The 71,305-nt window shown below is 37.1% G+C and overlaps 4 protein-coding genes across 4 annotated transcripts; all 4 read left to right on the forward strand.

Moving 5' to 3' along the window:
* The first annotated feature begins 530 nt into the window (after positions 1-530).
* On the forward strand, positions 531-6,647 carry LOC112671497 (olfactory receptor 145-like). The gene is made up of 2 exons (XM_025465770.1): positions 531-1,446; positions 6,619-6,647. Exons 1-2 carry the CDS (start codon positions 531-533, stop codon positions 6,645-6,647), a joined length of 945 nt encoding a protein of 314 aa, XP_025321555.1.
* An 8,022-nt stretch (positions 6,648-14,669) lies between these two features.
* LOC112671138 (olfactory receptor 145-like) lies at positions 14,670-16,223 on the forward strand. Its single transcript, XM_035717120.2, has 2 exons — positions 14,670-14,683; positions 15,290-16,223. The coding sequence occupies exons 1-2, from the start codon at positions 14,670-14,672 to the stop codon at positions 16,221-16,223; spliced, it is 948 nt and encodes a 315-aa protein (XP_035573013.2).
* An 18,739-nt stretch (positions 16,224-34,962) lies between these two features.
* On the forward strand, positions 34,963-35,895 carry LOC112671139 (olfactory receptor 147-like). The gene has a single exon (XM_025465125.3). It carries the CDS (start codon positions 34,963-34,965, stop codon positions 35,893-35,895), a length of 933 nt encoding a protein of 310 aa, XP_025320910.3.
* Positions 35,896-53,207: 17,312 nt separating this feature from the next.
* On the forward strand, positions 53,208-54,140 carry LOC112671140 (olfactory receptor 8B3-like). The gene has a single exon (XM_025465126.3). The coding sequence runs from the start codon at positions 53,208-53,210 to the stop codon at positions 54,138-54,140; it is 933 nt and encodes a 310-aa protein (XP_025320911.3).
* Positions 54,141-71,305: the final 17,165 nt, after the last annotated feature.

Consider the following 71,305-nt stretch of genomic DNA (forward strand, 5'->3'; position numbering starts at 1 on the left):
TACTCTTCTTGATTTATGACTTATTTGTGGCATGGGGCCTGTCCTAGACCCTGGTCCTTTAGGTTTAGATTAGAAACAATGTTCTAGGTTCTTCCCACACCATGTCTAATGTGCATTAGAGCTCAGGTCTTTGCACCCAATTTTACTTGATGGGAGGTTTAGATGAATGAGGAAATGGTGAGTCCAGAGAAGGACAATTGTGTCTTTGTTCATCCTGCTTCTCCCTTCTCCCTTGGTTTTTCCAGCAGTCATGTATGTATATGGTAGCACTGTATTTCCTCTCTAGGGTTAATTGCGGTACTCTCTGCTATCATTAGCTTATAAACCTCTAATAAAAGGGAAGTTAGTGTGTTTCTTAGTATCATGATAGGGGTAAATGATGATATTCTGGATCCAGATTTGGTTAGTCTCAGACCTCAGGTATTCGCAGTGTATATCCCCTCTTGTAGGATGAAATATTGTGGGAAGAGCTGGCTTTTTCTCTAATGCAATCCTTTTTTTCCTGTGCTCACAGATCCCCTTGGAGAAGAATGGCTCCTACAAACTCCTCTTTTGTGACTGAATTCATTCTGGTGGGGCTCACAGACTTACCAGATCTCCAGCTCCCCCTTTTCTGCCTGTTTCTACTCATGTATATGGTCACCCTGTTGGGAAATTTGGGTTTGATCTTTCTGATTGGGCTGAATTCACACCTCCACACCCCCATGTACTTTTTCCTCTTCAATTTGTCCTTCATAGACTTCTGTTATTCCTCTGTGTTTACTCCCAAAATGCTGATTAACTTCATATCCAAAAAGAATATTATCTCCTACAAGGGGTGCATGACCCAGCTTTACTTTTTCTGTTTTTTTGCTATTTCTGAATGCTATGTGCTGACATCCATGGCCTATGATCGCTATGTGGCCATCTGTAACCCACTTTTGTATAATGTTGTCATGTCTCCTAATGTGTGTTTCAGTCTTATGCTTGGTTCATATTTGATGGCATTCTCAGGTGCCATGGCCCACACAGGACACATGTTGAGACTGACCTTCTGTGATGTAAACACCATCAACCACTATTTGTGTGACATCCTCCCACTGCTCCAGCTCTCCTGCACCAGCACGTATGTCAATGAACTGGTGGTTTACATTGTAGTGGGTATCAATGTGATTGTGCCCACTGTCACCATCTTTGTCTCTTATGGCTTCATCCTCTCCAGCATCCTGCGCATCAGCTCCACTGAAGGCAGATCCAAAGCTTTCAGCACCTGCAGTTCCCACATAATTGCAGTTTCTCTCTTTTTTGGTTCAGGTGCATTTATGTATCTTAAACCATCTTCTGCTGGGTCTATGGATGAAGGGAAAATCTCTTCTGTCTTTTACACCACTACGGTTCCCTTGATGAATCCTTTCATTTACAGCTTAAGAAACAAAGACATTAAACTTGCTTTGAGAAGAAACCAGAGTAGGAGAATGTTTTGATCACAATCACTATCTGTGGGTGTAGTTATAGGACTGGTATATTCTGTTTCTTTCATCAGAATAGTTTAGGTGAAAGAGTTCACATCCTATATCTTTGTTCCCATGGTGAAGGAAATTTGAGTCATCTGTCAATTTATTTTCTATTTTTTTTGGCTGAGTAATGTATACTTTATTGATGGTACAAGATAGGGCTCCCCAAGCCTCTCCCTTGCAGGGAGTATAGGATGGAAACCATATAGAGGTCAAGAGATTCTCAGTGTGTTTTGGGTACGTGTTGGGGCAAGGACTCCCCAGCAGCTGAGAGCTTTTCTCTCCTTTCTTATTCTGGTTGGGGCTATTGGTCCAGTGGGCTTATACTCCTTGGTATCCATATGGCCCATAAAGTTGACCACCTGCTTGCTATAGTCAGGTCACTGAGGGCAGTGCCAACCCCAGAATTGAAGGTAGAAGAGTGGGTTTCATTATTAAAGTTGAGAGAGACAACCTGGTCCTCAGTGGAGCCCCATATGCCCCTGAGGGGGCCCTCTGATGCCTGCTTCACTAGTTTCTTCATGTCATGGTACTAGGTAGCTTTCTCCAGGTGGCAAATCAGATCCACAACTGACACTTTAGGGGTGGAAACATAGAAGACCATGCAGAGAGCTTCCTTTTTGGCTCAGGGATGGTCTTACCTTCAGCTGTGGCAGCACCAGTTAAAGGAGGGATAATGTTCTGGCGGCCCCTCAGCCATCATACCACAGCTTCCCATTAGGCCTGTGCACAGTCTTCTTGGTGGCGGTGACAATATTGAGGGAGTTTCATACTTCTTATTGTTCTTACCCATCAGAAACATGGGAGCACCAGCAGAAGAGGCAGAGATAATGACCTCTTGTCCACACCTTCAAGTAAGACCCACAGTTCTCCATAGTAGTGAAGACCCCAGTGGACTCCACAACATATCATCACCAGCACCACCTCATTTGATGTTGGTGGGATCTCTTCCTGGAAGATGGAGATGGGCTTTGCATTGATGACACGTTTCCTGTTCTCAGCCATGACTGTGCCTGTGAGTTTGTTATAGGTGGAATCATACTGGAATATGTACATCATGTAGCTGAGGTCAATGAATGGGTCTTTGATGGCAACAGCATCCACTTTTCTGGAGTTAAAAGCAGCCCTGTTGATCAGCTGCCCAACTAAATCCACTTACTCTGACCTTCACCATCAAGTTTGGGGATGTGGCTGGCACTGTACCAGATGCGGCTGTGTGTCAGACACGGAGGAACACAGAGCCTAATTTGTTTCCAATTTTTAATAGTAGATCTTCTTTCCTCAACATTTCCTCAATATCTTCTCCTTTTCACCACTTCAGCCATTTAGGAATAGGGTTAATGAGTATATAGATCTTTGTTTTTCACATTGTCATTATGGAATTCATTTTTTTTCTCCTTGAAAAGGATAAACAGTTCTGTAAATGATAATGTAAAGTTTTCATGGTAGAGTGATCTTGTACATATGGGGGTTTTGGAATCAGGAATCAGATAATCTGTACTCTTGACTACACTCTCCACTGGACTCTAATGTACCTCCTTGAAATGTCTGTGTTTCGTAAAGACTGCTAACTCTGGGAAACGAACTAGGGGTGGTAGAAGGGGAGGAGGGCGGGGGGTGGGAGTGATTGGGTGACGGGCACTGGGGGTTATTCTGTATGTTGGTAAATTGAACACCAATAAAAAAAAAAGAAATGTCTGTGTTTCACAGATAACGCAGTTTCCAGACATTCATATAATATAATCCACTTTCCAGCTAAACATTATGTGTTAGGCCTCTTTGGGCAGAGATTTCATATTTATCATAGGACATATAAGTGATTGTCAATATATATTGCATAGACCTAATTGTGGAAGCTGAGAAAAGTTAATGAGTTAAGTTATACAGCTTATTAAGGAAACAGCTAGATCAAGTGTAGCCTCCTAATTTCAAGTCTATTGTTTTTTCAAATACACTTTCTTGTGTACTTCATTTTATTATTTTTATTTCAATAATCATGAAATATAAGAAAACTTTTTTATTTTGAAGGTTAACTGTGCTTTGTTGGCTTACATAAGAATATCTCTCAGGGTAGTGTTTTTTTTTTATTTAAGAAAATAGTTTGATAGTTCTTTTTCTTGTAAAAGAGAAGTCCTATTAGGCTGGGATGGTTGAGAGATGATTGGCGCAACAGGGAACTTTTTCTGCAAATCATTTAAAAAAAGATTTTAGAATGTTTGTAGGTGCTTGTAATTCAGAGATGAGGGCATGGCATAGAAAGGGACCCAGCAACAAACATTAGGCCAGGACCCAAAAACCACATGGACAATAAACAAGAAACTGCTCTGAAGAAAAGGACGATGTGATTTAAAAACCTCATTTCAATCTGAATTTGTATCCTGCTCTTTAGAGTACCGTAATATTCCCCACTGTCCATAGAGCTTTGATAAAATTTTGATAAAAAAAAGACTGACTACTTTAAAGAGACTTCATCCTAAATTCTACACCTGAAACCAATATTACACTGTATTTTAACTAACTAGAATTTAATAAAAACTTGAACCAAAAAACCATAATCCTTAATCAAATTATAATTTAAATATTTCTAAGAAAATAATAATATTTGATAATTTACCATTTTTCAAATTTTGACTCAGATTTAGGTATTGTGAAATTCAGCATCACTGGTTTGTTGGCTTGTTTTTCAGTTGTTCCATGTCACTAAAACCTTGACTACAGTTTATTTATTTTTTAAAATTAATTTGTTTATTCATGTTTTTACTTGGAGTCCAATGTATTCACAAAGAAAATTTATTTTAAGTATAGTTAACATAAATATTGTATTAATTTCATGTATACAACATAATGATCTGATTTCATTATGTACTATGAGATGCTCACTGTGATACGTGTAGTTACTGTCACCATATAGTCACTGACTTACGGCTTTAAATGACGTCTCACACCACACCCCCTGACCTCCACATCAACTTACTTGATTTTCATTTACCTAGTTTTGTTTATACAAAATAGTTTATTTTAAAAAAAAAAAAAAAAAAAAAAAAACAAAAAAAAAAAAAAAAAAAAAAAAAAAAAAAAAAAAACAAAATAGTTTATTTTCATTATATTTTATTGTTTTATCACCTGTTTTGATGAACTTGTGTTCTTTATTGAGAAAAAAATGTCAATATATAAATAATGTCTGTGCTATTCAGGAACCCTTATAGACGTTGCAAAGATGTGTGCACTGAGTTATATATTTTATCACTATTTGAGGTAGCTAAAATTATGTATTAAACCTAGTCACTAATCTTTCCCTTGACAAACCTCAAAATACAAGTGAAATCCTCATTTCAGACAAAGACTTTGAGAAATGATAATTTTTTATTGCAGAAAGAACAAACTTTCTTTTGAGTTAAATTACATTTTTTTCATGTTATTTGGGAAAAAGGTCATTAAAACTTAAAAAATTATAAAGACAGTTTACTAAAGTTGAGATATGCAATATTTTAGTCAAAGCAACTTGGCTGACAAGTTTGTGGTTAGTAATTTAAGCACTATCTGTGTTTGGTGACTTTTATTTTTCAAGAGGAGAACAAGTCAGGTGTGTCACATACACACCTGACTTTGTGTGAGTTATCCCTTATGGTTTTTGCTTTTCTGTGTTATGTGAATGGCCATAAAACAAGTTAGGAGAGAAGATATGAGTCTATTGAAATTGTCACAGCTAGGAGTCAAATAGGCAAGTCATGGGATTTGTCTGCACCTGTGTCCTAGGACAGAGTTGTCTCTGAGTCAGTATGAAAGCTTGGACTTCCTTGGCAATAACTTCAAATAATCCTCCTTGTTTAGGACCAGAAGCAAAGTTGATTACTTTCTGAATTTGCTTAATGTAAACTTTCTGTTAGTGAGCTGCTATGGTCACTTGGAACCAAGTTTGGGAGGAGTGTGATCAGGGAACAATGAGGTTAAGGTGTCATAAAAACCAAAAGTATGGGACACCTGGGTGGCCCAGTGGTTGAGCATCTGCCTTTGGCTCTGGTTGTGATCCCAGGGTGCTGGGATCGAATGCTGTATCAGGCTCCCCGCAAGGAGCCTGCTTCTCCCTCTGCTTCTCCCTCTGCCTATGTCTCTATCTCCCTGGGTCTCTCATGAGTAAATAAATAAAACTTTTTTTTTTTTAAAGCAGAAGTACAGAGATTCTGAGTTCCATGTCTTTTTAATTGCTAAATCCCTAAATGTATTGAACCTCATTCTCCATTCCTCCTTACACTGCCTCCTTAACACACACACCCTCACACACATTCACTGACACACACATACACATTGTTCAAGTCATATTTTAAGAGATCACTGCTAACATGATTGCATGGTATGCAACCCACTTTCAGGTAGAAGGTTCCTGGTTCCAGCTCCTGAGAGGAAGGGCTGAACAGGAAGTACTTGTAAATCTAGGAAAAGGAAATGATTATTGCTTTTATCATTTGCTTGTTCATGGAAACACACATACATATGCACACACATTGTACTAACACACATGCACAGTCACTTGCATGCACACACACACACACACACACACACACACACACATACACACAGCATTTTGTACCTCTAAGTACCAGCAATGTGTGGCATTGGGGAATATGTCACAAATATAAATAAGGCATAGTAAGGGAAGGATATAAATGTAGATTTTCTTAATGCAACAGAGTAGATAGATTATAAAATAAATCTATGTGGTCAAAATTACTTCTTAAAATTGGTTTTGTTGAATTGATATCCATGAAGGGGGACAGACATGGTATTTTAATCTGAGTTTGACATACTAGTTTTTTCTCTTGTGCATTGGGACATTTCCTTGTATTATCAGCTGACCACCAGGTGAAGTAGTTGGTTTTTCTGCAGGGCTTGGTTGAACGAAATATGTACCTTTGAAGATGAAAATCATGCGTGACGTTTTACCTTCTGAAGAATACTCCTAGCTTCCTCAGTGAGTAGGATGGCTGGTGGTATCAAAGGGGCTGCTGAAAGTCTCTGTCTGACATGAAGTTAAATTAACCCACTTCAAATATTAATATAGAGACAGACAGGGTGTTACCATTGCTCTTAATGTGTTTCAGTTTTTCTGCTGTGTCACATCCCTCAGTTTATGAATTCCAAAGAGAATTCAGGTGAGACAAAGAAGAGAGGGAATCTTAATTTTCATTTCATAGATGATGAAACAAATGTTCAAATGTCTTTATGGTTTGTCTCATATTACAACTTGTAAGTGGTAGAACTGAGATTAGGACTTGGTGTTTTGATTCTAAATATATCAGGGTATCATTATTATTAACATACTATACTTTAAAATATGAAAATGTGAACATGAAAATGGTTGCAGTAAATAAAAAGTCTCAGGACACAAATAAAACCAAAATGCTAAACTAAGCAAAATGTCAAGAAAGTATCTTTCCCATTTTATATTTGTAAGCTCTATTGCCTAAGTTAGGGTGTGTGAATATATTCTTATTTTATACTGGCCCATGCAATATCTGGAATCACATAAGGGTAGACTTCTTTAATCACTTCTATGTTCTCTTCCTCCTTCTTCTGGGTGGAGGTGGAACACCATGAGGATCCACTGAAGTTATGAAGCTGTGAACAAAAGCTGGAGCATGATTGCAACAGTATCAAGGTTCAGGATGGGAGAACCTGGAGGCAGATAGATGGCTCTGGGCCACGGAATAGTCTATTTATACATCTGCATGGTCATTATAAGCTGGTCATTTTATAATATTGATTGAAGTGTATATTTTGTAGGCATTGATATGTGTATTCATGCTGACCTACACAATAAAGACTGAAAAACTTGGGTTATACCTGTAGTTAAATTAAATATTCCAGTAATCAAAAAGCTAAGACTCAGAATAAAGGTTCAGGTAAAGCTACCAGCCTTCCAAGTACAGAACGGCTCACACAGAAGAAACCCTTAGAAGTAATATGTGGAGTAATCAAAACTGGTCTGGGGCAGAGATAATGATTTTACTACTCAGTGAGGAATTTCCACCAGTGTCTGTAGGAGGAGCAAAGTCCATAGAGAGCCCCATTGTATAGGCCTATAGTAGGCTATATGTCATTATGTATAGATGATTTAAAGAGGAGATTGTTCTCATAACATATTATATAATTTCATTTTGTTAACTCCTCTACATTCTTTTCTTTTTTTCTCCATGTTTTTATTTAAATTCCAGCTAGTTGGGCAGCCCCGGTGGCTCAGTGATTTAGTGCCTCCTTCAGCCCAGGGCCTGATGCTGGAGACCCTGGATGGAGTCCCACGTCAGGCTCCCTGCACGGCGCCTGCTTCTCCTTCTGCCTGTGTCTCTGCCTCTCTCTCTCCTTCTCTGTGTCTCTCATGAATAAATAAATAAAATCTTAAAAAAAATAAATTCCAGCTAGTTAACATATAGTGTGAAATTAGATTTAGGTATAGAATTTAGTGATATATCACTTACATAAAACACCCAGTGCTCATTACATTTGTCCTCTTTAATCCCCATCACCTATTTAACTCATCCTCCCTCCACTTCGGTAACCACCAGTTTTTCTCTGTAGTTAAGAATTTATTTTTGGAATTCTTTTTTCTCCTCTAATATTCATGTGTGTGTATCACATTTCTTTATCATTTCATCACTCAGTAGGTATTTGGGCTCTTTCCATAAATTGGGTATTGTTGATAATGCTGAATCAACATTGAGGGCATGTATCCCTTCAAATCAGTATTTTTGTATTCTTTGGGTAAATACCTAGTAGTAAAGTTGCTGGATTGTGGGTTTTGTTCCATTTTAACATTTTGTGGAACCTCCATACTGTTTGTTAGAGTGGCTGCACAAGTTTGCATTCCCACTAAAGCGTAAGAGAATTTCTTTCTCTGCATCCTCCCTAAAATCTGTTGTTTCCCGCGTTGTTAATTTTATCCATTCTGACAAGTGTGAGGTGAAATCTCAGTTGTAGTTTTTATTTGCATTTCCCTGATGATGAGTGATGTTTAGCATCTTTTCATGTATCTGTTGGCCAGCTGTATGTCTACTTTGAAAAAAATGTCTATTCATGCCTTCTGCCTGTTTTTTACCTGGATTGTTTCTTAGATGTTGAATTTTATGAGTTATTTATATATCTTAGATACTAACCTTTATTGCATATGTCATGTATAAATATCTCCTCCAATTCTGTAGGTTTCCTTTAAGTTGTGTTGATTCTTTCCTTCACTGTGCAGAAGTTTTTTATCTTGATGAAGTCCCAGTAGTTTATTTTTGCTTTTGTTTGCCTCAATCCAGAGTCATATCTAGTAAGAGGTTGCTACAGCCAATGTCAAAGAGGTAACTGCTTGTGTTCTCCTCTAGGATTTAAATGGTTTCTGTTCCACATTTAGGTCTTTCATCTATTTTGAATTTATGTTTCTGTCTGATGTAAGAAAGTGGTCTAGTTTCATAATTTTGCATGTTGCTGTCCTGTTTTCCCAACACCATTTGTGGAAGGGACTTTTTTTTCTATTGAATATCCCTTCCTGCTTTGTTAAAGATTAGTTGACCATACAGTTGTGGGTCCATTTCTGGGTGTTCTATTCAGTTCTATTCATCTATGTGTCTGTTTTTGTGTCAGTACCCTACAGCTTTGCAATAACTTGAAGTATGGAATTGTGATGCTTCCAGCTTGCTTTCCTTTTGAAAATTGCTTAGGCCATTCAGGGTCTTTGTGGTTCCATACAAGTTTTAGATTGTTTGTTCTAACTGTGATAAAATGCTAGTGGTATTTTGAGAGAGATTGCCTTAAATGCATACATTTGGTATGGACATTTTAACAAAATTTGTTCTTCTAATCCAAAAGCGTGAATATCTTTCCATTTTTTAAAGTTGTCTTGAATTTTTTTCATTAGTACAGATCTTGTACCTCTTTGGTCTGGTTTTTCCAATGTATTTTTATGGATTTTGGTTCAATTGTAAGTGGGATCAATTCCTTGATTTCTCTTTCTGCTGCTTCATTATTGGCTTATAGAAGCACAACACGTTTCTCTACACTGATCTTGTATTCTGTGACTTTAAACTGAATTTGTGTATCAGTTTTTAGCAATTTTTTCTTTTTACTTTTCTTTTTGTTTTCCATGAAGTCTTTTTGTTTTTCTATATAACATATCATGTCATGTGCACGTAGTGAATGTTTAACTTCTTCCTTGCAGATTTGGATGCCTATTATTTCCTTTAGTTGTCTGCTTGCTGAGGCAAGGACTTGCAGTACTCTTAAATAACAGTGGTGGAAGAGTACATTCCTGTGTTGTTTCTGACCATAGAGGAAAAGCTCTCAACTTTGAGAATTTTTTTTGAGAATGATATTAGTTGTGAGTTTTTCATATATGGCCTTTATTATGTTGAGGTAAGTTACCTCTACCTTTACTTTGTTGAGGGTTTTTTTTTCTAAATTATGAATGGTTGTTGTATTTTGTTAAATGCTTTTTCTGCATCAGTTGAAAGGATCTTATGGTCTTGTCTTTTCTTTTATTAATGTGGTGTATCATTTTGGTTGATTTGCAAATACTGAACCACCCTGGCAACCCAGGAATAAATCCTACTTGATCATGGTGATGGTTGTTTTAAGGTACTTTTTTTAGATCATGTAGGTGGCTCAGTTAATTAAACATCTGATTCTTGATTTCCACTCATGTCATGATCTCAGGGTCATGAGTTCAAGACCTACATTAGGCTCTGTGCAAAGCTGAGAGTCTGCTTGAGATTCCCCCTCCCCCTCTGCCTTTTGGCAACCTCAGGTTCTTTCTCTCTCTCTCTCTTTAAAATAAGTAAAATAAATCTTTAAAGGACTGTATTTGCTAGTCCTTACTAGTCTAAAGGATTAGATTTGCTAGTATTTTGTTGAGAATTTTTACATTCATGGTAATCAGGAGTATTGGTCTGTAACTCTCTTTTTTAGTGGAATATCTCTCTGGTTTTGGCATCGGGATAATGCTGACCTCAAGAATGAAATTGGAAGTTTTCATTCCATTTCTATATTTTGGAATAGTTTGGGAAGTATAGGTATTACCTCTCCTTTAAATGTTTGGTAGAATTCCTCCGTGAAGTCATCTGGCCCTGGACTTTTGTTTGTTGGGAAATGTTTGATTACTGATTAGATATCTTTACTGGCTATTGATCTGTTCAAGTTTTCTATTTCTTCTATTTCTTCTAGGTTTTAGTAATTTATACTTTTCAAGGAATTGATCTCTTTCTTCATAATATTCTTCTATAATAGTTTTTCATAATATTCTTCTATAGTAGTTTGTATTTCTGTGGTATTGGTTGTCATTTATTGCTCTTTTTTAAGATTTTATTTATTTAGATCCTTTCTCTTTTCTTTTTGACAAGTCTGGCTAGGGGTTTTATAATTTTATTAACTTTTTAAAAGAGCTAGCTCCTGGTTTCATTGATCTATTTTATTGTTTTTCAGTTTCTATATTGTTTAGTTCTATCTAATCTTTATTATGTCTATTCTTCTGCTAGCTTTCAGCTTCACCTGTTTGTTCTTTTTCTAGCTCCTTTAGGTTTAAGATTAGGTTGTTCATTTGAGCTTTTTCTTGTTTCTTGATGTAGGTCTATATTGCTATAAAATTCCCTCTTATGATGACTTTTGCTGCATCTCAAAGGTTTTGGATTGTCATGTATTCATTTTTATTTGTTTCCATATTTTTTTAAGTTTGTTTTTGATTTCCAGGTTAACTGATTCATTGTTTCATAGTATGTTGCTTGACCTCCATGTATTTGTGGTCTTTCCAAATTTTTTCCTTGTTGTTGATTTCAGGTTACATAATATTGTGGTCAGAAAATATGCATACTGTGATCTCAATCTTTTTGTACTTGTTGAGGTCTGATTTTTTATCTAGTATGTTTTCTATTCTGGAGAATGTCCCATGTGCCCTTGAAAAGACTATGTATTCTGCTGCTTTAGGGTGAAATGTTCTGAATACATAAGTTAGGTCTATCTGGTTTAGTATGTTTTTCAAAGCCATTGTTTCCTTGTTGATTTTCTTAGATGATCTGTCCATTGATGTAATTAGGGTGTTAACGTCCCCTACTATTATTGTATTATCATCAATGAGTTCCTATACATTTGTTATTAATTGTTTGATATATTTGTATACTCCCATGTTGGGGGTATAAATCTTTTAATTGTAAGAGCATTGTTGGATAATCCCTTTTATTATGATATAAGTACCTTTCTTCATTTCTTGGTACAGTTTTTGGTTTAAAATCTTGTTTGTCTGATGTAAGTATTGATTCTATGGCTTTCTTTTGACATCCAGTTACAAGGTAAATATTTTCCATCCTCCCACTTTCAATATGCAGGTGTCTTTAGGTCTAAAATGAATCTCTAAAATGAGGTTGCAAAAGAATAGGTATTGCTTTTCTTTTATCCATTCTGACCCTTTATGTCTTTTTATTAGAGCATTTAGCCATTTTTATTCAGAGTAATTCTTGATGGATATGAATTTTGTGCTGTTTTATTACTTATTTGTCATTGTTTCTGGAGGTTTTCTCTGTTCCTTTCTAGTCTTTGTCACTGTTGGTCTTACTTTCCCAGTCAGATTTCTGTATAATATTTCTTGCAGGGCTGACTTATGGTCATGAACTACCTTTAGGTTTTGTTTGCCTGGGAGACTTTACTCTCCTTCTATTCTGAATGATAGCAGTGCTATATAGAGTCTTCTTGCCTGCAATGTTCCCCAGTCAGCATGGAAAATATATCATGCCACTCGCTACTGGCTATCTAAGTTTCTTTTGAGATATATGTAGCTAGCTTTATGTGTGTTCCTTTGTAAGCTAGGGGTTTCTTTTGTGTTGCTGCTTTCAGAATTTATTTTGATAAGGTCTCTTCTTAAAGACCTTCTTCAGGCATTATTTTGACAGCTCTGTAGTGATAATTTGAGAATATAGAAAAGTGGATATATTTAGGGATAAAGAAAAGACTGCTTCAATCACCGGAGGTATTAAAAAGTATAATGATTGAATCAGAACCAGATATCACAATCATAATTCAAGTTTAGAGGTGATTTAGCAGTCTGTAAATTTATGTGGAGTCTCTGAATATAGGATTAGAGCATTTTATATCTCATCTGCCTGGATGAGCAACATCTTTCAAAATAGAAATAGACCTGAGTTTGAAGTTGGAAGTAACGCTAGCTCAGTTAAGCAAACTGGAGAGTGGTAAGTAGTTGACCCTTGGTCTATGTATTCATATATACTCATTATGCAATTTTTCTGGGTTTTATCTTTCTATAAATAGGACACAGTATTGAGAAGTTGACAAGCTTTGTGAAATCTTCAGTCTTTTTTCCCCTTGAATATGCTTTTGGTTCTTTCTCACTCTCTTCTCCTGCTGGGATTTCTGAAATGTATTTATTGATATACTTGGTAGCATCCAATAAGTGCTTTATGCTTTCTTCACTATTTTCTTTCTTTCTTATTTCAGTTTGCCCTTCTGAATGAATAATTTACAGGGACGTTGAATACCTCTGTTGAATTTTTTAGTTCAGAAATTGCATTCTTCAACTCTATGATTTCTGATGAATAATTTTAAGTTTTCTGGCTCTGTATTGAAGTTTTCTCTTGCTTTCTGTATTGCTCTCTGACTCCAATGAGCATCTTTATGACAGTTGTTTTGGATTCTCTGTCAGGCAAGTCATATCTTTTCATTTCATTAGTGTCACTTTGTGGAGATTTCTCTTAGTCCTTTCTGGAAAGTATTTCAACTTGCCTTCATTTTCATTGACTCTCTACATTGGTATCTGCACAGTAGACAAAACACACATCTGTCCTAATATTCATGGACTGGCCTTGGACTAGAGAAGGCACCACCAACAAACTCAGTCAGAGACTGAAGATCTCTCAAGTCTCTTTGTTCTTAGTTGTAGCCCTCCCCCTGCTTCCTCTCAAGGCCCCACCCCCATCCATTGTGTGCCAGGTTGTGTCTGTATTCTAAAAGAACAACACTGAAGCCAATTCCTCAGGAAGCCACAGATAAATTGAGTTACTAGACACATAGTGCACATTTCCCCCTCTCCCTAGAGAAGCTGTAAGAAAGGGGTTTTCAATTGTTTGCTCTATGCTGAAACAGGTGATGGAACTCTGGGCACCCAAACCACCATCTCTTATGTCTCTCTCTCTGGGCAGCTAAAGTATGCCATGTCATGTATCCCCTCTACTTGCTGACACAGACTATCTTGAATCCAGTCTTCTTAACACACCTAATAAAACTTGGAGCATTGGACATATGGTGTACTTCTTATCCTCCCCAGGAAGAAGCCAGGAACTGAGAAGTTTTCCTAATTTGAAGGTCCTGTGCAAAGATAAGTGTTAAAACAAGGGGACATCTGGAATTTCTGTAACAGTATTAAAGTGACTAGATTCGTAGTTTAACTGGGAACAGACTACCTTAACTATTGTCTGGATTTTTTTAAAAATAGGAATATGTATGTGAAACATTTTGAATTAGAGTGTTCATGGAGGCCGGGAGGTTCTAGGGTTTCTTCTGCCATATTTTTGACCTGGAAGTTGGAATTTATTTTTGGCTCCTCTTGGGGGATGTCCAATCCCTATAGTGAAGGGAGCCTCGGATAAAATTTTAAGTCTCTAAGGAATTAGAGATATATAGTGGTCCTTTGTGTAAATACATCCCCTCAATACCCTATTACACCAGAAACCATTCCCTGTGGGAGAGACTGAGTAAGCTTTTGCCCTGTTTACGACTGAGTACATTATATCGTTCCACTCACCTTAAGAATTCTGTGATTTACCAAGTGGCAAAAATGATAATAATCAAGGCTGTTTATTTCTGTGTGCTGCTTAAGAGGACTCAGAGTCAGAAGTTACTATCTGTGGTTCAGAAGGATTTCCAGGACACATCAGAATCACTTGTGGGGTAAGTGCTCCTATGATCAAAACAAGCCAACCTTTGAGGACTAAATCTGCCGTTTCAGGACCACAGGGTCAATTCTGGTAAGGAAGAACCAAGGTGTTCTTGCCTAAAGAGGGTGAGTTTCTGAATTCCATTTATATTCATGTCTTCCTTTTGTGATGGAAGTCCAGGGATCTAAGATATGCCAGTTTCTCTCTAGGTTTTGCAGCCCTGAGACTTACCTGAAATTAGTAGAAGGACGTGTTTGAGGGGAGGGTGATGGTGCAGGAAAGGTTCAGAGACATTATTAGGTTCAAAGGATGCAATTTATCATTCAGTTCCATGGACAGATAGATCTCTCACTCTTGTACATTTATGGTTTTAACTCTTGTGACATGGGGCAGGAACTTAAGCACTCTTAGACTCTGGTCCTTGAGTTTTGAATTAGAAAGAATGTTATTCATTCCCACCACATCAAATCTAATCCCCATTAGAAGCCAGCACCAGTTTGCTGGGGTTGTTGCCTCCAATTTACTGGTTAGGGGAAGGGTCATGTGGTCAAAGAAATGAAATGAGAGAAGACGATTCTCTCTTGGTCCAATCTTCTCCCTTAACCTTTGGTTTTCACAACAATCCTGTTGGCATATGGAAGCACCGGCCTTCTTGCTGTGGGTAACGTTTTGAATGTGTTTGCTTATGCAGCTTATAAAGTCTCTAATGAGGGAATGCTCATATCACTAGATTCATGATAATAGTAAAGGGGATTCTGTGAGTCCAGGTTGGGCTAGTCTCAGATATTCCCAGAACAAACCCAACTCTTATGAGGAGATATGGTGGGAAAATTTGAATTGTTCTCTGTGTAACTTTTTCTTTTGTGCTCACAGATCCCTTTAGAGAAGAATGGCTCCTGGAAATGCTTCTCTTGTGACTGAATTCATTCTGGTGGGGCTCACAGACCTACCAGATCTCCAGCTCCCCCTGTTCTGCTTGTTTCTACTCATGTATGTGGTCACTGTGCTGGGAAATTTATGCTTGGTCACTCTAATCGGGCTGAATCCACACCTCCATACCCCCATGTACTTTTTCCTCTTCAATTTGTCCTTCATAGACCTCTTTTATTCATCTGTGTTTACTCCCAAAATGCTGATTCACTTCACATCCAAGAAAAATATTATCTCCTACAGGGGGTGCATGACCCAACTTTTCTTTTTCTGTTTTTTTGGTATTTCTGAAGCTTATGTGCTGACATCCATGGCCTATGATCGCTATGTGGCCATCTGTAACCCACTTTTGTATAATGTTGTCATGTCCCCTAATGTGTGTTCCCTCCTTATGCTTGGTTCATATTTGATGGCATTCTCAGGTGCCATGGCCCACACTGGATGCATGCTGAGACTGACCTTTTGTGATGCAAACACCATCAACCACTATTTGTGTGACATCCTCCCTCTGCTCCAGCTCTCCTGCACCAGCACGTATGTGAATGAGCTGGTGGTTTTGATTGTGGAGGGCATCAATGTGATTGTGCCCACTGTCACCATCTTTGTCTCTTATGGCTTCATCCTCTCCAGCATCCTGCGCATCAGCTCCACTGAAGGCAGGTCCAAAGCCTTCAGCACCTGTACTGCCCACATAATTGCAGTTACTCTCTTCTTTGGTTCAGGTGCATTTATGTATCTTAAACCATCTTCTGCTGGGTCTATGGATGAGGGGAAAATCTCCTCTGTCTTTTATACCAATGTGGTTCCCATGATGAACCCTTTCATTTACAGCTTGAGAAACAAAGACATTAAACTTGCTGTGAGAAAAACTCTGAGTAAGAGAGTGTTTTGATCAGAGACAGTGTTTATCTTTGCAGTTTTTTGTAGTTGTTTACATATATAATATATATGGAGATTCTGTGTGTTTAAATAAAATGCTTTTAGTGGCAATCTTCTTAGCATTTTTCCTGATATGGTAAATGGAGAGTGAGTCATACAATATTTTTAGTCTTTATGAAATAGGTCTTCTTTTCCTCACCAATACCACGATATCTTCTCCCCCTTTTTTTCCTGCTTACTAATAGCATTAAATAAGAAACATGTTGTCTCCCTTTTTCCCATTTGTATTTTGAATTTGTTTTTCTTCTGGAACATGGTAAGTGATCTTGAATGTATTACATTAGGTAACAGGAGGGTAACATTATATTATTGGTTGTTCTTTCTGCCACTTGGTATTAGAATATATATCTGATACTCTGTATTTCCATTTTTCCATCCTATTATTGGGAAGAATACGACTCCTTTGAATGGCAGAGGTTGAAGGTTCCATAATGACAATCAACGTTAATCCATTTTGCTTATGCAGACATCACATATCAAGAGATTTTTTAGGCAGACTTTTCCTTTTTACCTTTGTACAGCTAAACCAATCACACATCATCAGGGAAATACAAATCAAACGTACAAGGGGCTATCACCTCACACTTGTCAGAATGAATAAAATCAACAACATAGGAAACAGCAGATGTTGGTGAGTTGTGGAGATGACAAGGGGAACCCTCTTACACTGTTGGAGAGAATGCAAACTGGTGCAGCTACTCTAGAAAACAGTATGGAGATTCCTCAAAAGGATAAATGTAGAACTAACCTACATCAAAATATTTTTATTGTATGGCTGGGAAGTGAAGCTAAGAGTAGTAAGATTTATCTAAAGTCACACAGCTTTATAAACTAAGAGTTTATACTAAATTCTTAGCATTCTGATTTCACATCCACTACTCTTTGTAGTCTATTTTGCTCTACTTCATTTCTCTTGTTTTGAGTTTTTATTTAAATTCCAATTAGTTAACATATGGTGAAACCTTAGTTTTTGGTGTAGAATTTTATGATTTATCACTTACATACAACACCCAGTGCTCATCACAACCTGTTCCTTCTCTAATTGCCATCTCCCATTTAACCTATTCCTCTACACACCTACCCGTCAGCATCCTGTTTGTTTTCTTTAGTTAGGAATCTGTTCTGTGGTTTTCCTCTCTTTTTTTCCTCCTTTGTTCGTTTGTTTTGTTTCTTAAATTCCACATAGGAGTGAAGGCAAATGGTATTTGTTTTTTACTGACTGATTTATGTCACTTAGCATAATACTCTTTAGTTCACTCATGTCTTTGAAAGGGGCAAGATTTCATTCTTTTTTATGGCTAATAAAAAAATACACACACACACCACATATCCTTTATAATTTCATCACTTGATGGATATTTGGGCTCTTTCTGTAATTTGGCTATTGTTGATAATGCTGTTCTAAACATCGGGGAGCATGTATACCTCTAATTAGTATTTCTGTATCCTTTCAGTAATACCTTGTAGTGTAATTGGTAAGATGTAGGTTAGTTCTATATTTATCCTTTTGAGGAATCTCCATACTGTTTTCTAGAGTGGCTGCACCAGTTTGCATTCTCTCCAACAGTGTAAGAGGGTTCCCCTGATCATCTCCACATACTCACCAACATCTGCTGTTTCCTATGTTGTTGATTTTATTCATTCTGACAGATGTGAGGTGATAGCTCCTTGTACTTTTGATTTGTATTTCCCTGATGATGTGTGATGTTCAGCATCTTGTCATGTGTCTGTTGGCCATCTGTATGTGTTCTTTGAAAAAATGTATATTCATGGCTTCTGTTCATTTTGTAACTGGTTTATTTGTTTTTGGGTGTTGATTTTGATAATTTCTGTATATATTTTGTGTACTAACCCTTTATCATTTGCAAATATCTTCTCCCATTCTGAAGGTTGCCTTTTACTTGTTGGTTGTTTCCTTCACTGTGCAGACACTTGTTATCCTGATGAAGTCTCAATAGTTCATTTTTGCTTTGTATCTCTTGTCTCTGGAGACATATCTAGTAAGAAGTTGTTACAGCAAATGTCAAAGAGGTTACTGTTTGTGTTCTCTTCTAGGATTTTGATGGTTTCCTGTCTCACATATAGATCTTTCTTACATTTTGAATTATTTTTGTGTGTGGTGTAAGAAAATGGTCCAGTTTAATTCTTTTGTATGTTGCTGTCCTCTTTTCCCCAATATAATCTGTTGAAGAGATTGTCTTTTTTTTTCCCATTGGATATTATCTCCTGCTTTGTTAAAGATTAGTTGACCATATAATTGTGGGTGCATTTCAGGGTGTTCAGTTCTATGTCTTTCATTTACATGTCTGTTTTGTGTCTGTACTCTATTGTCCTGATCACTACAGCTTTGTAATTTAACGTAAAGAACAGAATTGTGATGCATTGCACTTTTCTTTATCAAGATTGCTTAGGCTATTCAGGATCTTTGGGGTTCCATCCAAATATTAGGATTGTTTGTTTTAGCTGTGTGTAAAATGCTGGTGGTATTTTCATAGGAACTGCATTAAACGTGTAAAATGCTCTGGGTAGAATGGACAGTTTAACAATATTTATTCTTCCAATCCAGAAGCATGAAATGTCTTTCCATTTTTTTTGTGTCATCTTTAAATTCTTTCATTGGTGTCTCAGTTTTCAGAGTGCAGATCTTTTACTTCTTTGTGTGATTTAGGTATTTTATTATTTATGGTACAATTGTAAATGGTACAGATTCCTTGATTTCTCTTAATTCTGCTTCATTATTGGCATATAGAAATATAACAGATTTCTTTACATTGATTTTGTACCCTAGGAGTTTAATTCATGTATCAATTTTAGCAATGTTTTTTTGTAGATCTTTGGGTTTTCTATGTAGAGTACTATGCTGCTCTGCAAATAGTAAAAGAATGACTTCTTCCTTGAAGATCTGAATGCCTTTCATTTATTTTTGTTGTCTGATTGCTGAGGCTCAGCCTTGCAGTACTGTGTTAAATATTCATGGTGAGAGTGGGCATCCTTGCTTTGTTCCTGAGTATGAAGGAAAAGCTCCACTTTACCCACACTGAGGATGATATTACCTGGGCTTTTCATATATGGCTTTTACTATGTTGAGGTATGTTCCCTCTACCCATAATTAGTTGAGGGTTTTTATCATGAATGAATGTGTTCTTATCCGTCTGACACCCTAAGTTTTTGAGTGGAGCATTTAGTACATTTACTTTCTGAGTAATTATTGATAGATATGAATTTGGTGCCCTTTTATTACTTGACTTATAGTTTCTAGATATTTTCTTTATTTTTTTTCTAATCTTTGTCACTTTTAGTCCTTCCTCAATATGGCCTCTTCTCTCCCTCTAGTTGTGAAGTTTATCTTGTCAGTACTCAGGTCAATTTTGTGAGTATTCAGAATGATTTGATAGTTATCTAGTTGTGCTCAGGGATAAGACCAGCACAGGGTCCTCCCACTATGCTGTCATTTTAGCTCCCCCCACCATATCTCCCATCCTTAATAATAGAACAACCAGACATAAGGAAAGAAATATAGGACTTGAATAACACAATGAACTATATTTATCAGACATATAAAAACATCTACCTAATAAAAGCAGACTATCCATATCCTCAAATGTACATGGGTATTTTCCATAATAAATCGTATGTTAAGCTACAAATTGAATCTTTGTAGATTCGGAAAGAGAAATATCATAGACGGTATTGCTTTCTTTTTTAAAAAAGATTTTATTTATTTATTCATGAGAGACATAGAAAGAGGCAGAGACACAGGCAGAGGGGGAAGCAGGCTCTATGCAGGGAGCCCAACGTGGGACTCAATCCCAGGTCTCCAGGATCAGGCCCTGGGCTGAAGGCGGGGCCAAACCGCTGAGCCACCTGGGCTGCCCAAGGTATTGCTTTCAACCACAACAGAATAAGGTTAGAAATCAACAACAGAAGGAAAATGAGAAAATACATAAATTTTTGGAAATTAAGCAGTACTACCTTAAAACAAAACAAAACAAAACAATGGAGCAAAGAGGAAAACACAGTAGAGTTGGGAGTCTCTGTTCAGTTGGGAGTCTCTTCTCCTTCTCCCTCTGCCCCTTTTATGGCTCTCTCTCTCTTTCTCTTTCTTTCTTTCAACTGAATACATTTTTATTTTTTATTAAGGATTTATTTATTCATGAGAGAGAGAGAGAGAGAGAGAGGGGCAGAGACATAGGCAGAGAGGGAAGCAGGCTCCACTCAGGGAGCCTGATGTGGGACTTGATTCCTGGACTGGGATCACACCCTGAGCCAAAGGCAGATGCTAAACCACTGAGCCACCCAGGCTTTAAAAAAAACAAGAAATATCTCAAATCGATGACATTACCTATTTTACAACTTATGCAGTTGTAACGTAGGAAAATAAGAGGAAACTAAACACAAATCTAGCAAAAGAAGGAAATAAAACTAGAGCAGGAAATAAAACTACAGCAGTACATAAAATAGAGAATAAAAAAACGATAGAGAAAATCAATAAAGCCCAAAGTTGGTTCTTTGGAAATATCAACAAAACTGACAAACTTTAGCTAGATGGACTAAGAATAAAAGATTGAAGATTCAAATTAATCACATCAGAACAAGATATTGTTGACAAGAACAAAGTGGTCACTACTGAGTATTTACCCCAAAGATAGCAATGCAGTGATTCAAAGGAGATCCTGCACCCCAATGTTTATACCAGCAATGGCCACAATAGCCAAACTATGGGAAGAGCCCAGATGTCTATCGACAGATAAATGGATAAAGAAGATGTGCATATATATAATGGAATACTACTTAACCATAAAAAGGGAAATCTTGCCATTTGCAATGACATGGATGGAACTAGAGGGTATTATGCTAAGTGAAATAATTCAATCAAAGAAAGACAATTTATGATCTCCTTTATGTGGAATTTGAGAAACAAAAGAAAGGATCATAGGGGAAGAGAGGAAAAAATAAAATGAGACAAAATCAGAGAGGGAGACAAATCACAAGAGACTCTTACTCATAGGAAACAAACTGAGGTTTGCTAGAGAGGAGAGGAGTGGAGGGTTGTGATAACTGGATGATGAATATGAAGGACGGCATGTGATGTAATGAGCACTTGGTATTATATAAGACTGATGAATTACTGACCTCTACCTCTGAAACTAATAATACTTTATATGTTAATTAAAAGAATTCAAATTTAAAATATTTTAAAAATCAAAATATAAAAATACATAGTGATACCTAAATTAAACTAAATTAGAGAAATACGTCTGAATTATTAAAAGTATAAATTATGAAGATAGATAGATAAATAAATAAATAAATAAATAAATGCCATATGACAGTAACTGGGCTGGGTAGTGATAGATGGGAACTCCATTGTCATGGAGAAGATTTTTTTCTTTCTTTTTAAAATTAAATTCAATTTACCAACATATAGTATAACATCCAGGGCTCATCACATCATGTGCCCTCCTTAATGCCTGTCACCCAGTTACTCCATTCCCCCCCCACCCTTCCCCTCAGCAACCCTGCTTCTTTCCCAGAGTTAAGAGTTTCTCGTGGTTTTTCCCCATTCAGTTTCCCCTCTTTCCCTTTATGGTCTCTTTCACTATTTCTTAAATTCCATATATAAGTGAAACCATATGATAATTTTCTTTCTCCAACTGACTTACTTAACTCAGCATTATACCCTCCAACTCCAACCACATTGATGTAAATGGTGGGTATTCATCCTTTCTGATGGCTCAGTAAAATTCTATTGTATATAGACCACATCTTCTTTATCCATTCATTTGCTGGAGGACATCTGGGCTCATTCAAGAGCTTGGTTATCGTGGAGATTGCTGCTATGAACATTGGGGTGCAGGTGCCTCTTTGGATCACTACATTTGTATCTGTGGGGTAAATCCCTCATAGTGCAATTGCTGAGACATAAGGGTAGCTCTATTTTTAACTTCTTGAGGATCCTCCACAGTTTTCCAAGGTGGCTGTACCAGTGTAAGTGGGTTCCTCTTTCTAAGCATCCACGCCAGCATTTGTTGTTTCCTGTCTTCTTAATTTTACCCATTCTAACTGGTGTAAAGTGGTAACTCATTGTGTTTTTTTTTTTAAATAATTATTTTTTTAATTTATTTATGATAGGCACACAGTGAGAGAGAGAGAGAGAGGCAGAGACACAGGCAGAGGGAGAAGCAGGCTCCATGCACCGGGAGTCCGATGTGGGATTCGATTCCGGGTCTCCAGGATCGCGCCCTGGGCCAAAGGCAGGCGCCAAACCGCTGCGCCACCCAGGGATCCCCTCATTGTGGTTTTGATTTGTATTTCCCTGATATCCAGTGATGTAGAGCATTTTTTTATGTTGGCCGTTTGTATGTCTTCTTTGGAGAAATGTCTGTTCATGTCTTCTGCCCACTTATTGATTAGATTCTTTGCTCTTTGGGTGTTGAGTTTGATAAGTTCTTTATAGATCTTGGACACTAGCCCCTTATCTGATAACACATTTGCAAATATCTTCTCCCATTCTGTCACCAGATTTTTGTTTTGTTGACTATTTCCTTTGCTCTGCAAATGTTTTTATCTTGATTAAGCCCTAATTTTTCATTTTTTTCTATTGTTTCCCTTGCCTTTGGAAACATGTCCAGGAATATGTTGCTGTATGTGAGGTCAAAGAGGTTCCTGCCTGTGTTCTCCTCTAGGATGTTGATAAATTTCTGTCTCACATTTAGGATTTTCAACCGTTTTGAGTCTATTTTTGTGTATAATGTAAGAATATGGTCCAGTGCCATTCTTCTGCATGTGGCTGTCCCATTTTTACAACACCATTTATTGAAGAGACTTTTTTTCCATTGCATATTCTTTCCTGCTTTGTCAAAGAGTAGTTGACCCTAGAGTTGATGGTCCATTTCTGTATTCTGTATTCTGGTCCATTGACCTGTGTGCCTGTTTTTGTGCCATACTATGCTGTCTTGATGATTACAGTTTTGTAATAGAGCTTGAAGTCAGGCATTGTGATGCAACCAGCTTTGGTTTTCTTTTTCAACATCCCTCTGGCTATTTGAGGTCTTTTCTGATTCCACACAAATCATCAGATTATTTATTCCAACTCTGTGAGGAAAATCCATGGCATTTTGATAGAGATTGCATTGAATGTGTAGGTTGCTCTGGGTAGCATAGACATTTTAACAATATTTGTTCTTCCAGTCCATGAGCATGGAATATTTTCTTTTTTTAAATTTTTTTTATTGGAGTTCAATTTGCCAACATATAGCATAACACCCAGTGCTCCTCCTGCCAAGTGCCCCCCTCATTGCCCATCACCCAGTCATCTCAACCCCCTGCCCACTTCCTCTTCCACCACCCCTTGCTCATTTCCCAGAGTTAGGTGTCTCTCATGTTTTGTCACCCTCACTGATGTTTTCACTCATTTTCTCTCCTTTCCCTTTATTCCCTTTCACTAATTTTTATATTCTCCAAATGAATGAGACCATATAATGTTTGTCCTTTTCCAACTGACTTATTTCACTCAGCATAATACCCTCCAGGTCCCTCCACATTGAAGCAAATAGTGGGTATTTGTCGTTTCTAATGGCTGAGCAATATTCCATTGTATACATATACCACATCTTCTTTATCCATTCATCTTTTCTAGTCATTTTTGTCTTCCTCAGTGTCTTTCATAAGTAGTGTTGTGTAGTTTTTGGAGTACAGATCCTTTACCTATTTGGTTAGGTTTACTCCTAGGTATCTTAAGGTTTTTGGTACAATTGTAAATGAGATTGACTCTTTAATTTCTCTTACTTCAGTCTTATTGTTAATGTATGGAAATGGAGCTGATTTTGTGCATTGATTTTGTATCCTGCCACATTGCTGTATGAGTTCTAGCAGTTTTAAGGTGTCTTTTGAGTTCTCCACATACAGTATCATGTCATCTGCGGAGAATGAGAGTTTGACTTTTTCTTTGCCAATTTGGATGCTTTTTATTTCTTTTTGTTGTCTGATTGCTGAGACTAGACCTTCTAGTATTATGTTGAACAACAGTGGTGAGAGTGGGCATCCCTGTCATGTTCCTGATGTTAGGGGAAAAGTTCTCAGTTTTTCCCTATTGAGAATGATATTTGCTGTGGGGTTTTCATAGATGGCTTTTATGATATTGAGGTATGTTTCCTCCATCCCTACACTATGAAGGTTTTTTTAAAGCTTTTATTTATTTATTTATTCATGAGAGACACACAGAGAGAAGCAGGGACATAGGCAGAGGAAGAAGCAGGCTTTCCATAGGGAGCCCAATAAGGGACTTGATCCCAGGACCCTGGGATCACTACCTGAGCCAAAGGCAGATGCTTAACCACTGAGCCACTCAAGCATCCCTGTGAAGAGTTTTAATCAAGAAAGGATGCTGCATTTTGTCAAATGCTTTTTCTGTATATATTGAGGATCCTATGGTTCTTGTCCTTATTTTTATTAATGTAGTGTATCATATTGATTGATTTGTAGATGTTGATCCACCATTGCAGCCCAGGAATAAATTCCATTTGGTCATGATGAATAATCCTTTTAATGTAATGATCCTATTGGCTAGTATCTTGATGAGAATTTTTGCATCCATGTTCATCAGGGATATTGGTGTGTAATTCTTTTTGTTGGAGTCATTGTCTGGTTGGGATCAAGGTAATGCTGGCCTCATAGAATGAGTTTGAAAGTTTTCCTTCCATTTCTATCTTTTGAACCAGCTTCAGAAGTATAGGTATTAATCTTTCTTTAAATGTTTGGTAGAGGGATCCCTGGGTGGCTCAGCAGTTTGGAGCCTGCCTTCAGCCCAGGGCATGATCCTGGAGTCCTGGGATCAAGTCCCACATCAGGCTCCCTGCATGGAGCCTGCTTCTCCCTCTGCCTGTGTCTCTGCCTCTCTCTCTCTCTCTCTCTCTCTCATGAATAAATAAATAAAATCTTAAAAAATATATTTGGTAAAATTCCCCCCAGGAAGCCATCTGGCCCTGGACTCTTGTTTTTTGGGAGTTTTCTGATTACTGCTTCAATTTCTTTGCTGGTTATGGGTCTGTTCAGGCTTTCTATTTCTTCCTGTTTCAGTTTTGGTAGTTTATAAGTTTCCAGGAATGCATCCATTTCTTCCAGATTGCCTAATTTGTGCCATAAAGTTGCTCATAATATGTTCTTATATTTTTTTGTTTTTCTTCAGTGACATGGTTTTAAATGCTCTCTCACACCATATCCCCTAACCTCCATATCAACATGTTTGATTTTTTAAAAAAGATTTTACTTATCTATTTATTCATGAGAGACACACAGAGGAAGAGAGGCAGAGACATAGGCAGAGAGAGAAGCAGGCTCCATACAGACACCCTGATGTGGGACTCGATCCTGGGACTCCAGGATCACACCCTGGGCCGAAGGCAACTGCTAAGCCACCCAGGCGCCCCAACATGCTGGATTTTCAATTAACAACTTCCATTTATATAAAATAGTTGGATTTGGTTGCATTTTTGTTTGTTTGTTTTCTTTTACTTACTGCCTGTTTTAATGAAATTGTTTTTATTATTTAAAAAAGTATGTCAAGATATAAATAGTGATGCTGGTATTCAGGATTCATTAGAGACATTACAAAGATGCATCCATTTGTTATTGATTTTATCACTATTTGAGGTAGGTAAAAGTATGTGTCAAACTAATCTTTCATTTGAGAAGCCTCAAAATACAAATGTAATCTTCTTCAAATTCAGAAAAAGACTTTAAAAATGATAATTTTTTATTGCAGAAAGGATAAAAACTACCTTTTGAACTAAATTCCATTTTTTCATGTTATTTGGGGGAAAAGTTCATTAAAATTGGTATAAAACTTCTAAAGACAGTTTATTAAAGTTGAAGTTTGAGAAGTTTTTGTAAAAACAACTTACCTGACAGCTTCCTGGTTAATTACTTACTCAGTATGCATGTTTTGGACTTCTTTCAAAAGGAGGAGAACCAAGTCTGGTGTGTTACGTGCACAACATAGTTATCCCTTATGGTTTTTGCATTTCTGTGCTATGTGAATGGCCATAAAACAAATTAGGAAAAACGGAAGAGTTTACTGAAATTGTCACAGTTAGCAATAAAGTAGGTAAGTCATGGGATTTGTCTGCACCTATGTCCTAGGACAGAGTTGTCCTGAATCATTATAAAAGCTTGGACTTTCTTGGCAATAGCAGAAAATGATCCTCCTTGTTCAGGACCAGAAGCAAAGTTTATTATTTTCTGAATTTGTTTAATGTAAATATTCTGTAAGCAGCTGCTATTGTTGCTCAGACCAGGTGAGCATGAATGAGAATGAACATCATCAAGGTACACTGAAGTTAAGGTGTCTTGAAAAGCAGAAGTACAAGGGATTCTGAGTTTCATGTCTTTTTAATTGCTGAACTCTTGAATGTATTGAACCTCATTGTTCACTCCTTACACTGCCTCTTTAAACTATCTCTCATTCACAAACACACACACTCACACATGCCTACACTCAGTGTTCAAGTCATATTTTATGAGATCACTTCCTAACATTGGTTGCGTGGTATGCAACCCACTTTCAGGTAGATGGACCCTGGTTCCAGTTCCTGAGAGGAAGAGCTGAGCAGGTAAATGTAGGAAATAGTTATTGTTTTTATCATTTGCTTGTTCATAGAAACACACATACACATGCACACACCTGTGTACTCACGCACTCACGTGCACATTACTTGTATGCACACACAGCATTTTGTCCCTCTGAATACCCAGCTTTGGGGTGTATGTCACAAATATAAGTAAGGCATAGTTAGAGAAATACATAAATGTAGATTTTCTTAAAGCAATAGAATAGATAAATTCTAAAAGAAACCTTATGTGGTCAAAATTACTTCTTAAAATTGATTTTGTTGAGTCAATGTCCCTGTTTGGGGACAGACATGGTATTTCCCCTGAGTCTGGCATAGTTGGCTTTTCTCTTGTGCATTGCAACATTTCACTGTATTATCAGCTGTCCACAAGGTGAAGCAGTTGGTTCATATGCAGGGCTTTGTGTACAACGTACGTATCTTAAACAGGAAAATCATACTCCGTGTGAAAGAGACTCTCTTCTTCCTCAGTAAGTAGGATGGCTGGTGGCATCAAAGGAAGAGGCTATTGAAAGTCTTTCTCTGACAGGGTGTTATGATTGCTCTTAACATGTTTTAGTGTTTTCTGCCTGTCATGCCTGTCAATTTATATATTCCAAAGGGAAGTAATGTGAGATAAGGAAGAGAGGGAACTTAGTCGTCATTTCATAGAAGGTGAAACTGATGCTCAGATGTGTTCATGATTTGTCTGTTGTTAATAATGCTGCTACAAACATTGGGGTGTATATATCCCATGAATAAGTATTTTTGTGTCCTTCAGGTAAATAACTAGTAGTGCAATTTCTGGATCCTAGGGTTGTTCTATTTTTAACTTTTTGTGGAACTTCCATAATGTTTTCCAGAGTGGTTGCACAACTTTGCATTCCCATCAGTAGTATAAGAGGTTCCCCTTCCTCCAATATATGTTGTTTCCTGATATGTGAATTTTAGTCATTGTGACTGGGGTGAGCTGATAACTCCTTGTAGTTTTGATTTGTATTTCCCTGACGATGAGTGATGTTGAGTATCTTCTCATGTGTCTGTTGGACACTTGTATGTTTTTTGGAGTAATGTCTATTCATGCCTTCTGCCGATTCTTTAAGTGCATTATTTATATTTTGGATGTTGAGTTTGATAAGTTCTTTATATATTCTGGATACTAAACCTTTTTTATAATAAATTTATTTTTTATTGGTGTTCAATTTGCCAACATACAGAATAACACCCAGTGCTCATCCCGTCAAGTTCCCCCCCTCAGTGCCCGTCACCCATTCACCCCCACCCTTGCCCTCCTCCCCTTCCACCACCCCTAGTTTGTTTCCCAGAGTTAGGAGTCTATGTTCTGTCTCCTTTTCTGATATTTCCCACACATTTATCATGTCACTTACAAATACCTACCCCCATTCTGAATGTTGCCTTTTAATGTTGTTTCTTTCTCCAAGTGAAAGTGTTTTATTTTTGATGAAGTTGCAATAGTTTATTTTTGCTTTTATTTCCCTTTGCTGCAGGAGAAACATCTTGTAAAAGCCTGCTACAACCAATGTCAAGGAGGTTACTGCCTATGTTCTTCTCTAGGATTTAAATGGTTTCCTGCCTCACATTTAGGTCTTTCAACAAATTGGAATTTATTTTTGTGTATGACGTAAGAAAGTGGTCTAGTTTCATTCTACTGCATGTCACCGTCCAGTTTTCCCAACATAATTTATTGAAGAGAGTGTTTTTTTTTTCCACTGGGTATCCTTTCCTGCTTTGTTGAAGATTAGTTGACCATATAGTTGTGGGTCCATTTCTGGATTTTGTATTCTCTTTCATTGATCTATGTGCCTGCTTTTGTGCCAGTACCATACTGTCTTGATCACTATAGCTTTGTAATGTGAGTTGAAGGCTAGAACTGTGATCCCTCTAGCTTTGGGATTCTTTTTCAAGATTGCTTTGGCCATTTTGGTTATTTTGTGGTTCCACACAGGTTTTAGGATTGTTTATTCTAATTCTGTAAAAACTGTTGTTGGAATTTGGTAGGGATTGTATTAAATGTGTAGATTGTTTTGGGCAGTATAGATATTTTAACCATACTTCTTCCCATACATAAGCATGAAATGTCTTTACATTTCTTTGTGTTGTTTTGAATTTCTTTCACAAGTATTCTATAATTTTCATAGTGTAGATCTTTATCTCCTTGTTAGTTTTTTTATTTTTATTTTTTTCCTTGTTAGTTTTTTTAAAAAGATTTTTATTCATTTACTCATGAGAGACACCGAGAGAGACAGAGTGAGACAGAGACATATAGGCAGAGGGAGAAGCAGGCTCTCTGGGAGGAGCCCGATGTGGGACTTGATCCTGAATCTCAGGATCATGCCCTGAACTGAAGGCAGATGCTCAATCACTGAGCCACCCAGGCATCCTTCTTTGGTTAGGTTTATTCCTTGGTATCTTATGGTTTGGTGCAATTGTAAGTGGGATCAATTCCTTGATTTCTCTTCTGCTGCTTCATTATTGTTGTACAGAAATGCAACAGATTTCTCTATATTGCTTGTATATCCTACAAGTTTAACTGAATTTGTGTATCAGTTCTAGCCATTTTTTGGTGGGATCTTTTCAGTTTCCTATATAGAGTATCATTTCATGTGCAAATAGTGAATGACAACTTCCTTGAAGATTTGGATGCCTTTTATTCCTTTTTGTTGTCCGATTGCTGATCCTAGGACTTCCAGTACTATGTTAAATATTATTGGTGAGACTGGACATCCCTTTCTTGTTCCTGAATTGTTTCTCGCTCCTGAGGAAAGCAGAGATTTTCCTCTGTTGAAGATTATATTATCTGTGGGTTTTTCATATTTGGCTTTTACTATACTGAGGAATGCTCTCTCTACTCCTAATTGGTTGAGGGTTTTTATCATGAATCAACATTGTTCTCTGTCAAATGCTTTTTTCTGCATCTATTGAGAAGATCATACTGTTCTTATCCTTTCATTTATTAATGTGGTGTATCATGTCAATTAATTCGTTAATATTGAACCACCTTGCAGTGCAGTAATAAATCCCACTTGATTGCGGTGAATGATTCTTATAATGTAGTGTTGGATTCACGTTGCAAGTATTTTATTGAGAATTTTTGCATCCATGTTCATCAGAATATTGGCCTGTAGTTTAGTGGGGTCTTTGTCTGATTTTGGTATCAGGGTAATGCTGACCTTACAGAATAAATTTGGAAGTTTTTCTTCTATTTCTCTTTTTGGAATAGCTTGAGAAGAATAGATATTGACTTTTCTTTAGATGTTTGGTGGAATTGGCCTGTGGGGCCATCTACCCCTAGACTTTTGTTTGGAGATATTTGATTACCGATTCAATTTCTTTGCTGGTTATTGGTCTGTTCACACTTTCTATTTTTTCCTGTTTCAGATTTGTTAGTTTACGTGTGTTTAAGAATTTATCCCTTTCTTCCAGATTGTCCAGTCTGTTGGCATATAGGTTTTTACAATCTCTTATAATCATTTGTATTTCTGTGGTGTTGGTTGTTATTTTTCCTCTCTCATTTGTGATTCTATTTGTTTGAGTCCTCTTTTCTTTTTGATAAGTCACTTTTATTAATTTTTTCAATGAACCACATACTGGTTTCATTGATCTGTTCTATTAATTTTTAGTTTCTATATCACTTACTTCTATTTAATCTTTATTATTTCCCTCTTCTGCTGGCTCCACTTGTTTCTTTTTTTATTTTTTTGTTTTTGTTTTGTTTTGTTTTGTTTTAGCTTTTTAAAGTGTAAAGTTAGGTTGATTATTTGAGGTTTTTCGTGCTTCTTTTTTTTTTTTTTTTCCTTGCTTCTTTAAGTAGGCCTGTATTGCTGTACTTTCCTTTTCTGACTGCTTTTGCTGCATCCCGAATGTTTTGGACCACTCTGTTTTCATTATCATTATTTTATGTTTTTTTTTAAATTTCTTCTTTAATTTCCTTGATGATCTATTCATGCTTTAGTTGCAGCAGTTTAACCTCTATGTATTTACAGTCTTCCCAAATTTTTTCTTGTGATTGATTTCAAGTTTCACAGTGTTGTGATAGGAAAATATGCATGGTGTGATCCCATGTTGAGGGTATAAGTCTTAACAATTAGATCTTCTTGTTGAATAGTCCCCTTTATTATGAGATAGTACCCATCTTCATCTCTTGTTACAATCCTTGGTTTAAAATCTAATTTGTCTAATATAAATATTGTTTTTCTGCCCTTCTTTTGACATCAATTTGCATGGTAAATATTTCTCCATCTCCTCACTTTCAATTCTGCAGGTATCTTTAGATCTAAAATGAGTCTTTTGTAGGCAGTATATAGATGTTTTTTAATCTATTCTGTTACCCTATGTGTTTTGATTGGAACATTCATTCCATTTACATTCTGAGTCATTATTGATAGATATGAATTTTATTACCTGTTTTGTGTTGTTTCTGGAGATTTTCTCTGTTCCTTTCCAGTCTTTGTCACTTTTATTCTTTCTTTCCCAAAGAGTCTCCTTTAATATTTCTTGCAGGCATGGTTTAGTGGTCATGAATTCCTTTGGTTTTCATTTTTCTTGGAAATACATTATCTCTTCTTCTATTCTGAATAATAGCTTTGATGGATAGCATATTCTTGCCTGCAATTTTTCTCTTTCAGCACATCCAATATATCATGTCACTTTCTTCTGGCTTGTCAAGTTCCTTTTGGCAGATATGCTGCTAATCCCATTTGTCTTCCTTTGTAAATTAGGGACTCCTTTTGTCTTGTTGCTTTTACAATTTTCTTTTTTCTTAAAGAACTCCTTTAGGCATCATTTGTGACAACTGTATGATGATACTAATTTGGGAATATTGAAAAATTGATGTACGTAGACATAGAGAACAGATTCCTTCAATCACCAGAAGTATTATGAGGCATAATGGCTAAATAGGAACCAGAGATCACAATCATAATTCAAAGGTAGAGATGATTCAGCAGCCAGTAAATTTGTGTTAAGTCTGAGAATATTGAGTTAGAGCATTTTATATCTTACCTGACTATAAGCATCCTTTCTGGAAACTGATATAGACCTGAGTCTGAAGGTGGAAGTCAGATTAGCTCAGTTACGAAAAATGTAGAGTGGATAAGTGGTTGACCCTTGGTCTTTGTATATGCGTATACTCACATTGCAAGTTTTGTGCATTTTATTTTTCTAGGTCATAGTTTTGGGAATCTGCCATGATTTGGGAATTTTTCAGCCTTTTTTTCTTTGAATATGCTTTCTGGTTCTTTTTCACTTTCCTGCTGAGGCTTTTTAAAATTATTTTTATTTATTTATGATAGTCACAGAGAGAGAGAGAGAGAGGCAGAGACACAGGCAGAGGGAGAAGCAGGCTCCATACACCGGGAGCCCGACGTGGGATTCGATTCCGGGTCTCCAGGATCGCTCCCTGGGCCAAAGGCAGCCGCTAAACCGTTGCGCCACCCATGAATCCCTCCTGCTGAGGCTTTTGAAATGCATATATTGATCCATGTGGTAGCATCCAATAAGTCCTTCATGTTTTCTCCACTATTTTTCATTCTTCTTTCATTTTGCTTTTCTGACTGAATAATTTTCGGTGTCCTTTAACCAAATTCAGTGATCCTATCTTTTGTTTGATCTTGTTTACTTTTGATTCCCTGATGAATTTTCCAGTTGAGTTGTTGTATTCTTCAGCTCCATGATTTCTGCTTAATACTTTTATAAAGAACCTATTTATTTCTTTGAGAGAGAGAGAATACAAGTGTTGAGGAGGGATAGAGGGAGAAGCAGACTCCTGCTGAGCAGGTAGGCTGACAGGGGGCTGGATCCCAGGGAGACAATTAGCCAACTGAGGCACTAATGTGCACCTGTTTAATATTAAGTTTTCTGTCTCTGTGTTGAAATTTTCCCTTGGTTTGTGTATTGTTCTCTGACTCCAATGAGTATCTTTATGACAGTTATTTTGAATTATCTATCAGTTAAATCACATCTTTTCATTTTATTAGTGTTAATTTGTGGAGATTTCTCTTATTCCTTTTTGTAAAGTATTTCAACTTGCCTTCATTTTCATAGACTCTCTGCATTGGTGTCTGCACATTAGACAAAACACTGATCTGTCCAAATATTCATGATCTTGCCTTGGACTCAAGAAAGTACCACCAATATGCTTGGTCAGAGACTCTGGAGGCCTCTCAAGTTTTTGCAGGTTAATCCTCTTTCTTTGTTCTTAGTTGTTCCTTCACTCCCACCCCCAAGCATCCATTGTGTTAAGTTGTGTCTGTGTTCTAAAATAAGCAACACTGAAGCCAATTCCTCAGCCAGCTCACAGATAATTTGTGCTATTGTACATGTGGTGTACATTTTCCCCTTCACCCAAGAGAAGCTGTAAGAAAGGAGTTTTCAATTGCTTGCTATATACTGAGCCAGTGGGAGGATTTCTGGTGACTTCCAGCCAAACCACCATCTCTTTTGTCTCTCACCCTGGGCAGCTAAGTATGCCATGTCTTATCTCTCCTCTGCTTTCTGACACAGACTATCTGGAAGCCAGTTTTCTGAATAGACCTCATAACAGTTGGGGCATTGGATACACGGTGTATTCTTGTCCTCCTCAGGGAGAAGCCAGGAACTGGGGAGTTTTGTCCCAGTTTGAAAGTGCTGTGCAAGGATAACTATGGGGATATAGAATTTTCTTGGCAGTTCCAATATGACTAGATTCATGTTTTAACTGGGGGCAGGATTACCGTAATTAGTATCTGGATTTCTTACAAAGGGAATAGGTACACAAAACGTTTGAATCAGTGTGTTCATTGTGGCTAGGAGGTTCTAAAGCTTCCTCTTCTGCTGTCTAGCTGAACAGGAAATGATAATTTATTTTTGTCTCCTCCTTGAGAGATGCCCAATCCCTACAGTAGAGGGAAACCTTGAGTATAATTTTGAGTCCCTAAGGAATTAGAGATACATCATGGTCCTTTGTGTAAATAGATCCCCTCAATACCCTATTACACCAGAAACCATTCCCTGTGGAAGAGACTGAGTAAGCTTCTGCCCTGTTTATGACTGAGTACATTATATCATTCCACTCACCTTAAGTCTTCTGTGATTTACCAAGTGGCAAAAATGATAATAATCAAGGCTGTTTATTTCTGTGTGCTGCTTAAGAGGACTCAGAGTCAGAAGTTACTATCTGTGGTTCAGAAGGATTTCCAGGACACATAAGAATTACTTGTGGGCTACGTGCTCCTACGATCAAAACAAGCCAACCTTTGAGGACTAAATCTGCTGTTTCAGGACCACAGGGCTAATTCTGGTAAGGAAGGACCAAGGTGTTCTTGCCTAAAGAGGGTGAGTTTCTGAATTCCATTTATATTCATGTCTTCCTTTTGTGATGGAAGTCCAGGGATCTAAGATATGCCAGTTTCTTTCTAGGTTTTGCAGCCCTGAGACTTACCTGAAATTGGTAGAAGGACGTGTTTGAGGGGAGGGTGATGGTGCAGGGAAGGTTCAGAGACATTATTAGGTTCAAAGGATGCAATTTATCATTCAATTCCATGGACAGATCTCTCACTTTTGTACATTTATGGTTTTTACTCTGTGACATAGGGCAGTAGCTTAAACTTTCCTAGGTCCTTTAGGTTTGAGTTATAAAGAATGTTCTTCATTCCCACCACATCAAATCTAATCCCCATTAGAAGCCAGCACCAGTTTGCTGGGGTTGTTGCCTCCAATTTACTGGTTAGGGGAAGGGTCATGTGGTCAAAGAAATGAAATGAGAGAAGACGATTCTCTCTTGGTCCAATCTTCTCCCTTAACCTTTGGTTTTCACAACAATCCTGTTGGCATATGGAAGCACCGGCCTTCTTGCTGTGGGTAACGTTTTGAATGTGTTTGCTTATGCAGCTTATAAAGTCTCTAATGAGGGAATGCTCATATCACTAGATTCATGATAATAGTAAAGGGGATTCTGTGAGTCCAGGTTGGGCTAGTCTCAGATATTCCCAGAACAAACCCAACTCTTATGAGGAGATATGGTGGGAAAATTTGAATTGTTCTCTGTGTAACTTTTTCTTTTGTGCTCACAGATCCCTTTAGAGAAGAATGGCTCCTGGAAATGCTTCTCTTGTGACTGAATTCATTCTGGTGGGGCTCACAGACCTACCAGATCTCCAGCTCCCCCTGTTCTGCTTGTTTCTACTCATGTATGTGGTCACTGTGCTGGGAAATTTATGCTTGGTCACTCTAATCGGGCTGAATCCACACCTCCATACCCCCATGTACTTTTTCCTCTTCAATTTGTCCTTCATAGACCTCTTTTATTCATCTGTGTTTACTCCCAAAATGCTGATTCACTTCACATCCAAGAAAAATATTATCTCCTACAGGGGGTGCATGACCCAACTTTTCTTTTTCTGTTTTTTTGGTATTTCTGAAGCTTATGTGCTGACATCCATGGCCTATGATCGCTATGTGGCCATCTGTAACCCACTTTTGTATAATGTTGCCATGTCCCCTAATGTGTGTTCCCTCCTTATGCTTGGTTCATATTTGATGGCATTCTCAGGAGCCATGGCCCACACTGGATGCATGCTGAGACTGACCTTCTGTGATGCAAACACCATCAACCATTACTTGTGTGACATCCTCCCTCTGCTCCAGCTCTCCTGCACCAGCACGTATGTGAATGAGCTGGTGGTTTTCATTGTGGTGGGCATCAATGTGATTGTGCCTAGTGTCACCATCTTTGTGTCTTATGGTTTCATCCTCTCTAGCATCCTGAGCATCAGCTCCACTGAGGGCAGGTCCAAAGCCTTCAGCACCTGCAGTTCCCATGTAATTGCAGTTTCTCTCTTTTTTGGTTCAGGTGCATTTATGTATCTTAAACCATCTTCTGCTGGGTCTATGGATGAGGGGAAAATCTCCTCTGTCTTTTATACCAATGCGGTTCCCATGATGAACCCCCTCATTTACAGCTTGAGAAACAAAGACATTAAAATTGCTGTGAGAAATACTTTGAACAGGAGACAGTTTTGAGCAGAAAGAAATTCTCTCTGTGTAGTTTATTACACACAGGGAGATTCTGTGTGTAAATAAAGCACTTTGATTGGCTATCTTCCTATCTTTCCTAATACGGTAAAGGGAGAGTGAGTCTCATATTTTATTTTTAGTCTTTATAAAGTAGGTCCTATTCTTTTCCTCACCAATACCACAATATCATCCTCATCTTTTTGTTCTGCTTAGTAATAGCATTAGGTAAGAAACATATTGTCTTTTTCTTTTCCTGTTTTCATTTCGAACTTGTTTTTTCCTCTGGAACATGATGAATGGTCTTTAAAGTATTGAATTAAGTTACAGGAGGGTGACAATTCATTATTGAGGGTACTCTTATCTGCCACTTGTTATTAAAAAATGTATCAGGTACTCTATTCGTATTCTCATTTTTCCATCCTCCAATTGGCAAGAATATGTCTCCATTAATGGCAGAGGTTGAAGATTCTATAATGACAATCAAGGTTAATCCATTTTGCATATGTAAACATCACATACCAAGAGTCTTTTCACAGACTTTTCTTTTTACCTTTGTATAGTCAAACCAACACATATCTGATCATCAAAATATATTTATTGTATGGATGGGAAAGTGAAACTTAGTATAGTTAGATTTACCTAAAATCACACAGCTTTTATTTTTTTTATTTTTATTTTTTATTTTTTTCACACAGCTTTTAAAGAAAAAGTTTAGACTAAGTTCTTAGCTTTCTGGTTCAGATTTTGCTTTACTTTCTCTAAATAGAATAGAGATGTAGTCTATTTTGCTTTACTTTCTTCTTTTTTTATTTCAAGTTTTTATTTAAATTCCACTAGTTGATGTACAGTGTAATATTGGTTTCAGGTGTAGAATTTCATGATTTATCACTTACATAGAACACCCAGTGCTCATCACAACCAGTTCCCTCCTTAACCCCCATCACCCATTTAATGCATCTTCCCATCCCCTCCACTCCAGCAACCTTCAGTTACTTCTCTGTTATCAAGAATCTGTTTTATGGTTTGCCTCTCTCACTTTCCCTACCCCCATATTCATTTGTTTTATTCCTTAAAATCCACCTATGAGTGAAATTATATGTTATTTCTCTTTCTCTGACTTATTTTGCTTAGCATAATATTATCTAGATCCATCCACATATTTGCAAATAGCAAGATTTCATTCCTTTTTATGGCGGAGTAATATTCCATTGTTCATATATATTACATCTTCTATATCTACATATATATTACATCTTCTTTAGTTGGTGGACTTTTGGCCCTTCCATAATTTGTCTCTTGTTGATAATGCTGCTATAAACATTGGTTGTATGTCTTCCTCTGAATCAGTATTTTTGTATTCTTTGGGTAAATACCTAATAGTACTATTGCTGGATTATAGGTTAGTTCTATTTTTGTCCTTTTGAGGAAATTCCATACTGTTTTCCAGAGTGGCTGCACCCGTTTGCATTCCTACCAACAGTGTAAGACAATTCCCCTTTCTCCATATACTCTCCAACATCTGCTGTTTCCTGTGTTGTTGATTTGATCCATTCTGACAGGTGTGTGGTGATATCTCACTGTAGATATGATTTGTATTACCCTGATGATGAGGGATGTTGAGCATCTTTTCATGTGTCTATTGTCCATCTGTTGTCTTCTTTGAAAAAAATGTCTATTCATGTCTTTTGCTCCTTTAAAAAAAAAGACTTTATATATTTATTCATGAGAGACACACAGAGAGAGGTAGAGACATAGGCAGAGGGAGAAGCAGACTCCTCATAGGGAGCCCAATGTAGGACTCAATCCCAGGACCCCGGGATCACGCCCTGAGCTGAAGGCAGATGCTCAACCACTGAGCCACCCAGGCGTCCCATCCTTTGTCCATTTTTAAACTGGGTTATTTGTTTTTATGCGTTTTGAGTTTGGTAAGTTCTTTATATATTTTGGATACTAACCCTATCGTATGTTAATTGCAAATATCTTCTCCCATTCTGAAGGTTGCCTTTTACTTGTGTTGATTGTTTCCTTTGCTGTGCAGAAGCCATTTATCTTAATGAAGTCCCAACAGTTCATTTTTGCTTTTGTCTCCCTTGCCTCAGGAGACATATCTTGTAAGAAGTTGCTATAGCTGTTGTCAAAGACATTACTACTTGTTCTCTAGGATTTTGATGGTTGCCTGTCTCTCATTTAGATATTTCATCCATTTTGACTTTTTTTTTTGTTTGTTTATGGTGTAAAAAAAATGGTAATGGTCCAGTTTCATTCTTTTGAATGTAGCTCTTTAGTTTTCCCAATATCATATTTTGAAAAGACTATTTTCTGGGTTTTTTTTTTTTTTTACCATTGAATATTCTTTCCTTCTTTGTCAAAGATTAGTTGACTATATAGCTGTGGGTCTATTTCTGTGTTCTTTATTGTGTTCCATGATCTATGTGTCTGTTCTTGTGCCCATACCATACTGTCTTGATCACTGCAGCTTTGCAATATAATTTGAAGTATGGAATTGTGATGCCTCCAGCTTTGGTTTTCTTTTTTTCAAGGTTGTTTTGGCTATTCAGAGTCTTTTTTGGTTCCATACAGATTTTAGGATTATTTGTTCTAGCTCTGTGTGAAATGCTGTTGTTAATTTGAGTGAGATTGCATTAAGTTTGAATTGCTTTCGGTAGCAAAAATAGATACAGACATTTTAACAGATGTTTTCTTCCAATCAATGAAGATTAAAATGTTTCTCCATTTCTTTGTGTCATCTTTAATTTCTTTCACCAGTGTTTTATAGTTTTCAGAATGCAGATGTTTTGCCTCCTTGGTTAGGTTTTTCCTATGTTATCTTATGGTTTATGGTGCAATTCTAAAGGGGATTGATTCCTTGATTTCTCTTCATGCTGCTTTCATTAATGGTATATAGAAAGGCAACAGATTTCTCTACATTAATTTTGTATCCTGCAACTTTAACCAAATTTATGTATCAGTTCTAGTAATTTTTTTTGTTGTCTGTGTGTATTCTTTATATAGTACTATGTCATCTGCAAATAGTGAAATCTTGACTTCTTCCTTGCAAGTTTAGATGTCTTTTATTTTTGTTGTCTTATTGCTGTGGCTAGGAGTTCCAGTAAGTACTATGCTAAATAACAGTGGTGAGAGTGGACAGCCTGTCTTGTTCTTGACCCTAGAATTTTCTTTACTATTTTCATGAATCCAGTGACATGAATATTTCCTCATTAGTCTTTATAAGCTGCATTCAAAACTTCACCCACAGCGAGAAAGCCAGTGCTTCCATCTGCTAACAAGACTGCTGTAAAACCCAAAGGCTAAGTGAGAAGATTGAAATTAAGCTAGAAATCAATCACAGAATAAAAACAGGACAATGCACAAATTTGTGGATATTAAGCAACACTCTTTTAAAGAAACCAATGGATCAAAGAAGAGAGCACAATGGAATTTGGGGAATATTTACATATGAGTGAGAACAAAGCCACAACATAGCAAAACACATGAGATGCAGAAAAAGCTGTGGCATGGGGGAAATTTATAGCTATGCGTGCATAGCTATAAATATATAAAGATATATATATATATATATCTTTATATATTTATAAATATACTGCCCCCCTCAGTGCCTGTCACCCAGTTACCCCCTCCCCCCTCCCACCTCCCTTTCCACTATCCCTATTTCATTTCTCAGAGTTTGGAGCCTCTCATGTGCTGTAACCCTCACTGATATTTCCCACTCATTTTCTCTCCTTTCCCCTTTAATCCCTTTCACTATTTTTTATATTCCCCAAATGAATGAGACCATATAATGTTTGTCCTTCTCCGATTGACTTATTTCACTCAGCATCTCAAACTGATGACCTTATTTATTTCACAACTTAATAAAGTAAGAAGATGAAAATAAGCACATATGTAACAGGAAAAAGGAAATAAAGACTAGAGCAGAAATAAATAAAATAAAGAATAGAAAAACTATAGAGAAAATTAATAAGGCCAAAAGTTGGTTTATTGGAAAAATCAACAAAAATGACAAGACTTTAGCTAAATGGACTAAGGAAAAAAAGATTCAAATTAATCACTTCAGAACAAGATACTATTGACAAGACAACATGATCATGAGCATTTCCTGACTCAATAAATGAAACGAATAAAAATAAATAAAAAGAATAAAATGCCTACCTTATTTCTGTGTGAAAAGGGTTTTCACCCCTCCTCAGCTTTCAGTTCTATACGACATTTCCCCCTATTCCATAATTGGTAGCTACAATTTGTTGGAGGGACTGAGATAAGTTGAACATTATTTTTTTTTCTCATTTCCTTGACTTTTTGTATCTCTAAAGCAAGTTAAAAAATGCAGAGTGGAACTATCATAGTTGCTTGGTTATAGAGTCTCCAAGGGAGCTATGGCTTATATTTGAGCCAATTTCAATTTAAATAATTTTTATTGGAGTTTGATTTGCCAACATATAGCATATTACCCAGTACTCATCCCGTCAAGTGCCCCCCTCAGTGCCTGTCACCCAGTTACCCCCTCCCCCCTCCCACCTCCCTTTCCACTATCCCTATTTCATTTCTCAGAGTTAGGAGCCTCTCATGTGCTGTCACCCTCACTGATATTTCCCACTCATTTTCTCTCCTTTCCCCTTTAATCCCTTTCACTATTTTTTATATTCCCCAAATGAATGAGACCATATAATGTTTGTCCTCCGATTGACTTATTTCACTCAGCATAATACCCTCCAGTTCCATCCATGTTGAAGCAAATGGTGGGTATTTGTCGTTTCTAATGGCTGAGTAATAGTCCATTGTATACATAGACCACGGCTTCTTTATCCATTCATCTTTCGATGGGCACCGAGGCTCCTTCAATTTAAATAATTAATGATAAAAGGACATTGCAGAAGAAGTTTTTCAGAATGGACCAAGTATATCCACTAACATCACACAGCTGTACCTCACACTTATACTGTGGATTTGTGCTAAAATCCTAGCCCAACAATCAAGTATATTGAAGTACTTAATGGACATTTGATAGCATTAAGGCATTTTCATATTAATTTAGGTGTAAAGTAATGTTGTTATTAGAATTTTAATAAATATTTATATTTTGGAAATACATTCTAAAATATGATATCTCCATTCTTCCCCAGAGGAACTCCACTGAAGAGAGGGTTAAGTAATGGTGGTAGAGATAAACAGGGTTGGCTATGAGTTGATAATTTTTGAAACTTGGTGATGGGTTATGCATAGTAAATTGTAATATGCTCTCAACTTTTGTAGATCTATGACAGTTTTCTTGGAATGTTAAAAAGTTTAAAAATGTCAAAGAAAAAAATTCAGAAATAAAAGTGGGGATGTTACTACCACTTGTACTGAAATGAAAAAGATTGTAATAAATGAGTATATGCCAACAAATTGGATAACCTAGACAAAATTGATAAACTCCTGGAAATTCAAAGCCTACCATAACTAAATCATGAAGAAATAGAAAATCTGAGTAGATCTATGACTAGTAAGGATATTGAATCAGTAATTAAAAATATCCCAGGAAAATAAAGTCCTGGACCTCATGGCTTCACTGGTCAATTCTTCAAAATATTTGAGGAAGAACTAACACCAATCCATCTTAAGCTTTTTCAAAAATTGAAGAATATGAGACACTTCCTAACTCAGTCTTTGAGTCTACCATTACCCTGATACCCAAGCCAAGTAGACACTGCAAGAAATCTATAAACCAATATACTTCATGAACATCAATGCAAATATCCTCAACAAAACACTAGCAAATCCATTTCAGCAGCATGTTTAAAGATTTATACACCACGATTTTTCCTACAATATAAGGGTGGTTCAACATATAAAAATCAATCAAAAAAAATCAATCAAAGTAACACACCACATTAATAAAATGAAGAAAACACACACATACACACAACTCATGTCAATTGATTTTTAAAAAGCATGGGACCAAAATCAACATTCTTTCATGATAAAAAATTTTCAACATTTTCAACAGACTAAGAGTAGAAGGAAACTACCTCAAGAGAATAAGGAAAAGCTGTACTTGAAAAACCCAAAGAGAGACAGAACATGAGAGACTCCTAACTCTGGGAAATGAACAAGGGGTGGTGGAAAGGGAGGGGGGCTGTGGGTGGGGGTGACTCAGTGACAGGCACTGAGGAGGACACTTGACGGGATGAGCACTGGTTGTTATACTATATGTTGGCAAATTGAACATCAATAAAAACAAATATAAAAAATAAATATAAGATAAATAGAGAGGCCAATGGTATATATTAGAAAATACAGATATAACCTTTTGCATAAAATTGGAGATTTTCTTTAATATGACACCAAAAACAAAGGCAAAAGAAACAAAGATAGGTAAGTGAGATAACATCAGATAAAAAAAAATTTCTTTAAGGACACCCAGGTGGCTGATTTGGTTAAGCATTTGCCTGCAGCTGAGGTCATGATATCAGGGTTCAAGGATTGATCCCCATGTTGAGCTCTCTGCTTAGGGAGTCTGCTTCTCCTTATCTTTGCTCCTCTACTCTCTTTCTCTCTCTCTCTGAAATAAGTAAATAAAATTTCTTTTTAAAAAAGCTTCTTTAGAGCAAAGGAAATAATCAGCAAAATGAAAAAGCAACCTATGGATTGGATGGAAATGTCCGTAGCCATATATCTGATAAAAGGTTATATCCAAAATATGTAAGGAACACTTGAAACTCAATAGTAACAACAATACAAAGCAAATAACTTTATTTAAAAATGGGCAAATGACCTGAATACATATTTCTCCAAAGAAAACTTGGAAGTGCCCAACAAGTATATGAAAAGATGCTCAATATCACTGATCACCAGGGAAATGCAAATGCAAACCCTAATGAGATATCACCTCATGTCTGTTACAATGTCCATTATAAAAAAGACAATAGATAAGCATTGTTGAGTTTGTGGAGAACAGGGAATCCTTGTACGTGTTGGTCAAGGTGCATAAGGTTTCCTTTTTTTTTTTTTTTTTTTGCATATTTTTTTTAAATTTTATTTTATTTTATTTTTTTATTTTATTTTATTTTTTTATTGGTGTTCAATTTACTAACATACAGAATAACCCCCAGTGCCCGTCACCCATTCACTCCCACCCCCCGCCCTCCTCCTCTTCTACCACCCCTAGTTCGTTTCCCAGAGTTAGCAGTCTTTATGTTCTGTCTCCCTTTCTGATATTTCCCACACATTTCTTCTCCCTTCCCTTATATTCCCTTTATACAAGATGAATAAGTTCTGGAGATCTAATGTACACTGATGTCACTATAGTTAACAGCACTTTGTTGCATACTTTAAAATTTTGGTATTTGCTCAGAGTTGTCTTAAATATTCTCCCAAACACAAAAGAAGAATTCTCCCACAAAGAAGAAGAAGAAGAAGAAGAAGAAGAAGAAGAAGAAGAAGAAGAAGAAGAAAGAAGAAAGAAGAAGAAGAAGAAGAAGAAGAAGAAGAAGAAGAAGAAGAAGAAGAAAAAGAAATAGAAAGAAAGAAAGAAGAAAGAAAGAAAGAAAGAAATGACTACCTAAAGTGATAGATATTTTGATTTATTTGATTGTGGCAATTATTTGAGTCTTTACACTTATAAAACCAAGTCATATATCTTAAATATATGAAATTGTTATTTTTCAATTATATCCTGTAAAGAAGAGGACAAAAGAAAAAAATAACTTTGACTCAGTTTCTTCTTTAGTTTTACTAAGGCTGAATCATAGTTTTAAGGCAGATTTTTGACAAACTTTCAGTTGTCCAAGTTAATTGGAGAACAATTGAAAGTTCTTGGGTTAGAGAATGACAGATATGTGCTTTCAGAGCTCATTCTAGCAGCAGTGTGGCTGGTTAAATGAAAGGATGTACGTGAAGATTTTAGAAAATAGTTAGGAGCCACTACAGGTTAGTATTAGAGTTAAGTTAAAACCTAAAAACTGCCTGAATTTGTATGGTGGCTGAGCAAAAGGAATGGAAGCCGTTGCCCCTACTGGTTGTAGACTCTATTACTTAGCATGTGGGATTTGTGGAAAATATTCTGAAGGTTTGCAACCAGAGTATAGTATTATTTTCAGAAATATTTGAGTTCTTACTATGTATGCTGTATTATATACATACATATGTGTATATTGTACATCATATGCTTAACTAATAAGACAAAAAATGGTGTTTATTCTTACAGAAGCTATAATTTTTGGAGAACAGATGAATTAAAGGAGAAGATGTCTGATGAGTGTGATGATGGAGGATCTCTTGGAATTTATATAAATGACAACTGGAATTAGTCGACTATCATGGGACAGGTACTGTTCAAGCCATTTTGGTTACATTTTATCATTTAATCAACATAACAACTCAATGAAAAGTCGGGTTTTGTTTTTGTTTTGATTTTTACATTCTATTTTACAAAGATACCAGAGGACAAGAAAAGTAATTTGGCCCTGGTATTATTAGTAAGACTGAAGGTAAGATTCATACACACATTCTCTAACTGCACAGCTCCATTTATTTTGTGTGTGTGTGATGAGAAGAAATAGATGACCTCAGTTACTGAAATGTTATACAAGTCCCAGCAGAATGGTCAGGTACAAATATCCAGTAGATGTTTAGAAGTAAAAACTTCAGGGAAGCCTGGGTGACTCAGTTAAGTGTCTAACTTTGGCTCAGCTCATGAACTCAAGGTCCTGGGATTGAGCCCTGCATTGGGCTACTTGCTCAGCAGGGAGTCTGCTTCTTCCTCTTCCTCTGCTGCTCCCCTACTCATGTTCATTCTCTCTCTCTCTCTCTCTCAGATAAATAAATAAAACCTTAAAAAAATAAAAACTTTAGAAGAATACATGGCATTAAAATTATTTTAGAGATATCTCAGGAAAGAGACAATAGACATTAGATTCTCCCTCTTGAAAACTTCAAGATAAAGAAATAGAGAGGGGATGAGGCAAGATGGCAAAAGAGTGGTGGTGGGGGGAGGTCCTTGTTTTATCTGGTCCTTTTCATTTAGCTAGATAACTATCAAATCATCCTGAACACCTGTGAATTCAACCTGAGATGGAAGAAAAGAATGACTGGATTTATAAAAATAGAAAAGTGACCACTTTTTGCAAGGTAGGAGTGAAGTGAAGAGAAATAGAGGGTATATATTGGAAGATAAATGGCACAGGGGGGGAGCCTTTGTAAGCCAGCTTCCAGAAAGTGATAGGAAGAAGAGTCCCAGGTGGGATAGTGGGGTCTCAGGATCCCCAGATTCACAGAAAGAACAGAGGTGCCTAAGTTGGCAGAGTTCCCAAGCCTCGGAGCAGGGAATCTGGTTTAAGTCAGTGAGCCCTGGGAGGGGGCTTTCAGCTGGGTTCACCCATAAACTGCAAACGAGGCGGGATGGGGGACTGCTTTCCATGTACGTCCCTACAAAAGATTAGAACACAGCATCCGTCCATCTTCCTCTGGGAGAGTCGGAGTGGGTGCACTCTTGACTGGGCAAATACTCTCCATGCCAGGGCCCTGCAATGGACAGAAATGGAGCAACCCTTGCTTTCTCCAGAAGGGGTGGAGTGGGTGTGCAAAGGAGCAGGCAAATGCTCTCCCTGCTGGGGCCCTGCAAATTGCACAAATCAGCGTCATTCTGTCTTCCCATGGGAGGATCAGAGTGGGAAGGCACCATAGGAGTCTGTAGAGTTTGGAACACATTGGGATCTTTCAACTCTGAGGCTGGAGATTGGGGCGTGGCCATTTTAATTTTCACACTCTAAAGAGGCCTAGAAGGCTCCAAGGAAACAGTCTCAGGTGCAAATGGTTTACACTGAGCCTGGTCCCCTGGGAAGGGATGGTGCAACTCCACTCTCTACTCAGGAGCAGACACCCAAGAATCAGCACAGCAGGCCCTTCCCCAGAAGACCAGTGAGAAGAACAGGTGAACAGCAAGTTTACTGACCAAACAGGACTACAGAACTCCAGTGCTAGGGGAGGATGGTATTCAGAACTTGAGTTTTTTTTTCTTATGATTTGTTTATCTTTCAGTTTAAAATTTTCCATTTTTTTCTTTTTTGTATTTCAACTAGTTACTTATTTTATTAGCTCTTTGATTTTAAGTCTTTTTATAACTTTCATTTTTTTACAATTACATTTTATAGATATATTCTTAATTTTTGGCTTCCTTTCCCTGTATTCAATTTTATTTTTGTATATATAGTTGTTCTTTTTTTTTAAATAATTTTGGAATTTAGTGTCTTCTAAAACAGAGACCAAAATACACTCAGGACCAAGTGGATCACCCTCTTTTGTCCACTCTATGAGATTATATTCTCCCTCCCCCTCTCCTCCCCCTTTATTTCCTTTTTGTTTTTGTTTTTGTTTTGTTTGTCTTTGTCTTTTTCTTCACTTTTCTGTTTTCTGATCTCTTAAAATTTGTCTAGTGTGTATTTTGCTTGGGTCATTTGATATTATTGATTCTGTTCACTTGTTCATCAATACTTCTCTGGACAAAATGACTAGAAGGAGGAATTCACAGCAGAAGAAAGAACCAGAGGTAGTACTTTCTGCCACAGATCTAATCAATATGCATTTAAGTAAGATATCAGAGATGGAATTAAAGATAATTATAATTACTAGTTGAGCTTGAAAAAAAGCATAAAAGACTAGAGAATCTTGTGGTGCAGAAATGAGAACTAATTAGGCTGAAATTAAAAATACTCTGAGATGCCATCTAAATTGGATTCTCTAACACCACAGTAAATGAGGGAGAAGATAGAATAAGTAATATAGAAGACAAGTTGATGGAAAGGAAGGAAGCTCAGAAAAAGAAAGATAAACAACTAATAGCCCCTGAGGAGAGGCTCTGAGAGATCAGTGATGCCATGAAAAGAACCCACATCAGAATTGGAGTGCCTGAGTGTGTGTGTGTGGTGGGGAGGGGCAGAGGTATTTTTGAGCAAATCATAGCTGAAAACTTCCCTAAGCTGGGGGAAAAAAAAGCATTCATATCCAAGAGGTAGAGAGAACCCCTCTCAAAACCAATTAACAATAGATCAACAACCTGACATATAATAGTGAAGCTTGCAAATTTCAGAGATAAAGAGAATTTCATGAGAACAGCTCAAGACAAGAGATTCTTAACATACAAAGAGAGAAATATTGGATTGACAGCAGACCTCTCAGAGAGACCCAGCAGGACAGAAAAGGGCTGGCATGATATATTCAGGGTACTAAATGAGAAAAAGATGTAGCCAAGAATACTTTATCCAGGAAGGCTGTCATTCAGAATGGAAGGAGAGGTAAAGAGCTTCCAGGACAGACAGAAACTGAAAGAATATGTGACCACCAAGCCAGTCCTGCAAGATGTATTAAAGAGGATCCTGTAAGTAAAGAGGAAGCCCAAGAGTAATATAGTCCAGAAAGAAACAGAGACCATCTACAAAAACAAGGACTGTACAGGTAATACAATGGCACTAAATTAATATCTTTCAATAGTTACTCTGAGTGCAAATGCTCCAATTAAAAGACACAGGGTATTAGATTATATAAAAGAACAAGACCCATCCATATCCTGTCTACTAGACACTCATTTTAGGCCTAAAAACACCTTAGACTGAAAATGCAGGGTGGCGAGAGGTGGAGAGTCATTTGCCATGCAAATGGACCTCAAAAGAAAGCTGGGGGTAGCAATTCTCATGACAGATTAATTAGATTTTAAACTAAAGACTGTAGTAAGCATGGAGATACACTATATAATATCTAAAGGGTCTATCCAACAATAAGATCTAACAATTGTAAAAATTTATGCTCCTAATTTGGGAGCAGCCAATTACATCAACCAATTAATCACCAAAGTAAAGAAACACATAGATAATCATACATTAATAGTAGGGGACTTCAACACCCCATTCATGGCAATGGACAGATCATTGAAGCAGAAGATCAACAAAGAAACAACTGCTTTGAATGATACACTGGACCAGATGTACTTCACAGATATATACAGAGCATTCTGATCTAATGCAACAGAATATGCACTCTTCTTGACTGTACATGAAACTTTCTTCAGAATAGATAATATCCTGAGTCAGAAATCAGGTCTCAACCAGTACCAAAAGATTGGGATTATTCTCTACAAATTTTCAGACCACAATGCTTTGAGATTTGAACTTAATCACATGAGGCAATTAGAAGGAACTCAAAAGTATGGAATTTAAAGAGCATTCTACTAAAGAATGAATTGGTCAACCAGGAGATTAAAGAAGAATTAAGAAGATTCATGCGTAAAGACTGCTAACTCTGGGAAACGAACTAGGGGTGGTAGAAGAGGAGGAGGGCGGGGGGTGGGAGTGAATGGGTGACGGGCACTGGGGGTTATTCTGTATGTTGGTAAATTGAACACCAATAAAAAATAAATTAAAAAAAATTTAATGCACTCCCAATTAAAATGCCCACATATTTCTTTTCATAAAAAAAGAAGATTCGTGCAAACTAATGAAAATGAAAGCACTAACTGCTCAAACCTTTGAGATACAGCAAAGTCAGTCCTAAGAGGGAAGTACGTTTCAATATAGGCCTTTCTAAAAAAATTAGAAAAATCTTAAATACACAAGCTAAACTTATACCTAAAGGAGCTGGAGAAAGAACAGCAAATAAATCTTAAACCAAGCAGAAGAGAAAAATAAAGATTTGAGCAGAAATTAATGAAATGGAAACAAGAAGAACAGTAGAACAGATCAGTGCAGGGATGCCTAGGTGGCTCAGTGGCTAAGCATCTGCCTTCAGCTCAGGGCATGATCCCAGAGTTCCAGGATTGAGTCCCACATCAGGCTCCCTTCAAGGAGCCTGCTTCTCCCTCTGCCTATGTCTCTGGCTCTCTCATGAATAAATAAATAAAATCTTTACCAAAAAAACCAAAAAACCCCAAAAAACAAAAAACAGACCAGTGCAACTAGGAGCTTGTTTTTTGAAAGAACTAAGATAGATAAACTCCCTAGCCAGACTTATTAAAAAGAAAAGAGAAAGGACCCAAATTAATAAAATAATGACTGAAAGAGGAGAGATTAAGATGAACACCAAGGAAATACAAATGATTTTAAGAACATATAATGAGCAGCTGTCTGCCAACAATTCAGGCAATCTGGAATAAATGGATGCATTCCTGAAAACTTATAAACTACCAAAACTGAAACAGGAAGAAATGGAAAACCTGAGCAGACCCATAACCAGCAAGGAAATTGAAGCAGTAATCAGAAAACTCCCAACAAACAGGAACCCAGGGACAGATGGCTTCCCAGGGGACTTCTTCTAAATTTTTAAAGGAGAAATAATGCCAATTCTACTGAAGCAGTTTAAAAAGGTAGAAGTGGAAGAAAAACTTCAAATCTTATTCTATGAGGCCAACATTACCTTGGTCCCAAAACCAGATAAAGATCCCATCAAAAAAGGAGAATTACAGACTAATAACCCTGATGAACACACATGTCAAAATACCAAGATACTAGCCAACAACATCCAATTACATTAAATCCAAATACATTAAAAGGATTATTCACCATGACCAGTGGGATTTATTCCTGGGATGCAAAGGTGGTTCAACATTCACAAGTCAATCACAAGTCATTCACAGTCAATGTGATAGATCACATTGATAAAAGAAAGGACAAGAACCATATGATCCTCTCAGTAGACACAGAAAGGTCATTTGACAAATACAGCAACCTTTCTTGATTGAAACTCTTCAATAGGGATAGAGGAAACATACCTCAATATCCTAAAGGCCATCTATGAAAAGCCCATGGCAAATGTCATTCTCAATGGGGAAAAACTGAGAGCTTTTCCCTTTAAGGTCAGAAACATGACAGGGATGCTAACTCTTATAACTGTTGTTCATCATAGTACTAAAAATCCTAGCCTCAGCAATCAGACAACAAAAAGAAATAAAATGTATTCAAATTGGCAAAGAAATCAGATTCTCACTCTTTGCAGATGACATGATACTGTATGTGGAGAACTTAAAAGACTCCACCCCAAAATTGCTAGGACTCATAAAACAATTCGGCAATGTGGCAGGATACAAAATCAAAGCATAGAAATCAGTTGCATTTCTATACACTAACAATGAGACTGAAGTAAGAGAAACTAAGTAGTCAGTCCCACTTAACAATTTCACCAAAACCCGTAAGATACCTAGGAATAAACCTAACCAAATAGGTAAAGGATCTGTACTCTAAAAACTACAGAACACTTTGAAAGAAATTGAGGAAGACACAAAGAAATGGAAAAACATTCCATGGTCACAAATTAAAAGAACAAATATTGTGAAAATGCCCATACTACCAAGAGCAATCTATAGATTCAATGCAATCTCTATCAAAATACCATAAACATTTTTAACAGAGTTGGAACAAATAACCCTATGATTTGTATAGAACCAGAAAGACCCCAAATAGCCAAGGAATGCTGAAAAAGAAAACTAGAGCCAGTGGCCTCACAACGCCTGACTGCAAGCTATTCTAAAAAACTGCGATCATCAAGACAGCATGGTATGGCACAAAATCAGACACATAAATCACTGGAATAGAATAGAAGACCTAGAAATGGACCCTTAATTCTATGGTCAACTACTCTTCAACAAAGAAGGAAAGAATATCTAATGGAAAAAAGACAGTCTCTTCAATAAATGGTGCTGAGAAAATTGGGCAGATATATGCAGAAGAATGAAACTAGACCATTCTCTTACACTATACACAAAGAGAAACTCAAAATTGATGAAAGACCTAAATGTGAGACAAGAATCCATCAACATCCTAGAGGAGAATATAGGCAGCAATCTCTTTGAGCTCAGCCGCAGCAACTTCTTGCCGGACACATCTCAAGAGCCAAGGGAAACCAAAGCAAAAATGAACTACTGGGACTTCAAGATAAAAGCCTTCTGCATAACAAAGCAAACAGTCAACAAAACTGAAAGGCAACCTATGGAATGGGAGAAGATATTTGCAAATGTCATATCAGATAAAGGGCTAGTATCCAAGATCTATAAAGAACTTTACAAATTCAACATCTAAAAAACAAAGAATCCAGTCAATAAATGGGCAGAAGACATGAACCAACATTTCTCCAAAGAAGACATATAAATGGCCAACTGACACATGAAAAAAAAATGCTCCACATTGCTTGTCATCAGGGAAATACAAATCAAAAGTATGATGAGCTATAACCTCACACGTGCCAGAATGGATAAAATCAACAATACAGGAAACAGCAGATGTTGGTGAGTTTGTGGAGAAAGGGGAATTGTCTTACACTGTTGGTGGGAATGCAAACTGGTACAGCCACTCTGGAAAACAGTATGGTGGTTCCTCAAGATGTTAAAAATAGAGCTACCCTACAACCCAAAGATGTAGTGAAATGAAGGGGCACTTGCACCCCAATGTTTATGGTAGCAATGTCCACAATAGCCAAGCTGTGGAATGAGCTGAGATGTCCTTCAATAGATGAATGGATAAAGAAGATGTGGCATTATACAGTGAAATATTATTCAGCCATCAGAAAGGATGAACACCCACCATTTATAATGATGTGGTTGGAACTGGAGGGTACTATTATAAATGAAATAAGTCAATCAGAAAGACAACTATGTGGATTCACTCATATGCAGAATATAAGAAATAGTACAGTGGACCATAAGGGAAGGAGGGGAAACTGAATGGGAAACAATCAGAGAGGGAGACAGACAAACCATGAGAGACTCTGAACTCAGGGCAACAAACTGAGGGTTGCTGAAGGGGAGGTCAGTGGGGGAATGGAGTAACTGGGTGATGGGAATTAAGGAGAGCAGACAATATGTTGAGCCCTGGACGTTATATGCAACTGATGAATTATTGAAAACTAGATTTGAAATAATGATGTACTATATGTTGGCTAATTGAATTTAAATAGAAGAAAAAAATTTAAAAAGAAAGAAAAGACATAAAGAATCCTGAATACAGAATCTTTGCAGAATATTTTCCATTTAAGATATGGGAATAAAGAGGGAAATAAACAGTATAATAAATTTCCCTTCAGAGATGAAGAAGACAAGGAAAATGGAGTTCATTTTTGGCTCTGTCTTGGGAGATGGACTATCCATACAGTGATGAGAAAACTTGAGTAAATTTAGAGTCTCCAAGGAACTAAAGACAGATGCACAGTCTAGAGTGTAAATACAGTCCTATTATTTCTTTTACACACAGGAATAATCCCAAGGGGAAGAGACTGAGCAGGCTTCTACTGTGTTTATAAGAAGGTGCTTATAAATCATCTGTATCTTAGAAGTGGCAAATAAGATAAAAATAAAGACTGTTTTCCTCTGTTGCATGAGAGAACCCAATGTCATAATCAGAAATTATGACCTGTAGTTTGGAAAGATTTCTAGGGCATATCTGAAATTAAGTGTATGCTACATCCTTTTGGAATCAAAGGGACTAAAGGCCTCAGAACCTGAAATAACCATTCCAGGACTGCAGGGGTAAAGAGCAATGATAAGGAAGCACTGAGATATTCTGGGCAAAGGAGGGTGAGTTCTTGAATTCCACTTATATGAATGTCCCTCTTGTGAGTTGGAAATCCAGAGACCAAAGATATGTAACTTTCTTTTTCATTTTGTGCAGTTCGGAGATTCAGGTGAGCAAGAATCTGTTCAAGGGGAGATCAGGGGATATTCAGAGACTTAAGGGGCACAGGGATACAGTATCTCTGTCAGAAAGTTCCCTTTCCATGGATGGAGCTCTCACTCTTTTTGATTTATGGCTTTTATTCTGTGACGTGAGTCAGTAACTTAACCTGTCCTAGACTCTGGTCGCTTAGTTTTCTAATATATACACAGTTCTTGTCCCCATCATACCAAGTCTAATGTGCATTAGAGACCAGCGCCAGATTGGAGTGACTCTGCTTCCAATTTTACTTGATGGGAGGTTTAAGTGAAGGAGGAAATGGTGAGTCCAGGGAAGGACAGTTGTGCTTTGGTCCATCCTTCTCCCTTCTTCCTTGGTTTCTCAAACAGTCCTGTTTGCATGTGGCAGGACTGGACTTTCCTCTTTAGGCTAAATTGTGATGCCCTTTTCTCTATTTAGATTGTAAACTTCTAATAAAGGGGAAGGTAGTGTTTCTCAGTATCATGATAGGATAAATGACGATATTCTGTGTCCAGATTTCGTTAGTCTCAGACCTCAGGTATTCTCAGTGTATATCCCCTCTTGTAGGATGAAATATTGTGGGAAGAGCTGGCTTTTTCTCTAATGAAATCCTTTTTTTCCCCCTGTGCTCACAGATCCCCTTGGAGAAGAATGGCTCCTACAAACTCCTCTTTTGTGACTGAATTCATTCTGGCAGGCCTCACAGACTTACCAGATCTCCAGCTCCCCCTGTTCTGCTTGTTTCTACTCATGTATGTGGTCACTGTGCTGGGAAATTTGGGCTTGATCATTCTAATCAGGCTGAATTCACACCTCCACACTCCCATGTACTTTTTCCTCTTCAATTTGTCCTTCATAGACTTCTGTTATTCTTCTGTGTTTACACCCAAAATGCTGATTCACTTCACATCTAAGAAGAATATTATCTCCTACAGGGGGTGCATGACCCAGCTTTACTTTTTCTGTTTTTTTGTTATTTCTGAATGCTATGTGCTGACATCCATGGCCTATGATCACTATGTGGCCATCTGTAACCCACTTTTGTATAATGTTGCCATGTCCCCTAATGTGTGTTCCCTCCTTATGCTTGGTTCATATTTGATGGCATTCTCAGGTGCCATGGCCCACACTGGATGCATGCTGAGACTGACCTTTTGTGATGCAAACACCATCAACCATTACTTGTGTGACATCCTCCCTCTGCTCCAGCTCTCCTGCACCAGCACGTATGTGAATGAGCTGGTGGTTTTCATTGTGGTGGGCGTCAACATCATTGTGCCCACTGTCACCATCTTTGTGTCTTATGGTTTCATCCTCTCCAGCATCCTGCGCATCAGCTCCACTGAAGGCAGATCCAAAGCTTTCAGCACCTGCAGTTCCCACATAATTGCAGTTTCTCTCTTTTTTGGTTCAGGTGCATTTATGTATCTTAAACCATCTTCTGCTAGGTCTATGGATGAGGGGAAAATCTCCTCTGTCTTTTATACCAATGTGGTTCCCTTGATGAACCCTTTCATTTATAGCTTGAGAAACAAAGACATTAAACTTGCTCTGAGAAAAATCCAGAGTAGGAGAGTGTTTTGATCAGAACCTCTGTCTTTGTATGTAGTTTTAGGACTAGTATATTCTGTTTCTTTCATCAGAATAGTTTAGGTGGGAGTGTTCATATCCTATGTCTTTATTACCATGGTGAAGGAAATTTGAATCTTCTGTCAATTTACTTTCTTTTTTTTTTGGAGCTGAGTAATATATACTTTATTGATGATACATGACAAGGTAGGGCACCCTAATTTCTTCCCCACTTCAGACATTCTGAGTTAGAAGCTACATAGAGGTTGGGAGATTCTTATTGTGTTGGGGGATGAGTTGTGGCAAGACTCCTCAGAAGCTGAGGGTCTCTCTTCTCCTTTTGCTCTTTCTGGGGCTGGTGGTCTAGAGGGCTCTTACTCTTGAGGACCATGTGGATCATATGGTCCACCATTCGGTTCTGTAGCCAAATTCATTACCATATCAGGAAATGAGTTTCTCACAGTTGTCACTAGTGCCAGCCTCTGCATGGAAGGTGGAAGAGTGTGTGTCACTGTTAAAGTTGCAGGAGACAACCTGGTCCTTAGTGGAGTCCAGATTACCCTTGAGGGGGCCCCCTGATACCTGCTTCACCAGCTTCATGATGTCTTCATATTAGGCAGCTTTCTCCAGGCAACAGGTCAGTTCCATGACTGACACATTGGAGGTAGAAATATGGAAGGCCATACAGTTAGCTTTCCATTCAGCCCAGGGATGATCTTGTCTATAGCCTTGGCACACCAGCAGAGGCAGGAATGACTTTTTGGGCAGCCCCTTATGCATCATGCCACAGATCACAGAGGAACTGTCTTCTGGGTGGCAGTGATGGCATGGACTATAGTCCAGATGTCATGGATGACCCTGGCCAGAGAGGCCAAACAGTTGGTGGTACAGGAGGCATTGCTGACAATCTTGAGGGAGTTGTCATACTTCTCATGGTTCACACCCATCATAAACATGGGACATTGCCAGAAGAAGGGCCAGGGACATCACAGGAGATACTCTTGTCCCCACTTCCAAATAAGCCCCAGTATTCTCCATGGTGGCGAAGACCCCAGTGGAGTCTACAACATACTCAACACCAGCATCACCCCAGTTGATGTTGGTGGGATCTTACTCCTGGAAGATGGAGGTGGGTTCTCCATTGATGACAAGCTCCTCTTCTCAGCCATGACTTTATGGGTTATTTGCCAGAGGTGGAATGATACTGGAACATGTGGACCATGTAGTTGAGGTCAATGAGGTCAATCATTGCAGCAGCATCCACTTTACCAGAAGTTATAGTAGCCCTGGTGACCAGGCAACCATATGGCCAAATCCAGGTACTCTGACTTTCACTATCTGTCTTGGGGATGTGGCAGGCACTGCACCAGAAGATGTGACTATTTCAGATGGGGAGGAGCAGAGAGCCCAATTTTTCCCAATTTTTTAATAATATATTTTCTTTCCTCATCATTTTTACAATGTCTTCTCCTCTTTATCACTTTAACACTTTAAGAATAACATTAACCAAGAAATTTATCGGTTTTGTACATTGTCATTATAGAGTTGGTTTTATTTCTTCTGGAAAAAAATAAATGCTTTTGCAAATGATCACATAAAGTAACGGAAGGGTGATACTGCATCACTGTGGGGAGCTGCACTTGCTGATTGTACTGTGCCTTTGGAATCAGGATTCACATCATCTGTACTTCTATCTACACCTTCCACTTGCCTGTAATGTGCCTCCTTAAAATGCCAGTATTTCACAGTATTGCGGGTTCCATAATGTCTTTAAAATACAATCCACTTTCTAGTTGTAAGCACTAAGCATTAAGCTCCTTCTGGCAGATATTTCATATTTCCCATAGGACATATAATAGATCATCAATATATATTTGTTTTGTAGATATGATACAGAAGCTGAGAAAGGGTAATGAGTTAAGTCATAAGGCTTATGAAGGAAAAACCTAGATAAACTGTTAGCCTCTTTATTTCAGGAGGCTACTTATTCTACTGCTCATTCAAGTGTACTTTTTATCTCTTTCACTTCATTTCTTTTATTTTGGTAATCATGAAATGTGAGAAAAAACTTTTTTTTTTTTTTTTTTACTTTGAAAGTGACTGTGCTTTGTTGGCTTACACATGAATATCCCTCAGGGTAATGGTTGTTTTAGGAAAATAGTTTGATAATTCTTTTGCTTGTAAAAAAAGAAGCCCTGTTAGGCTAGGATGCTTGAGAGAGGATTGGAACAACAGGGATTTTTTCCCTGCAAATTAATAATAATAAAAAAGATTTTGGAATGTTTGCAGGTGCTTGTAATTCAGAGGCTAGGGTATGGGAGAGAGGAACCCAGCAACAAACAGGTCAGGACCCAAAAACCGCATGGACAATAAACAGGAAACTGCCCTGTAGAAAAGGATTATGAGGTTTAAAACCATATTAAATCTAATAAATTTGTATCCTGGTCTCTAGAGTACTGTAATCTCCGTATCCCCCCTACCCACACTGTTCATACAGCTTTGATAAAACTTAAAAGGCACAGTGTCACTATATTAATAGTGTTTTGGGGAATGAAGACCAAAACTGGGGCCACATTTATGAGGAATCAGGAGCTCAGAGGACAGTAATTTCAGGAGATTAAATTGTGTGTGGTCTTCAAAACTCAAATTAAGGTGCAGGAATTTAGAAGGCAAATGATGGGAAAAAGACAACTCTTTCTGTGACTCTTCCATTCTGGAAGACTCTAGAAATATTAGGGAGATCACAGGATTTCTCTGGGTAGGATAACATTGCAGTCATTTGATATTTAAATAGGTAAACTAGCAAGGCAGGAAGACCTGGAAACAGCTAAATGACTGCTGTTTTTGTTTTTGTTGTTGTTGTTGTTGTTGGCTTCAATGTGCTACTCCCATATGGATGTTAAGTTACAAAAACCCTGAAATTACAGCTGGGAGAGGATGACAACTTGAAAGAAACATTGGTGATTAACCAAATTGTGACAATTCCTTTTCTGGTATAGGATATTAGATTATTTTTATTTTGAAGAAACACAAAAAGATGACTACTTTAAAAACTCTTAATCCAGAGCCTTGGGTGGCGCAGCGGTTTAGCACCTGCCTTTAGCCCAGGGCGCGATCCTGGAGACCCGGGATCGAATCCCATGTCGGGCTCCTGGTGCATGGAGCCTGCTTCTCCCTCTGCCTATGTCTCTGCCTCTCTCTCTCTCTCTCTGTGTATGACTATAAAAACTCTTAATCCTGGGCAGCCTGGGTGGCTCAGCGGTTTAGCGCTGCCTTCAGCCCAGGGTGTGGTCCTGGAGACCCTGGATCGAGTCCCAGTCAGGGTCCCTGCATGGAATGGAGCCTGCTTCTCCTACCTGTGTCTGTGCCTCTCTCTCTCTCTATGTCTCTCATGAATAAATAAATAAAATCTTAAAAATAAAAAAACCCTTAATGCTTAATCAGGTGATAATCCTCATATACTTGAAGAATATTTACTATTTTACCAGTTTTCTAATTTCCACTCAAGATTTGTGTATTGTGAATTTAGCATAACTGGTTTGTTGGCTTGTTTTTGTTTTAGATATTTGACATCACTAAAAGCTTAACTATGGTTTATTTATTTATTTTTTAAGTTAATTTATTTTTAATTGAAGTATAGTTGATGTACAACACTCTATTAGTTTCACGTGTACAACATAGTGATCTGACATTTATATACACTACCAAATGCACACCATGGTAAGTGTAGTTACTGTCACCATACAGTTACTGACTTTTTTCTTTTAAGATTTTATTTATTTGAGAGAGAGAAAGAGATAAAGAGCATAAGCAGGGAGACTGACACTGGGTTCGATCCCAGGAACTGGGATCATGGCCTGAGACAAAGGCAGACCCAGGTGCCTCCCTGACATATGATTTTAAATGACTTCTCACACCACATCCCCTGAATTCCATATCAAGATGCTTGATTTCCATTTAACAAGTTCTATTTGTATAAAATAGTTGGTTTAATTTCTGTGGGGGTTTTTTGTTTGTTTGTTTTCCTTTACTTACTGTCCATTTTGATGAAATTGTTTTGATTACTGATAAAAGTTTGTCAATATGTAAATGAGGTTGGCTATTCGGGAACCCTTATAGATGGTGCAAAGGGGCATACACTTTCTTATATATTTTATTACTCCTTGAGGAAGCTAAAGTATATGTTAAACTTGGTCATTAATCTTTCGTTTGAGAAGCCTCAAAATACAAATGTAATCTTCAATTTCAGTCCACTTTCAGAAATGATAATTTTTTATTGCAGAAAGGATAAACTACCTTTTGGACTGAATTCCATTTTTTTCAGGTTACTTGGGGAAAATTTCATTAAAATTGTTATAAAAGTTCTAAAGACAGTTTATTAAAGTTAAGATTTACAAAGTTGTCTTAAAAACAACTTAGTTGACAGCTTTCTGATTTGTAGCTTAAGCACTACCTATGTATTGGGACTTATTTTTTTTTTTTTCAGAAGAACCAAGTCAGATGTCAGATGTATTACATGCACAACAGAGAGTTATCCCTTATGGTTTCTGCTTTTTTGTGTTATGTGCATGTACATAAAGGAAGTTATGAGGGAAAATATGAGTCTATTGAAATGATCACAGCTAAGAGTCAAGCAGGTAAGTCATGGGATTTGTCTGTACCTGTGTGAAGGACAGAGCTCTCCCTGAACTTTCTTAGCAATAACAGAAAATGATCCTCCTTGTTCAGAACCAGAAGCAAAGTTGATTACATTCTGGATTTGTTTCATGTAAAGTTCTTGTAAGTGAGCTGCTATGGTTGTTTGGAACCAGATTTGGAATGAGCATGATTAAGGTACTTGGAGGTTAAGGTGTCATAAAAAGCAGAAGTGCAAGCAAGGGGTTCTGAATTCCCTATCTTTTTAGTTGCTGAACCCCTAAACATATTGAACCTCCTTCTCTACTCCTCCTTACACTGCCTCCTTAAACACACACACACACACACACACACACACACACACCCCTACACATAGTGTACAAGTCATATTCTTTGAGATATTTTAAGAGATCATTGCTAACATGATTGCATGGTATGCAACCCACTTTCTGGTAGATGGTTCCTGGTCCCACCTTCTGAGAGGAAAGGCTGAGCAGGAAGTATTTATGAATCTAGGAAAAGGAAGTGGCTGCTGCTTTATTCTTTTGTTTGTTCATGGAAACACACATACACATACACATGTGCACACATATGTACTAACACACATGCACATTTAGTTGCATGCTCACACAAAGCATTTTGTACCTCTGAGTACCCAGCAATGTGTAGCATTGGGGTGTATGTCACTAATATAAATAAGACATAGTGAGGGAAGAATATAAATGTAGTTTTTTTTTAACTTTCACACTTACTTTATCTATTTATTTTCCATTTTTTAAATCTTTTTTTTTTTTTTTTTTTTTTTAAATTTTTATTTATTTATGATAGTCACAGAGAGAGAGAGAGAGGCAGAGACACAGGCAGAGGGAGAAGCAGGCTCCATGCACCGGGAGCCCGACGTGGGATTCGATCCCGGGTCTCCAGGATCGCGCCCTGGGCCAAAGGCAGGCGCCAAACCGCTGCGCCACCCAGGGATCCCTATTTTCCATTTTTTAAATTGAAGTTCAATTTGCCAACATATGGTACAACACCCAGTGGTCATACCATCAAGTGCCCCCCTCAGTGTCCATCACCCAGTTACCCCATCCACCCACCCACCTCCCTTTCCACTACCCTTTGTCCATTTCACAGAGTTAGGAGTCTCTCTTGTTTTGTCACCATCTCTGATATTTCCCACTCATTTTCTCTCCTTTCCCCTTTATTCCCTTTCACTATTTTTTATATTCCCTGTATGAGTGAGACCATATGATGATTGTCCTTCTCCAACTGACTTACTTCACTCAGCATAATACCCTCTAGTTCCATCCATGTCGAAACAAATGGTAGGTATTCGTCCTTTCTAATGGCTGAGTACTATCCCATTGCATACATAGACCACATCTTCTTTATCCATCCATCTGTCAAAGGCCATCGAGGCTCCTTCCATAGTTCGGCTATAATGGACATTGCTGCTATGAACATTGGGGTCCAGGAGTCCCAGCATTTCATTTCTTTGGGGTAAATCGCTCATAGTATAATTGCTGGGTCATACGGTAGCTCTATTTTTAAGTCTTTGAGGAACCTCCACACTGTTTTCCAGAGTGGCTGTACCAATTCTCATTCTCACCAACAGTGCAAGAGGGTTCCCCTTTCTCCACATCCTCTCCAACATTTGTTGTTTCCTGTCCTAATTTTCCCAATTCTCACTGGTGTGAAGTGGTATCTCATTGTGGTTTTGATTTGTATTTCCTTGATGGCAAGTGATGCGGAGCATTTTCTCATGTGCTTGTTGGCCATGTCTGCCTTCTTTGGTGAAATTTCTGTTCATGTCTTTTGCCCATTTTGTGATTGGATTTTTTGTTTCTTGGGTGTTGAATTTATTTTATTTTATTTTATTTTATTTTATTTTATTTTATTTATTTTTGAAAATCAGAATTTTATTTTACTTTTATTTATTTATTTTTTTTTAATTTATTTTTTATTGGTGTTCAATTTACCAACATACAGAATAACCCCCAGTGCCTGTCACCCATTCACTCCCACCCCCCGCCCTCCTCCCCTTCTACCACCCCTAGTTCGTTTCCCAGAGTTAGCAGTCTTTACGTTCTGTCTCCCTTTCTGATATTTCCCACACATTTCTTCTCCCTTCCCTTCTATTCCCTTTCACTATTATTTATATTCCCCAAATGAATGAGAACATATAATGTTTGTCCTTCTCTGATTGACTTACTTCACTCAGCATAATACCCTCCAGTTCCATCCACGTTGAAGCAAATGGTGGGTATTTGTCATTTCTAATAGCTGAGTAATATTTCATTGTATACATAAACCACATCTTCTTTATCCACTCATCTTTCGATGGACTCGGTGTCCATCGAAAGATGGGTGTTGAATTTAATAAGTTCTTTATAGATCTTGGATACTAGCCCTTTATCTCATAGGTCATTTGCAAATGTCTCCTCCTATTCTGTAGGTTGTCTTTTAGTTTTGTTGACTGTTTCTTTTGTTGTGCAGAAGCTTTTTATCCTGATTAAGTCCCAATAGTTCATTTTTGCTTTTGTTTCCTTTGCCTTCATGGATGTATCTTGCAAGAAGTTACTGTGGCCAAGTTCAAAAAGGGTGTTGCCTGTGTTCTTCTCTAGGATTTTGATGGAAAATGTAGATTTTCTTAACACAACAGAGAAAATGGATTTTAAAAGCAGTCTTATATGGTCAAACTTTAGTTCTTAAAATTGATTTTATTGAATTGATGTCCATGTTTGAAGACAGATATGGTATTTTTCCATGAGTCTGTCATAGTTGGCTTTTCTCCCTTGTATTATCAGCTGACCACCAGGCAAAGTAGTTGGTTTATCTGCAGGGCTTGGTTGAACAAACTATGTACGTTTAAATGTTAAAATCCTACTCTATGTGAAGTTTTACTTTCTGAGGGAGGAACTCTCATCTTTCTGAGGGAGTAGGATGGCTGGTGGTATCAAAGGGGCTGTAGGAAGTCTCTATCTGACATAAAGTTAAATTAACCCACTTCAAATATTAATATAGAGACAGGGTGTTACCATTGCTCTTAATGTGTTTTAGTTTTTCTGCTGTGTCACATCTCTCAGTTCTTATATTCCCAAGGGAAGTCATGTGAGATAAAGAGGAGACAAATCTTAGTTTTCATTTCATAGATGTGAAATTGATGTTCAGATGTGTTCATGGTTTGTCTCAAATGACAACTTTTAAGTGGTAGAGCTAAGACTAGCACTTGGTGTTCTGATTCCAAATATATCAGGGTATTATTATTATTAACATACTATACTTTAAAATATGAAAATGTGAACATGAAAATGGTTGCAGTAAATAAAAAGTCTCAGAAAACAAATAAAAGCAAAATGCTAAACTAAGCAAAATGTCAAGAAAGCATCTTTCCCATCTTATATTTGAAAGCTCTATTGCCTAAGTTAGTTAAGAATATATAAAATATATTCCTATTTTATACTGGCCCATGCAATATATGGAAACACATAAAGGTAGAGTATACTAATCATTTCCACGTTCTCTTCCTCCTTTTTCTGGCTGCACGTGGAACACCATGAGGACCCACTTAAGTAGTAAAGCTCTGAGCAAAAGTTGGAGCATGATTGCAACCCTATTGAGGTGGAGGATGGGAGGATCTAGAGGCACATAGATGGCTGTGGGACATGGAATGGTCTATTTATAGGTGCATGGTCATTATAAGCTATTCATTTTATAATAATGATTGAAGTATATATTTTGTAGGCTTTGATAATTATAAGTATGCTGATTTTCATGGTAAATTAAGGCTGAAAAACTTGGATTATACCTGTATTTAAATTAAATATTACAGTAATCAAGATGCCAAGTCTCAGAATAAAAGCTCAGGTAAAGCTAACATTTTTGCATCCTTTGGGCAAATGCCTAGCAGTGCAGTTGCTGAATCCCAGATTTGGTCTATTTTTAATTTTCTTTTTTTTTTAATTTTTATTTACTTATGATAGTCACAGAGAGAGAGAGAGAGAGAGAGAGAGAGGCAGAGACATAGGCAGAGGGAGAAGCAGGCTCCATGCACCGGGAGCCCGACGTGGGATTCGATCCCGGGTCTCCAGGATCACGCCCTGGGCCAAAGGCAGGCGCCAAACCGCTGCGCCACCCAGGGATCCCTATTTTTAATTTTCTGAGACATTTCCATACTGTTTTGCAGAGTGGCTGCACCAGTTTGCATTCCCACCAACAGTGTAAGAGAGTTCCCTTTCTCTACATCCTCGCCAATATCTGTTGTTTCCTGTGTGGTTAATTTTAGCCATTGTGACTTGTGTGAGGTGATATCTCATGGTACTTTTGATTTGCATTCCCTTGATGATGAGTGATGTTGAGCATCCTTTCATGTTTCTTTTGGCCATCTGTATGTTTTTGGAGAAATGTCTATTCATGTTTCTGCTTATTTTTTAATTGGATTGTTTTTTGGATACTGAGATTTAAAAGTTCTTTGTATATTCTGGATACTAATCTTTTATCAAACATGTCATTTGCAAATATCTTCTCCCATTCTGAAGGCTGCCCTTTTAGTTTTGTTGATTGTTTCCTTCGCTGTGCAGAAGCGTTTTATTTTGAAGAAGTTGCAAAAGTTTGTTTTTGCTTTTGTTTCCCTTCCCTTGAGAGACATATCTGAGAGGTTGGTATAGTCAATGTGAAGGAGGTTATTGCCTATGCTCCCTTCTAGGATTTTATTGGTTTCCTGTCTCAGATTTAGGTCTTGTATCCAATTGGAAATTATTTTTGCGTGCCATAGTCCAGTTCCATTCTACTGCATGTCACTATTTCGTTTTCCCAACACCATTTGTTGAAGAAACTGTCTTTTTTTCCATTGGATATCCTTTCTTGCTTTGCCAAAGATTAGTGTCAATTTCTGGATTTTCTATTCTGTTCCATTGATCTATATGCCTGTTTTTGAGCAAATACATTATAAATGTCTTGATCATTACAGCTTTGTAATATAACTTGAAATATGGAATTGTGATGCTTCCAGCTTTGGTTTTCTTTTTCAAGATTGCTTTGGCTATTCGAGGTCTTTTGTGGCTACATACAGATTTTATGATTATTCTAATTCTGTGAAAAATGCTGTTGGAATTTTGACAGGGATTGCATTAAATGTGTAAATTGCTTTGGGTAGTATAGACATTTTAATAATATTTGTTCTTCCAATCCATGAACATGGAATGCCTTTCCATTTCTTTGTGTTGTTTTGAATTTCTTTCATAAGCGTTCTATAATTTTCGGAGTACTGACTTTTTATCTCTTGCTATCATTTATTCCTAGGTATCTTATGGTTTTTGGTGCAATTGTAAGTGGGATAAATTCCTTCACTTCTCTTTCCACTTAATTATTGGTGTATAGAAATGCAAAGGATTTCTCTATACTGATTTTGTATCCTGTGACTGTAACTGAATTTGTCTATCAATTCTAGCAATTTTTGGGTGGAGTCCTTTGGATTTTCTTTATAGAGTATCATATCATATGCAAATACTGAATGTCTGACTTTTTTCTTGCAGGTTTCGATGCCTTTTATTTGTTTTCATTGTCAGATTTCTGAGGTTAGGACTTCCAGTACTATATTAAATATTCATGGAATGAGTGGGCATCCCTGCCTTCTTCCTCACAGTAAAGGAAACGCTCTGTGTTTCCCCTCTTGAGGATATTAGCTGTGGGTTTTTCATATATGGCTTTTACTAGGTTCCCTTTACCCCTAATTGGTTGATGATTTTTATCATGAATGGATTTTGTATTCTGTCAAATGCTCTTTCTGCCTCTACTAAAAGGATCATATGTTTCTTATCCTTTCTTTTATTAATGTGGTGTGTCATGTTGATTGATTTGTTCATACTGAACCACCCTGAGTAATTATTGATAGATATGAATTCAGTGCAATTTTATTACTTGTTCAATGTTGTTTCTGGAGATTTTTTTCTGTTCCTTTCTAGTCTTTGCCACTTTTGGTCTTACTTCTCCAGTCAAAATGCCCCTTTAATATTTCTTTTTTTCCCTTTAATATTTCTTGCAGGGCTGATTTAGTGGTTACAAATTCCTTTATTTTTTATTTGGGAAACACTTTATCTTTCCTATTCTGAATGACAGTCTTGCTGGATAGGGTATTCTTGCCTGCAGTTTTCCCCCTTTCTGCATATGGAACATATCATGCCACTTTCTTCCAGCTTGCCAAGATTCTCTTGACAGATCTGCTGCTAATCTTATTTGTCCTCCCTTGTCAGTTAGGGACTTCTGTTGTCTTGCTGCGTTTACAATTTTCTTTTTTATTTAATAAAATCTTTTCTTAAAGAACTTCTCTATGCATTATTTTTGACAACTGTGTTGTGATAATAATTTGGGAATATTGAAAAATGGATATGCTTAGGCATAGAGGAAAGACTGCTTCATCTCCCAGAGGTGTCAAAAAACATAGATTAAATAGGAACCAGAGATCACAATCACAATTCAAGTTTAGAGGTGATTGCAGCAGTCAGCAACTTTGTGTTGAGTCCCAGAATATTGGGTTAGAGCATGTTATATCTCACCTGCCTATAAGCATCCTTTCTGGAAATGGGTATAGACCTGAGTCTGAAGGCGGAAGTGAGGTTAGCTCATTTAGTAAAGTGGAGAGTGGAGAAGTAGTTGACCCTTGGTCTTTGTATATACGTATACTCATTATGCAATTTTTATGGGTTTTATCCTTCTATAAATGAGTCACAGTATTGGGATGTTGCCATAGTTTGTGAATTTTTCAGCCTTTTTTTTTTTTTTTTTTTTTGCTTTGAATATGCTTCTTGGTTCTTTCTCACTCTCCACTGGCGTTTCCAAAATGCATATATTGATCCACTTGGTAGCATCCAATAAGTCCCTCAGGGTTTCTTCACCACATTTCCTTCCTTTTTCATTATGCCCTTCTGACTGAGTAATTTTCAGTGACCTTTAATCAAATTCAGTGATATTTTCTTTTGTATAATCTCCTTTGCTCTTGAACCTCCGCTGAATTTTTCAGTTCAGATATTGTTCTTCAGCTTCATGATTTGTTTAATAAGTTTAAGTTTTCTGGCTCTGTGTTGAAATTTTCTCTTGGTTTGTGTATTGTTCTCTGATTCCAGCGAGCATCTTTGTGACAGGGGAGGATCTCTGGTGACTTTCAGCCCAAACCACTACATTTTTGGTTTGGGCGGTTAAAGTATGCCATGTCCTGTATCCCCTCTGACTTCTGACACAGTCTTTTGGATAGACCTTGGGTCATTGGACACATGGTATATTTATTTTCCTCCCCAGGGAGAAGCCAAGAATTAGGGGGAGGGGTTGTCCCAATTTGAAGGTGGCTGTGCAACGATAAGTGTTACAAGAAAATATCTAAAATTTCCCTGGCAGTTCCAATAAGAATAGAGTCATGCTTTAACTGGGAGCAGGTCTACCCTAAGTAGTACCTGGATTTCTTACAAAGGGAATATGTATTTGAAATATTTTTGAATCAGCGTGTTCATGGAGCCTAGAAGGGACTAGGGCTACTTCTTCTACCATCTTGATGAACAGGTAACACATTCTTTCTAATCCAAAACTAAAGAATTAGAGTTGAGGAGAGGTTAAGCTACTGCCTCATGTCACAGAGTAAAAACCACAAATGTACAAACTGAGAGTTCTGTTCATGGAACTGGCTGATAAAGTGCATCCTTTGGACATAATAATATCTCTGAACCTTCCCTGCACTACCATTCTCTCCCTGAACAGGTCCCTCTATCAATTTCACATGAGTGTGAGGATTGCAAAAACTGGGGGGAGGGGGGGAAAGTGCCATCTTAGATCCCTGGACTTCCATCACAAAAGGAAGACATGAATATAAATGGAATTGTAATAATCTCTAGTTCCATCTGGGTCATTGCAAATGGCAAGATTTCATTATTTTCCATCACTCAGTAATAAATATTCCATTATATATATACACACACACACCTCACTTGTTTAACCATTCATCAGTCAATGACATTTTGGCTCTTTTCATAATTTAGGTATTGTTGATACTGCTGCTATAAACATCAGAGTGCATTTATCCCTTTAAATCACTGTTTTTGTATCCTCTGGGTAAATACCTAGTAGTACAATGATGGATCCTAGGTTGGTTCTATTTTTAATTTTCTAAGGAACTTCCATACTCTTTTCTAGAGTGGCTGCACCAGTTTTCATTCCCACCAACAGTATAATAGGGTTTCCCTTTCTCTGCATCTTGCCAACAGTTGTTGTTTCCTGTGTTAATTCTAGCCATTCTGATAGGTGAAAGGTGATAGATATCTCATTGTAGTTTTCATTTGTATTTCCCTGATGATCAAGGTGGTGGATATCTTTTTCATTTGTCTATTGGACATCTGTAGGTTTTTGAAGAAATGTCTATTCCTTTTTATGCCCATTTTTAACTAGGTTATTTGGTTTTTGGGTGTTGAGTTTGATAAGCTCTTTATATATTTTGGATAATACTCCTTTATTAGATATCATTTGCAAATATTTTCTCCCATTCAGAAGTTGACTTTTAGTTTTGTGGATTTTTTTTACTTTGCTGTGAAGAAGTTTTTATCTTGATGAAGTTACAATAGTTTATTTTTGCTTTTGTATCTCTTGCCTCGGTGTACCTAACTACTAAGTAGTTGCTATGGCTGATGTCAAAGACGTTTCTACCTGTGTTCTCATCTATGATTCTGATGATTTCTTTTCGCACATTTAGATCTTTCACCTATTTTGAATTTATTTTTGTGTATGATGTAAGAAAGTGGTCTTGTTTCATTGTTTTGCATGTTGCTGTTCAGTTTTCCCAACAGTATTTTTTGAAGAGACTTTTTTTTCCATTTGACATTCTTTTCTGCTTTGTTAAAGATTAGTTGACCATATAGTTGAAGGTCCATTTCTGAGTTTTCTATTCTGTTCCATTGATCTATGTGTCTGTTTTTGTGCCAGTACCATACTGTCCTGATCACTACAGCTTTGTAATATACTTTGAAGTATGGAATTGTGATGCTTCCAGCTTTGTTTTTCTTTTTCAAGATTACTGAGGCTATTTGGAGTCTTTTGTGGGTCCACACAAATTTTAGGATTGTTTGTTTGACCTCTGTGAAAAATGCTCCTGGAATTTTGATAGGGATTGCATTTAATGTGTAGATTGCTTTGAGTAGTATAGCCATTTTGACAATATTTGTTCTTTCAATCCATGAACATGGAATGATTTCCCTTTTGCTTATACGAAAAACCCACAGCTATTATCATCCTAAGTTGGGAAAAAATGACAACTTTACCTTTTTGGTCAGGAACAAGACAGGGATGTTGTCCACTCTCCACTGTTATTTAATATCATAGTGGAAGTCCTAGCTTCTCAGGAATCAGACAACCAAAAAGAAATAAAAGGCATCCATATCAGCAAGGAAGAAGACAAACTCACTATTTGCAGACGCAATGATACTTTAGATAGAAAACCCAAAAGACTTCAAAAAATTGCTAGAACTGATTTATGAATTCAGTAAAGTCACAAGATCAAAGTCAATGCACAGAAATCAGTTGCATTTCTGTACCCCAATAATTAAGCAGCACAAAGAAAATCAAGGTATTGATCCCATTTACAATTGCACCAAAACCCATAAGATACCTAAAGATAAATATAACTAAAGAGGTAAATGATCTGTACTCTGAAAACATTAAAACACTTATGAAAGAAATTGAAGATTACACAAAGAAATCTTTTAATATTATCTTGTTTAATTTTGATAATGTGCAATTTAACAATGTTTTATTTTATAGATGTTTCATTTTCTTATCATGCCTTAGGAATATTTCCCTAACCATAGGCCATAAACATTTTTCTTTTTTTTTCTTTTGTAAAAGTCTTAAGGTTCTATGTTTTACATTTATAAATTATGTTTACTATCTATCCTTATGTGTGAAATGAGCTGTTGTTTTTTTTTGGAGATGCCTGTTTTCAGGTTCAGAAATTTCCCTTTTACTTATGTATTTTATACATAATTGTATACATTTATACAGTAAAATAGTAAACTCACATTGTAATTTATATAACATTTTTCTATATTTATTAAAATGATCATATAGTTTTCCTTATTACTCCTTTGATATGGTGAGTTAATTTGACTGATATTCAGATACTAAGCCAGGCTTGTATTCCCACGGTTAAACATTAGTTTTCATAATATATTTTTACTTCTATATATTTGGATTCAGTGTACTAGAACTAAAAGATTACATCTGTGATTATGATGGGCATTGTTCTACAGTTTTCTTTTGTTGTAATGATTTTGGTTTTGATATCAAGGTATTGCATGTTGTATAAAATGAATTGCCATGTTTCTCCTTTTTAATTTTTATGAGAGATTGCTGGAATTGTATTATTTCTTCTGGAAATGTTTAAAAATGTTTAACAATGAAATTATCTAGATAGACTTAATGCTTTTTTTCATGTCAAAATTTTTCCTGTCCTGGGGGCAGCCTTAGCCTGGCTCCTCACGGGGGCCCCTACCCCTTGGATGCTTTTTTATTTCTTTCTTTGTTTTTTTTTTCCATCTTTCTACCTTGATAGAAGCGCAAACTCTTCTCACTGTAGCATTCCAGCTGTTCTCTCTTTAAATCTCAGGCTGAATTCATAGGTTTTCAGGATGATTTGAAAGTTATCTAGATAAGTTGGTGGGGACAGGTGACTTGGGGACCCTACTCTTCTGCCATCTTTTCATGTCAAAATTTTTAACTGAAATTTCAAGTTCTTTAATAGATTTAAAGTCACTGTAATTACCTACTTCTTAAGTAAGCTTTGGAAGTTTGTGTGTTTCAGCAAACTTATCTATTTAATTGGTTGCCAAACTTATTAGCATAAATTTGTTTATAATATTCCCTTACTTTCAAGTCCATAGGATCTGTGGTAACAACTTCTTATATTTTTGTGGTATCAGTAATATGTGCCTTTCTCTTTTTCACTTATTCAGTCTGGCTAAAGGATTATTATTTTCATTGATCTCAAAAACAGACGTTTTAGATTAATTGATTTTACATATTGTACTTTGTTTCCTATTTTATTGCTTTTTGCCCTTACATTTATAACTTACTTTTTCTTGCATGTTTAGGGTTTTTTTCTTTTAAGATTTATGTATTAATTTGAGAGAGAGCATGCAAGTGCATGACGGGGGGAGAGAGGGAGAGAATCTTCAGGCAGATTCCCCACTGAGCGTGGAGCCCATTGTAGGGCTCCATCTCACCAACCATGAGATAGTGACCTGACCCTAAACCAAGAGGCTGCTTAACCAATTGGTTGCTTTACCAATTGAACTACCCAGGTGCCCCTGGGGCTTATTTTTTTGTGATTTTATGAGATGGAAATATAAACCTTTGGCTTGAAATATATCTTCTTGTCAAGTACAGGTACTTAGGTGCTTAAACTGCATGTAAGCACTACATTTAACTATATTACCTCTGTTTTGATAAGTTTTGCTTTTATTTGGTTTCTTTTTTCCACATAATACTCCATTAGATGTATACACTTACATTTTGTATTGTAATTTTGTTGAATTCCAATTTATCTATTTTTTTCTCTTGTCATTTGTGCTGTAGGTGTCATATTAAAGAAATCATTGCCGAACCCAAGGTCACAATGTCTTGTATAGATATTTTCCTGCATAAGTTTTATGATACTACTTCTTATATTTATATCTGTGATTTATTTGGGGTTAATTTTGTTTCTGGTGTGAGATATGCACCCAATTTCATTTCTTCAAATGTGAACATCCACTTGTTCCAGCATTTGTGGAAGAGATTATTGACTCTCCATAGAACATCTTGGCATCCATGTTGAAAGTTAAGTGACCATTAATACGAGGACTATTTTTACATTCTCTTCATTGAAATACATGCCATAAGATTGTTCCACTCATATGTGGAATTTAAGAAGCAAAACAAATGAACACGGAGGGAATAGAGAGGGTAGGTAGGGAGGAATAAGGAACAGCCTTAATTTTTTTTCTCTAGTACTAACTAGTCTTTGAAAAATGTCTTGTTTTAGCCCTTACCACTCCTCTAAAGAATTCAAACACTCTCTATAATCACAGTGCTATGTGCATTAGATCTAGAACTTATTCATCTTTTAACAGGAAGTCTGATGAGCGTCATCTCAATTCCCACTTTTCCCAGCTCCTGGTAATCATTTTTCTACTCTCCATTTCTTTGAGTCTGGCTTTTTAGATTCCATATACAAGATGTATCATACAGTATTTTGTCTTTCTCTCCCTGATTTATTTCACTTAGCAAGTCCTCTAGGACGATCTATGGTGTTGTAAAGGGCAGAATTCTGTTCTTTCTCATGGCTGAAAAATGTTGCATTGTGTATGTATACCACATACTTAAAATTTACTAAGGGAGTTTTCTTAAAAGTTCTCACTGCAAAAAAGAAATGGTATCTAAGTAACTCGATGGAAGTGTTAGCAAATACTGCTGTGGTGATCATATGGAAATATATGTTTACCAAATAAACACGTTGTACACTTAAAGCTACACAG

The sequence above is a fragment of the Canis lupus genome, chromosome 5, assembly GCF_003254725.2.
Source record: "Canis lupus dingo isolate Sandy chromosome 5, ASM325472v2, whole genome shotgun sequence".
NCBI classification, from domain to species: domain Eukaryota; kingdom Metazoa; phylum Chordata; class Mammalia; order Carnivora; family Canidae; genus Canis; species Canis lupus.

Coding starts and splice junctions, on each gene's coding strand:
- LOC112671497 (XM_025465770.1), top strand. CDS start 531: ATGGCTCCTACAAACTCCTCTTTTGTGACTGAATTCATTCTGGTGGGG. Junction 1,447..6,618: donor TGCTTTGAGAAGAAACCAGA/GTAGGAGAATGT, acceptor CACATCCCTCAG/TTTATGAATTCCAAAGAGAA.
- LOC112671140 (XM_025465126.3), top strand. CDS start 53,208: ATGGCTCCTACAAACTCCTCTTTTGTGACTGAATTCATTCTGGCAGGC.
- LOC112671139 (XM_025465125.3), top strand. CDS start 34,963: ATGGCTCCTGGAAATGCTTCTCTTGTGACTGAATTCATTCTGGTGGGG.